At 38.2% G+C, this 71,198-nt stretch overlaps 1 protein-coding gene, 1 long non-coding RNA gene and 1 pseudogene across 13 annotated transcripts; 1 reads left to right on the top strand and 2 right to left on the bottom strand.

Annotated features, from left to right (window-relative positions):
- Positions 1–12,946: 12,946 nt before the first annotated feature.
- On the bottom strand, positions 12,947–29,730 carry LOC148133179 (uncharacterized). 2 transcript variants are annotated; one of them, XR_015746550.1, is made up of 5 exons: positions 29,576–29,730; positions 26,761–26,842; positions 24,921–24,969; positions 15,865–15,912; positions 12,947–15,260 (listed from the first exon to the last, which is right to left on the bottom strand). It is a non-coding gene; the product is annotated as an uncharacterized LOC148133179 (long non-coding RNA). The 2 variants fall into 2 exon arrangements; XR_015746549.1 differs by having other exon boundaries at positions 29,627–29,729.
- SLC35F5 (solute carrier family 35 member F5) lies at positions 25,017–69,222 on the top strand. Of its 11 annotated transcripts, none has more exons than XM_087950133.1 (19): positions 25,017–25,156; positions 26,623–26,672; positions 36,033–36,100; positions 37,753–37,825; positions 42,819–42,900; positions 44,733–44,999; positions 46,286–46,429; positions 49,907–49,969; positions 52,480–52,561; positions 53,980–54,170; positions 59,704–59,785; positions 60,842–60,929; positions 63,076–63,140; positions 63,527–63,631; positions 63,771–63,930; positions 65,545–65,635; positions 67,404–67,558; positions 68,055–68,146; positions 68,626–69,222. In XM_087950133.1, exons 6-18 carry the CDS (start codon positions 44,775–44,777, stop codon positions 68,137–68,139), a joined length of 1,536 nt encoding a protein of 511 aa, XP_087806259.1. In that variant the 5' UTR covers positions 25,017–25,156; positions 26,623–26,672; positions 36,033–36,100; positions 37,753–37,825; positions 42,819–42,900; positions 44,733–44,774; the 3' UTR covers positions 68,140–68,146; positions 68,626–69,222. The 11 variants fall into 11 exon arrangements, with proteins under 11 accessions (XP_087806259.1, XP_087806262.1, XP_087806260.1 ...); XM_087950128.1 differs by lacking the exons at positions 25,017–25,156; positions 26,623–26,672 and adding exons at positions 29,829–30,006; positions 43,937–43,990; XM_087950134.1 differs by lacking the exon at positions 25,017–25,156 and having other exon boundaries at positions 26,633–26,672; positions 42,819–42,888.
- LOC113410650 (zinc finger-containing ubiquitin peptidase 1 pseudogene) lies at positions 50,597–51,381 on the bottom strand (annotated as a pseudogene).
- Positions 69,223–71,198: the final 1,976 nt, after the last annotated feature.

Here is a 71,198-nt window from a genome sequence, read left to right as displayed (position 1 = left end):
ACAACACATTAGGTCAAAATCTACTTTGTGATTCGGGATATGATACCAACATCACCTTTATAGCAAGCCGCCTTGTTTGCTTGAACAATGATGTTATCCATTCAGTCGTGTCCGCTTCTTGGCGATTCTATAGGCCAGGTTTCTCCACATCTTCCAATCTTGCACTACTACTTTTGATTTTTTTTGTACTCTGGTAGTGTCAGCTTTGATGGTGTCCACCCACTGTACTCTGGCGGCCTGGTTTCCTTTTACTGCCAATTCTTCCCCATGTGATACGGCTGCAATAAGTCAGATGCAGTTTCATGATTTTTTTTTCTTCTAATGACAATATTGCTTGTTGGTCACCTTTGCTATCCAAGGAGTATGCAGAAGCCTTCTCCAGTACCACAGCTCAAACAAGTCAATTTTCTTACTGTCTTGCTTTTCTAAGATCCGATTTTCACAACAATAGGTAGCTATGGGCAACACCATAGACTGGACTAACCCACATTTGGTTGCCAGTTTGATGTGCCTTTCCATATTCACCTCATATTTATCATTGCTGTGTGAGCCAGTGCTATCTGACATGAACATCTCCTCACAATTACCTCCTCCCCATTCACTCTTGGCTTGAGATTATTCCATTGTGGGATTTAGGCTGTTTCTAAGGAGCAGAAATATGTGAACTAAATGGCATGGTAATTTTTTTTAATCTTGTACTGCAGCAGAAGTGCTGGCCTTTACAAATGATAATGTGGGTAAACATGGGCTAGTGCCTAAAGTCAGTCTTTAGACATACATAGATTAATATGCACGGTTCCCAATAAAGTATATAAAGATTTTTTTTCATTTTAGAAAACTTTTTTTATATGTCTAATATATTGCAAATAAAAACAACCAATGAGCGGTTGAAATTGCTTTTCTGTGCTTGCATACCTCTTCACAAGCCACAAGGTATATTTTTTCTTTACCTTTGGCCTCTGAATGTTTGAAAACAGCGGGCCAATGAAGCATATCTATTGGATAGTTTCCATAAACTGCATTAGTGTAAGTGCTGTTGAGGTCAATGATTGGAAGCAATGTTCTAATATTGAGAGTCAGTGTGTTTTAACTGACAGCAAATAATCTATTTAAAATTATAAGTCGTCTTCCTCCATCTCAAGTCATAAGCCTTTGATGAGTAATTATGTAGCTTCTAATATAAATATTAATTCTTTGTGTGTGTGTGTTGCTAGAACCAAAGTGCAAGTGGAGTGGCACCTCCACTTACACAAGAAAATCCCTGAATTTAATATTTCTTCTTTTATACTGTAGCCCTTCTTCCTTCTCTCCCCATAGCATTTAAGAATATATTTTAATATTGTATGTCAAAAGTCATAGGAGTCTCTGGCAAATTACATTGCAAGGTGGGACAAGGAGTAGATAAAGCTCCGGCCATCTTTCTTTAAACTACTTGCATTTTATAATCCAAAGCCAGATGGAGCAAACAGAGTTCAAATTCAAATAGATTCAAATCCATTAATGTAAACCTCTAGATTTTTGTTTATTGAAAAATGTTGCATATATTTAAAAAACTTTCTTTTTCATCAATGATTATGTATGCAATTTTTTTGAAAAAATTGTAACATCTTCCAATTTTTTCTTCCCCAGCAGTGCTATGCATTAATCACTAAAGATTCCCAATGCAATTATACCATTCTTTTCTTCCATCCGATTGTTCTCTCGTGATGCTATCTGGTACATTTTACTTTATATAGGATTTTTATTTTGTTTTTTTGGTGCCTTAGAGTGAATTTTGACTCCTGGCGATTGCCTGGACAAGTCTCTGCAATTTTGTTGGCAAAGTTTTTCAGAAGGGTTTTTCTATGGCCTCCTACCTAGGACTGAGAGAAAGTGATTGGCCCTAAGACACCTAGAGTTATGCCTAAAATGGGACTAGAGCTCACAGTCTCCCAGTTTCTAGCCCAGCAGTCCCCAACCTCTGTTGCTTGGTGGCCCAGCTGGGGGGGGGAGGAGAACTGGGCCACACGCATGCAGCCCTTGCATGCACAAGTGCCTGCCAACCCACTGCTTATACAAGTTGAGTTTCCTGCACACACTCCGGCCACACATTCTGAGCAGGCCACCGCTTGGTAGTGGGCCGCGGCCCAGGGGTTGTTCTAGCCCAGGGGTCAGCAACCCGCAGCTCTGGAGCCACATGTGGCTCTTTCATCCCTCTTTTGCAGCTCCCTGTCACTCAAAATGTGTGTCACAACCGCCAATGTACAACATCTGCTGGCACATGATTTATTGAGCTTTTTGGCCCCAGTAGGCCAACCATGGATAAATCCAAGAAAATAAAAGTTTCAGAAGAAAACAAAAGTTTCAGAAGAAAACAGAATGTTTAATTCAAGTACATATGCTAGTTTTGTGGCCACTTAGGAAATAGTCAAGCATGGGAAGGGTTTTGTGGCTCCCAGTGTTTTCTGTGGGAAACAGGTCCAAATGGCTCTTTAAGTGTTTAAGATTGCAGACCCCTGTTCTAACTTGTTGCCCTAATCACTGCACAAAACTCGTTCTCACATCAATTATACCAAATAGGAATATAATATCCTAGAAATGTCTATGTTTTGTTTAATATGCACTGATTTTCAAAACCAATTTAAACATATTCACAAGACTGACTTATCTACCACTCCTACATTTATCTTTAAACAACTACTTTATTGAATACAATACAAATATATTGTAGGCAGTGAGCTGGACATTCTGGCCCTGCCCTCGATCACACAGTTCTCTAGTTTCCTCTGATAGTTGTGTTCTGAATATGACTGCCTAGACTAGGCAGGGGTTTCCTAGGGGAAACCTAGACTCATATATGAGATTATGCTGTCTTTAGCAGATCCAATGCTCAGCCTGGCCAGGTCAGGAAGACCTATACTCGGGTGGGATACGACAGGGTTAACTACCGGTTCTGGATTTACGAGCTTCCCGGCCTGCTGTGAGCCGTGCGCCTATTAATCGTCATTAGTACGCTGCCTGCCGAGAAGCAGCCTTTGAAACAGCCCTCTTTTCTTGTTTTTTTAACTGCAGCTGTGCCTCGTTGGACAGCTGAAGTTGAAAAATCAGGAAATAAAGATCAGGTAAGAGCCCGGGTGGGCAAAAACATCAGCAGACATAGAATCGGTTCTATGCTACTCTTCAGAGCTACTGGTTCTACAGAGGTAGACAGAACCGGTAGAAACCCACCCCTGCCTATTCTGTATAATCAAAGTATAAACTAATAGCATCTTTCTTTCCAGGCATTAAATGAAGATATAAAGGCTGAGATATATCCCACCCAACCCCAACAAAAATGAAACAATTCTCTCTCTCCTTTTAAATCATCTTGAACACTAGCTCTTGACAGTGTTAAGGCCTATAGTAGAGGCCTGTGCCTTGATTTCAGTCCTAATGCCATAATTGCCACTGAAACAGGCCACCTCATGCCATGACCCAAGGCAGCGAACCTTGGAAACAATATGATTCTGCCACAGCTTGGCACTCCCCAGGGTCTGCTACATTCCTCTTATTTTCAGGTGGTGTTCTCTTTCTGTTAACAGACTCCTATGGCTGCTCTGGGTTGCACAAAGTGTTGGTTCTTGAAGCAGCTTTAGAGAATGTACTTTTGTGGCCTCTACAGCCTCTGGAAACCACACAAAACAGTGCCCCATCCTCCTGTGATTTTTTTGAAGGGTCCAGAGGCCAGGCGAGAACATGGCCCTCTCATGCAACTTCCAGAGAGTCCAAAGGCCATGTGAGAGCACACTCCATCCTTGCTCAATCTCTGCACATTATGCTAGATCAGGGAGGCTTTCAAGAATAGTTGTTGGATGTTGGTGAACAATGGCATGTCACCCAAAATGTCTTGCCCTTGTCATGTGTGTCATAGATTTGCCATGATCGGCTTAATTTGACAGTCTTCCTTGACTTTGTATATTCTTGCTAGTGATTAACTGAATAACAATCTGACACAGGTGCCGCCATTTTGGCAATTTTTCCCTGATCCATTTTGGCTATTCCCAAGCCTTGTAAACTTTTGACGATCACTTGAAAACTGTTTATTCTCTCCGGCATTTAATCCTGCTAAATCTCATATTGTCCTCATTGTTCATCGTTTTAATTTCCCATCTATCTGTTCATTTGCCTTCTGCATGGGAGCTTTGTCAGCTGATCGAAGCAGCAACCTTGCCTTTCTTTTCCTTCCTTTCCTTTCCCTCTGGATTTTGCCTGGGTAGATTTTGTTTTCAGAAAGCTACCACTCTTCCTGTTTTGCTACTGTTGGCTCTGCTTCAGCTGAAGGGGATCCAGCTCCCTGAGAAGAAGGTTGGAAAACTTGACTGCAGGTATCAGCATTTTTTTTCTCCCATCCACTAACAGAACTTTCCCAAATCTAATAGGCTGTAGTAGGGTTAAGACTACAATTCCCACCAGGTGTGGGATTCAACCGGTGTTACTACCGGTTTGGTAAGAGTGTGTTTTGCATGCGTGTGTAGAGCATTTCCCAAAAAAATCAGCTGTGCCGCCCGGAGAGCTGATAAGCACTGCGCATGGGTGCGCAGCGTTTGAAAATCCTCTTCTTTCCTGCTTTTTCAATTTCAGCTGTGCCGCGCAAAGTAGCTGAGGTTGAAAAAGCAGGAAATAAAGGACATCCAAGAGCCTGGGTGGGCCAAACGGATGACCAAAAAGTCATTGCAGTGAACCAGTTTGGTATTTGCTGCTCTTCAGAGTTACCGGTTCTATAGATCCAGGCCAAATCAGTAGCATCCCACCCCCGATTCCCATCCAACACGAGTCCTTGCTAAGACTTTGCCAAGGGATTTAGGAATTCTGAAAACTGTGATCTCAGCAAGCTGAAAGTACTCAGTTAGGAAACAAATTAGCTGGAGGATTTTCAGGAGCAGAAGGCTCTTCTAGTGTATTCTCGAATCTAGATCACGTGAAGTGTTAATACCACTTTATAATGCCTTGGTAAGACCACACTTGGAATACTGCATTCAGCTTTGGTCGCCACAGTGTAAAAAAGATGTTGAAACATCAGAGAAGAGCAACAAGGAGGATTAGGGCAGGGGACCCCAACCTGTGGGCCACAGCCCACTAGTGGGCCATGAGGAGTTTGCAACTGGGACATGGAAATGGCCGGCAAGCAGAGGCGCACTTGCATCCTCACTTGCACAAGCAATAGATGAACATGTGCGTATATGCTCCATATGCACGAGAAGCAGGCACGCACATGCATGCCACTTGCGCAAATGGAGCTGCGTGCAAGCACTTGCCGGCCACTTGCGTGGAACCATCCCATCTCCCACCCTCTGCCAGTTCACAAAGCTGGAAACTTTGGGGAACTCTGCATTAGGGGATTGGAGGCTAAAATGTATAGAGAATGGTTGCTGAAATTGTGTATGTCTAGTTTAATGAAAAGAAGGACTAGGGGTTGAGATGATAGCAGTGTTCCAATATCTAAGGGGTTGCCACAAAGAAGAGGGAGTCAAGCACCTGAAGGCAGGACAAAAAGCAATAGTCCTTTACAATTCTGTTATTCTGTTAGTGTAGGTAAATGTCTATGGAGATTCTTCATAAGCTTCTTCAGCTTTGACTGGATGGTGTGGGGAATGGAAGGATTTATACTCCTTGCAGACAGCTGGTCATTTGCCTTCTTTTAGTGAGTCATTGAGGCCACCTGGAGGTTTTATCTGTGTTGTCAGGATCGCTGAGTGGTGCAAATGAAGTGGAGCTTTCCTGGAACTGTTGAAAGGACTGTTTTATAGACTAGAGGTAGATGACATCCCTCCCCCTCTGTTGAGAAAGGGCTGTCAGTTTTGACATAAATGGCCTCTTTACTGTAGGTAATAAAGTCGGGTGGGATTCAATTTTTTTAACAACCGGTTCTGTGGGCATGGCTTGGTGGGCGTGGCTTGCTGATCATGTGACTGGGTGGGTGTGGCCAACTTGACATCACTCACATCAAGGGGTGCTTCTCCTCGCCTGGCCTCTCATGACAGTGGGGATGCTACAACATTCGTCAGTGTGAAAAATGGTCATAAGTCACTTTTTTCAGTGCCATTGTAACTTTGGTCACCAGTTTTAGACCAAAACAAAAAGGATATGTAAACTCGCATTTGAATGTCAATCTTTCTTGCTAGCCCAGAAGCCTTGCTGAATGTCACTCATCTTGGTTCCTTGTCATTAAAAGCTTTCTGGCAGCTCTGCTTCATTATTCAATTATTTCTTCAAAGTGCTAACTCCAACAGGGGAGTATTTCCTCCCAACAGCAGTGTAAAAAGCTTAAAACAACCCTTCCCCTTTACGAAAGTACCAGCAAAGAAAAAAAAAACTCCTTTGGAGACAGTAAGTCTAGGCATACTACCAAGAATGCAAGAAGGGTGGAAAAAACAAAAGGAGATTTCTTCCAACAACCGGTTCTCCGAACTTCTTAGAAAGTTAACAACCGGTTCTAGCGAATAGGTGAGAACCTGTAGAATCCCACCCCTGAATAAAGTGTATGCGCTGGGTGGACTGACAACATTACAGAATTTATACCTTCAATAGAGAGCCAACATGATGCAAAGGAAAACCCACCTGCAACCATGAGAGCTCCCTTGGTGATGTGGGACCAGTCATTGTAATGGAATGTGTGAATGAGCTGAGCAGACAGGAGGAAGAGCCTTGGGCTAGGCAATGTCAGAAAAGAAGCAACTGAGCCCACAAAAGGAATGAAGCAGTGGCAAACATCTCATAGGGGTTTTTCTGTAATTTTTTGGGCTGTAAAGGCAATGGGATAAATGCGCTTTCAAACGGTAAGATTCTGTTAGTACAACCTTACAATTAAAATATAGTACCTTGGGTGTGCTTCTTGTCTAGATTACCTCACAAGGCTGATATGTTTTTCCCCCCCAACCCAACCTATCTCAGGGTATTGTTACAGAAATGGGTGGGACAGTTCTTCAACCTAAGCACATATCAAAAAATATATATACTAAAATATATTTGCCTGTTTATTGCCTGCTGTTGACCTTAGTACGTTGTGCCTTTTCTTTGCAGGTTAAAAGCATGAAAATAATGGAAGTTTTTAGGCTAATTTCTGGCTTCCTTCTTCATGTGTCTTCCAGCCACCTATTTGGGAATTGAGGGTAGATACCTTCCCCATATTGATATCCCTGTGTGCATATACATTTACACCAACCACAGCTACCTGAATGGCTTATTAGTAAATGCGTCATGAGGTAACTTAGCTCATGTATTCCCTTCTTTGCATTTGGATGTGTTGTTGATCATGATTGAGGATGGCAATGCCAGTAGGTGCTGGTTCTCTGCTTCTGTTTATTATCTTCTGTTATTGCGCTTTTCTGAACAGAAGCATTGCTGCTCATCCTTCTGTTTAACCCACAATCTTCAAACCTTCCCCAGCCCAAAACCATAAGGTAAACAGTGTAGCTTAAGCTATTGTCTTAAAATAAATAATCAAATGGCTTTGTAAATTTTCAAATGGCTATTGAAAATTCCGATTCTAAACGAAGTTGATATTGACAAATTCTGTTTCATTTCTATAACAGAATTGTCAGCAACCATCTTCATAATCTCTTCCTTCAAGGAGTTCTGAGGAAAAAAGATCAGATATTGTAATAACTAGAGCAGCCTATCTGTTAGCTTGAACCTCCTTATCAAGAATTTGGCAGCTGAAGGTGGAGTGGAAAGAGGTTAAATCTAAATCCCATTTATTTTCTTTTTTTTCAATTCAAAAGACAGCTAATATGTGGCAACTTGGATCTTCTGTCCTAAAACAGGAAGCCCAAAGTGTGCAAGGCCTTTGGTGAATCAGTTCTTTGTATCCTGACCAGTTCTTGTATCCTACTCAACAATTTACACAAAGGTGTGCTGTTTGCCTAACGTTTGTGAGCTTCTAATAATTAACAAAGCAGAATCACACCAAGCCAGAAGAAAAGTAAAATGAGTCAAATGTTTCAAAGGAAACAGACTATGAAGTAATTGCAACTCTTGAGCCATGTCTGCATGCGGTATAACTGAGCAACTTTTATAAATGACCTCAAAACTCATTACAGACTTATATTAGCCTTGTACTCAGCCCACTATTTTCCTGTAGCTCTGATAGCTAACTCACATTTTTGGTGCATGGTTTATTTGCTCAGAAAGCCACAGCAATTATCCTGTACAAAAGGAGAGTATAGCAAACACTTTCATGTTAAAAGGGAATAAACCATACTAAACCCCAAAGGCATCTCAAGTAAATGCACAAAGAATTTTGCTTGTTGATAGTTAAACAAATCATTTGCCTCAATGATGGAATCTTTTCCACAGGAAAAAAAAAGCACATACAGAAAAAACTGAGCCATAGTGGCACAATGGTTACAATGCAGTATTGCAGGCTAATTCTGTCGACTGCCAGCACTTTGATCCTGACTGGCTCAAGGGCTAACTCAGCCTTCCATCCTTCCAAGGTCGGTAAAATGAGGACCCAGATTGTTGGGGTCAATATGCTGATTCTGTAAAGTGCTTAGAGATGTCTATAAAGCACTGTGAAATGATATATAAGTCTAAGTGCTATTACTATGCAAAAGCCTTCTGTCCATAATGGAATATGAGGTATGGAGACATTTTTAGAGAAGAAAAAAAGAAGAAGTATTTTCTGGTGCTATTTTACATCAGTTTAGGCAGATTTCAGACTTGCGCAATCTATTTTGTTTTTACTAGCATCCCAAGATCCATCAACCAGAGCCAGAAGGAAATCATCCAGAAGCCAGGAATTTATTGAGGACCAAATAAGTAGAGCTGACAGAGATGAAAATAATCCTGTTACCCCACACATTCAACATTCCAGCTGCATAATTTAGAACAGGATTAGAGTTATACTTCATTGCTCTTGCTTAACAACTGGAAGCTGGAGATTCTTGACTACTTGACTCCAAATCTGCTAGAGATTATTAGAATCACAATATGTTCATTTCTCCATTAAAGTAGTAGCACAGAAGCTTGATTGTTGCATGTCAGATATAGATAATCCTCCATTTACAACCTTTCATTTAGTGACAGTTACAACAGAACTGAAAAAAGTAATTTCTGACCATTTTCCACACTTACGACTGTTGCAACATTTCTATGCTCACATGATCAAAATTCAGATAATTGGCAACTGGCTTATATTTATGACAGTTGCAGTGTCCTGGGGTCACATGATCACTTTTTGCGATCTTCTGACAAGCAAAGTCAGTGGAGAAACCAGATTCACTTAACAACTGTGTTACTAACTTAATGACTACAGTGATTCACTTAAAAATTGTGGCAAGAAATATCATAAAATGGGACAAAATTTACTTAATAGCTATCTTGCTTAGCAACAGAAATTTTGGAGTCAACTGTGCTTGAAAGTAGAGGATTTCCTGGTGTTAGTAAAGCAGATCTTGCAAATGTAATGTATTATTGAAGATTCAAAAGAAGTTAATAGATTCTGAGTGACCATCTGATAGCAAAGTCTCTTGCACAAATGCAGTTTGGGAACTACAAATAAGCAAAAACTTAGAAAAATGAGTAATTTTCATTACAAAATTCTGGTCATCATAACTTGGATTCTCAGTATCAGGTTTTTTTAAATGTTATCTAAAACTTATTTTCTTATTACAGGATTCCTACAATTTGAATACAGAATAACATCACAGGGTAGTGTACATATCTATTATCTCTTCTTTTGAAATTTTCCTGTCTTGCATCATGCTATAAATTTTCCATTTTTTTTCTGCTTTCATAATTGCACTGTGCAGTTTATACAAATTATTCCTGTCCTAAATATTTCAAAGAAATCCACAGCTGGTGTCTGTTCAGTCCCTGTCCCACAACACAGGGATAATTATGAACATGTGTGGTTGTTTTACACAAAGTTACCTTGGCATCTAGAATCATGTTATAAGGTTTGGACTTCCAGAACTATCAAATACCAGGGCATGGTTGACTATGACATCACATATACCATTAGTGGCACCCATTATTGATGTCTTTGGCTTCTACATAACACTTTCATCCTCTTATATCCTCAAAGCCTCCATGTGTTTTGCTCCAGAATATGAGGGTTCTCCCAGAGCTGATGTGGAGACCCATAGTGTCTCCTTGTGCTGCTATTCTGTATTTTTTTCCTGAATCGGATTTGGGTTTTTTTTAAGGGGGGTGGGGGGGTCTTGGAATAAGTGTTGCCTACTGGTGACTGCATGGACAAGTCTCTACAATTTTCTTGGTCAAATTTCAGAAGTGGTTTGCCCTTGCCTTTCTCGTATTGTTGAGAAGGTTGAAAGTTGAGTTGAGAGGGAGAGAGATTGACTCAAGATCACCAGCTGACTTTGTGCCAATGCAAGACTAAAACTCATAGTCTCTCAGTTCCTGGTCTGGTGCCCACTACATCATACTAATTTGTAGCTGGTAACCCAGCAGACCTTGATTCATCTCTAATGGTGAAAATACAGAACAAGAACAAGTAGATGACAAACTGCAGATTCCCAGTTTCCTAGAAATACCAGCATAGTATTGCCCACCCTGGGGGGAAGATACTATCCGTACCTGAAATGAGTCAAGGAAATCACGGCAGTGCTGCTCATTACCACCATATACACAGGAGAAGAAACGGCAGAACCTAGCAGTGGAGTCAAAGGGGGATCAGCTTAGAATCCCTATATAGCCACAAGTTAATGAAGTCCAACTCCCCCCCCACCCTTAAGTACCGCTGATCTTTTACTAAGTGTAATGAGCTGCTGACCATTAGTTGAGAAGATTCTTGTGCAATAGGCTTTTAGGAATCAATGTGAATCTAGTCTTTTGCATCTGACAATATATCCTTACATCACCACACTAGTCATAGATAACTCCAATAGCCCAAATAGCACAGCTGGCCATTAGCCCACTGGTATGCCCCACTGTTATTAGATGAGGATAGAAAAGAGTGACATCCTCTGCTTATAAAAGCTTTTACAAATCACTGTCTTCTTGCCAAGACTCTAAGCACCATTATATCTATGCTGTGTTGTAGCATTAGCAAAGTTAGGATAGTAGGGGTGGTCATGTTTCATTCTTCCCGTCCCATTGTTGAGAAAGGAAGAGTTATTTGCACCAAATCTGATATTTTTATAAAGCTGCTTTAATAGATACTAATGAAAGGAATGGAAAATACTTGAATGCTGCATCCAATTTTGGTCAAAAAGATGTTGAGACTTTGGAAAAAGTGCAAAGAAGCGCAACTAAGGTGATTAAAGGCCTGAAGACTAAAACATGTAACGAACAGTTGCAGGATTTGGGTTTGGCTAGTCTAGAGAAAAGAAGGACTAAGGGGCACAGAGTATTTATTTTCCAAAGCACCAGGGCAGGACAAGAAACAATGAAGGGAAACTAATCAAAGAGAAAAGCAACCTGGAATTAAGGAGAAACTTTCCAACAGTGAGGACAATTAACCAGTGGAACCACGTGCTTTCAGAAGTTGTGGGTGCTTTATCACTGGAGGTTTATAAGAAGAGACTAGACAGTCACTTGTCTGAAATGGTGTAGGACTTCCTGCTTGAGCAAGGAGCTGGACTAGAAGACCTCCAAGGTCCCTTCCAGCTGTATTCTGATTGATTTACAAATGCAAGTGATCTTACTTGTACTGTTTCTGTGCTATGATGGTCCCCACCCCCTTTCAATCATTTTCCTCCTGTGTCTTTTCCATTAAAACTGATTTGCCATCAATGCATTCCCCAATATATCTGCTATGCTTAAAACAGTGATGGAGCATCTAATGTTTTACAAATAGCATAACTTCTATTTAAATAGAGGCTAGCAAGCCATTTGCTAGGTATACCTTATTTGAGATTCTCATAATCTCAAAATAATAAAATATTGTTAATTTTTTAAAGTATATAAATGCAAAGGAACACAACTTTCATTCTTTGCTTGGAACCTAAAAGATGGTAAAGAAACAAATAGGTAAATATATATAACGGTCCATAAACTAGAATGCTGTTACAGAAAAGGCCATCTCTCCACTAACTAACAGTCTAATTTCAGGCTGCTTGGAAGATAACAAACAGTTCAGGATGATAAACTGAATTCTGGAGCAAACTAGAATCTCTCAAATAAATTTCAACAGCTGAAATGATGTTCTTGACAGTCAGCCATTAACAATCTGGCTGCCACATTCCAATTGCCTCTAGTAAACTTGGAACTAAGTTCTTCTGTCTGAAAAAGATACAAATTCAATTGAGAGCTTCTGTTAATGGAACGGGGAAGAGAAGATTCTTGGGTTTCTCTATTCTTCCTCAAAAATGTGTTTTGGATGCTTCTGGATCACTTTGGAAAACTGATGAAGAAGAAGAATTTGTAAAGATCTCTTTCAGACAGATTGTGCAGGCTTTTTTGGATTAAGTCCTAAATGTGGCCAAGGGCACTAGTTCAAGAAAGTAAGTCCAGGACAAAATTTTTGAATTATTTTAATTAATACAATGTTCATTTAGTATGGTTGCTCTCTATATCTTTAATAATGTTTTCCTTCTGCCGCTAACTTAAGCCTATGATACCCTTAAACTAACCTTGTTTCTTATGGTTCTTCAAGTCAGTGTTGACTACCTGGACAAGTCCCTGCAGTTTTCTCGCCAAGGCTTCAGAAGGTTTTACCCTTGCTTCCTTCTTCCTAAGGCTGAGAGAGAGACCTACTGGCCCAAGATCACCCAACTGGCTTTGTACCCAAGGCAAAGTTAGAATTCAAAGTTCTTCTGGCTTCTAGCGTGGGGCCTTAAATCACCATACCAATCTGGCTTTCAAACCAACTGTAGCTGATTAAAACGACAACAATAGATACACACACACAAAAAGATAATACAAGATTAAATCTTTTTAGAACTTGGGTGGGAGACTACCAAAAAATCCAAAGGTTGTCCCTAGACTGGGAGATTTAAAAACAACCACCCTTGAAGAGGAATGTAATCACCAAGAGTAAAATTTATTATTATGCTTCTACAGAATGTGTGGTGTCATAAAAAATATCATTTTTTTAAAAAAATATTCTTAAGTGTGCAACTTTTATACACCTTTCCCCCAAAATAGGAGCTAGAAAATGTGAAAATAAATACATAAAATATACTTGGCATCAATGGCTATTTTTTTCTTTTGTTACACTATATCAAAGCTCATAATAATTATCTACTTACTTATTAAAGTGTAATCCTTTAACTTCAAAACAACCAAGCAAGGAAACAGATTTAATTCTTGTTACTTGCAATGTAACAGATTGGTCTGAATAAGTAAATTGATTATTCAAGTGTGGGAATTATATGAAGATAATTATATAAAATTGCCATGCATCAGGGGAAGCAATCAGAAGAGATTGTGTTTTAGGGAATTAAAGGTCATAAGTCTTGCTTGGTTGGTTTTTAAGGTACAGTAGCTGTTAAGTATGAACTAAGTTTACTGTTGCAACTGCAGATTGTAACAAAACAGCATGAAATAATAAAATAAAATAAAATAATATAGTAATAAAAAGAAACACAACATTCATAACAAGAAATCAGTGCTACAATTCAGAGCATAAAAATCTATTTCCAATTGTCAGAAAAAATATTAACTTGACTGCTAAGAGAAGCACTTTTGCTAACAGATAATTCCACCATTCTGTATGTAACTCCCTAGCTTTATCTATGTTTTCCATCTAACCTCATCCAGGGGTGGGCTGCTGGGGATTTGCAGGGGTTTGGGAGAGCCTCTAGCTAAGATTCTGTGCAGTTCAAAGAACCTCCAAATCTCACTCCTGGCTGGCCCCGCCCACCCCACCCTGCCCTTCCCAGGAGTCCCCACATGGCCTGTTTTGGATGCAGGTAAGTGCAGGGCGCGCAGAGGCTTGGGGAGGGCAAAAAACAGGCCTCCCAGAAGTTTGGCTTCCAGAGAGCCTCCAGAGCCCGGGGAGAGCAAAAACACCCCACAACTGTGGGGCAGGAGGTGGACTAGGCCCCGCCCACCAGGGCCCTGCCCACCCAGCAACCAGGTAGAGAACCTTTTGCTAAAATTTTTGAAGCCCACCCCAACCTCGTCATAGGTATGGCAAGAGAGCACATATTGAATGATGCTCTCCACTTATCCAGCATCAGGAGGAAGAAATTGCTGTTCTCTTGCCATTTGAAAAATTTCCGTCAGAAACAGAAGAAGGAACAGGCTTAAGTGGAGGAATGCAAAAATCTTCCTGAGTAGATAGCCAGCAGTTTTAACCAGATATAAGTAGTTCTTTACTTACAATATTCATTTAGTGACCATTCAAAGTTACAACATGACAGGGAAAAGTGACTTAGGACTGTTGCACTTAAGGACTGTCGCAGCCTCTGCACCATGATGTGATCAAAATTTGGTTTCTTGGCAACCAGCATGTATTTACAACAGTTCCAGTGTCCTGGGGCCATGTGATTGCCATTTGCAATCTCCCCAGATGGCTTCTGAACAAGCAAACTCCAAGGGGAGAGATGGATTCACTTAATGGCCACGTAATTCATTTAACAACTGCTGCAATTTGCTTAGCAACCAGGGCAAAAGAAAGTCATAAAATTGGGCATGACTCATTTAACAGTCTTGCTTAGCAACAGAAATTCTGGTCCCAATTGTGCTTGAAAGTCAAGGACTACCTACACTGGGGTATGATATCAGAATAATATTTTGTACCACAATGGCATCTCTCACAGCATCCTAACCAAGAAACAGATCTCTAATGTATTCTTTCTACCAGATAATAGTCAAAAGGCTAGGAATAGGACACCTATAGTGTAATCATATAGACAATGCAACCCACGTCTAAAATATGCATAATACTGTAGCTTCGAGGATTCCTCTGGAACTCCATCTGTGGATTACAAAACATTTATATTTGTTTTCATTAGGCAAAAGTTGCCTTCACTTCCTACAGCAGACAAATGTTTAAAACATTTAGCGAGTAACTAATCAGCACAGGAAAAGGAGCTTTCCTGACTGCTGTGGACAAGCATGAAATTCACCCATGTGAAGAAATGTAATTAATCCCAAGAGGAGCTATTCTTTATTCTAAGTCTTCAGTGAAAAAGATTTTACTTCTGTACTGCCATCTTGCGATTGCTTGCAGCAAATGCTTTGTCACTCCTAGGTGAGGTTGCAAAGAGTTGTTCACTAATTCATAATAGAGCAGACCTAAGGATGAAGTCACTGCTGGTTTACACAGGTAGAAACTGCTTGTTCAGAATTTACATTACAGGCAGAAAATCAGCACTTTTTCAGGAAAAACCCTGAGAAAGAGAAGAGAGGTTTTTATCAAAGAGCTCATGACAGGACTTAATAATTAAGAGCATCCATTCATTTTATCGTTTATCAATAAAGGATGGACACTCCTCAAAACAGACATTTGTGCAGGAAAATACAGTCACTTCCGTTTTCAGCAAAGGGGTTTCTGTACAAAATGAATGCCATGTTACATTCACAACAGATTTGTGCCCTTGATACAGGTAGTTAAAACGGAACTTGTTTAATCTTTATTCTCATGTTCAGAACAATAAATTAGGCAGAGATCACGATTAATGATTAAAGTTAATGATTTGTGAAGAATAAGCATATAGAGTCATACAGAAAACTGGGCATGCCCGAATACTATATTTTATTTAAAACACTTCCTTTAACATTAAAAAAAAGAATTTTAGATTTAGATTTTATGATTGTATATCCTTTTTAAATCCTGACACAAAGCTTTGTCATTCCAATGGAAAGACAGTCTAAGAGAAAATGGACTTTTTTCTTCTTCAGATAAACTCATGACCATGTTATGCTTTATAAATAGTTGAAGTAGATCCTAAGATCCGCTTTGGCATGCGTATTAGTGGAAGGAATTTTTCTCACCTCTTCTTTCCTTTCCCAGACCATCTCAACTGCATTCAGGCAGTGGCCCTGGGAGAAAGAAATTGTTTAAAATTGAAGAAAGTTTTTAAATCTTAACATTGCAACTGAAGTACAAAAGAAAATATAACATCATTACAAATTATCAGGGAATGCAACAGACCGAATGGGCTGTGCAAACAGACTCAGTGGGTTTTGAAGAAAGAATTGCTTTCTTAAGTTTTTAGAATTCGCTAAAAAGAAAAGAAAAAAAAAAGAAAACCGGATGGGAAACATACCCAGCCAATGTAAATAAGGAAACTTAACTGGGAATGGAGTTCCGATTACAGAGCCTACTGTTAGAAAATTATAGTTATGGACTACTATTTGACAAAGCCAAGGTTAGAACAGCCAGGGACACTAATATCATATGCAGGTTTACTCAGATTTATTCAAAATACATTAACATGTAGGCAAGGATAATAATAAATATAGAAGCACTTTATCCTAAGTACGAAATGCAAAGGTAAAATATGAAAAGAAAGTTAATTACTAACTAATCCTGGTAATTATATATATGTTTACACAATCAGCCATGTATATACTGTTAAAAAATATGAAAGCCAGATTTGAAAGATAAAATATGAAAGCCAAGGGGAAAATGGCTCAACTAATGCACATGTGTAAACCATCCTCCAGTGTTGTTATTCACTCCCTGTTGTGCTTGATATCCTTCAGGGAAATGAAGAGCAGGAAGAAATAATTACAGCGGCCATAACTATTAATTAAAAGCTGGCAAGGCAAGGGTGATGAGACAGAGAAACAATGGAGGTTCTCACAGGAGTAAAATATCCTTTAGGTGTCAGACAAGTGACAGAGAGCTCCTCTACCTAAGGCATGGCTGTCAAACCCAGCCCATGGGCCAGATGCGTCACGTGCTGGCTACGCCCATGCCCAGTTTAACCAAGGGGGGGGGAAGTCCTGATACGTCACGTGATGCCGACATGACAATGTAAGTTTGTCACCCCTGACTTAAGGAGAAAGATTGGAGGAGAAAGTGAGTAGACTTGATTTGGAGACCTCTTGATTCAGCAGGTGAATCCATTTTGGTTGGTTTGATATCCAGGTGTCATTGATAATTGCTTGGATTGATCCAAAATGGTAAGTTCCTTTTTGATATTGATTATACATTTGTGTGTGCCTTTTATCTTCTCCAGAAAAGACTCCTGGGAACTTTGCCTGGTCTTTCTCTCCAATACTCCAGGGACTGCTCAAAATGCAAATAAGTTAGGATTGCAAACAGGCATTCAGTCTGTCAAATCTTTCTAGCTGCAGTGAGAGCCAACGGATATTGTAAGCCAGAAATGTAAAAATAAGCCAATATAGCAATAGCACTTAGACTTATATACCGCTTTACAGTGCTTTACAGCCCTCTCTGCGTGGGTTTACAGAGTCAGCCTATTGCCCCCAACAACCTGGGTCTTCATTTTACCCACCTTGGAAGGATGGAAGGTTGAGTTAACCTTGAGCCTGGTGAGATTCCAATTGCCAAATTGCAGCCAGCCAGCAGCAGAAATAGCCTGCAGTACTACACTCTAACCACTGCATCACTGCCAATATGGTCTGGTTCAGGCATAAGATGAAGCTAAAGAGCAGCTTCATGAATTTATGCTAATCTAAAAGATGCCACATTGTCATTTAGCACAAGGTGTGGCCCCAGACATATTGATTCTGCAAAAACTTGTGGGATGAGTGCAATTCCTTTGTGAGTGAGATTCAGAATAGCTGGGAATGAGAAGCAAGAATCATTCCAACATTGTTGAAAAGTCAATACTGTTGGTTCTTTCTCACTTGCAATCTCATTTGTTTATAGCTATCATGCGACTAACTATAGTTTGATGCTAAAAGCTATTTAAATTGATTCCCCCCCACCAGCCTTCTCTCCCTACTCCTTTGTTCTGTAACATCTCTTTTAAACCGCAAGGTTATATATAGGGTTGAGTTCTGTAAGCTGTTCTCAGAGCATTTTTGCCCTAAATCTTAGGGAAAAAGTACTTAAAATTGTATGAATACAAATTCTGGAAAAGATATCTGAAATGTTTGTGTATTTATGGAATACATGAAAGTAACCAATGTCAGAAATACTGTGTTTCTCACAAAATAAGGCCAGGCCTTATTTTTTTTTGACCCCCGAAAAAACAGCTAGGCCGTCTTTTCGGGGGTGACTTAATTTCCACCCCCTTGCATCCATGGGCGGGCAGGCGGCGAGGGCTTGGATGTTGACCTCGGCGTTGGCGGGGCACTTCGTATCGGGAGACCTTCCGCCACCGTTGCTTTCCCTTCTCCCCGAACTGCCGCGGCGTTTAGAGCAACGCCACGGCATTTGGCGCAGCCACGCGGCATTTGGCGCAGCCACGCGGGGGCAGCCTGGGCTAATCCCTGCAACTGGAGCCCAGCGGAGACACTCGGCTTCAGGCACTCCTGTCGCTGCCTTCCCGGGAACCGTTCGAAGGCAAAGCCCATTCTTTTAAAAATGACACCCTACTACGACAAAGCCTCTGCTGGCTGAGAGGGCAGCCAAACCCCACGTGGGGAGGCGAATCTCCCGGGGCCACAGCGCAGGATCAGCCCTCCCCAGAAGCGCCCAGCTGCCATCCCTGCCTGGCACCGGGCAGAGCGCGAAGAGCTTCGCCTAGGGCACCCAGCGCAGCTGACAGGCAGGCCCTCCTGCCTGCTGGCAGAGCTCTCACCAAGGCAGTGAATGCCTCCCCGCCGGGCCCTCCACTCATCCTGCCAGGGCTGCGCCGGAGCCGGGCGGGCTGGGCAGAGCCGGGAAAGCGAGCTGCGGGTGCGCGCCCGCCTGCCAAGCAAAAGAGCCGGGCCGACTTGAGCTTGGCTTCCTTCCCAAGTCCCTTCAGCCCAACCCCGAAGGGGCCACTGGGAGAGGCCTCCCGAGGCAGTGATAGCACCCACCCATCTGTGGACAGGGAGGCAAGGCAACGGCCCATGCTGAACCCCGCCGAGTGAGTGCCTCTGCCCAATGCCTGTGCTGCTGCAGCTTCTGGAGCTGCCAGCGCATTTGGAGATGCGTGGGGACAGGACGGGCTGGGCGAGGGGTGGAAAGGACGGGTGGTTCTGGGCTCTCTCCGCTGGACCCACCGGCCAGGGAAGCAGCGCTGCCGTCGCCTCGCCTTCCTGTCCGCGGATGGGTGGGTGCTATCACTGCCTCAGGCAGCCTCTCCCGGTGGCCCCTTCGGGTTCGGGCTGGAGGGACTTGGAAAGCCAAGCTCGGGTCGGCCCAGCTCTTTTGCTTGGCAGGCAGACGCGCACCCGCGGCTCGCTTTCCCGGCTCTGCCCAGCCCACCCGGCTCCAGCGCGGCCCTGGCAGGATGAGTGGAAGGCCCGGCAGGGAGGCGCTCGCTGCCTTGGCGAGAGCTCTGCCACCGGGCAGGAGGGCCTGCCTGTCAGCTGCGCTGGGTGCCCCACGCGAAGCTCTTTGCACTCTGCCCGGCACCAAGCAGGGATGGCGGCTGAGCGCTTCTCCTGGGGTGGGCCGATCCTGCGCTGCGGCCCCGAGAGATTCGCCTCCCCACGTGGGGTTGGGCTGCCCTCTCGGTCAGGGGAGGCTTTGTCGTAGTAGGGTGCCATTTTTAAAAGAATGGGCTTTGCCTTCGAACGATGCCTGGGAAGGCGGCGACAGGAGTGCCTGAAGCCGAGTGTCTCCACCGGGCTCCAGTTGCAGGGAGGAGCCCTGGCTGGCCACGCATGGCTGCACCAAATGTTGCGTGACTGCGTCAAATACCGCGGCGTTGCTCTAAACGCTGCGGCAGCACGGGGAGAAGGGAAAGCAATGGTGGCGGAAGGTCTCCTGATACAAAGTGCCCCTCCAACGCCAAGGTCAACGCTGGCAGTACCATATCCGGGTATGCAACAAAAGTACTTCCTAACAGCTAGCCCCCCCCATTCCCCCCCCATTTTGCATGTTTAATATAGGCTTTAATTTGGGGGGAGGGGCTTAATTTCATTTTATGCCTATAAAACATGGTGGGACTTCCTATTGGGGGAGGCCGTATTGTTGGAGAAACACGGTATTAGTTAGCTACTGTAAAGAGTACAGAAATAAAGGCCAACATCAGAATCAGCTATAAAAAAAAGTCACAAAGTAACCAAAGTACTTTCTCCTGTGTTGTGTACTTGGAACTTGTAATCTATCCCTTTTATTTAGCTGCTGGAATATACTGTAACTGCCACTTGAGATAATACAGTTATTCAAACAAAAAGTCAAGCATGCAAACTAAGAGGCTAGATCTGTCCTTGTTTCTAGTAGCAGGGAGCTACCAGGTCTGGCTATCCAAATTCAGAATGACCACAATGTGGTAAACAAAATGTTTCACACAGTGTGCTTCCATCAATATTTGCAACACAGATTAGCCAGTACAATTCTACCTGTTTGCTTAAAGTTAAGTCTCATTGTTATTATAAATGTGTACATATTTGCAACTTTAGGGCATGACACAACATGATTTCTCAAAAGACCCTCTGGGATCAGAGACATTCATTCATAGGGTGCAGTCACTGCAGCTGAACACACCTTGACTTACTTTTTGAGTAAACATGCATAAGGACTGGTTGCTACAGGTCATGCTGCACTCTAAAATGTGTCGATAGACTAAAGAGGCTCACACAATTCTCAGAAAAGATTCATGATGGGAACTAATTTTCTCTTAAGATAACTCAAAGCCAGACAAACTAGATTAGGTCCTCTGTCCCTACTGTTCTGAAATATTAAGACATTACCACACCTTGATTTTTTTCAAGGATACCAGTGGAAACAAGCAGAAATTCATCTATTCTAATTTTTTAAATAAATGGCTGACCTTTGATAGGGAAAGAACATCTATCCTTATCCTCATCTTTTGGAAATTAAAACAAATGTTTATTTTATTACTGCCTTACATCATACCTCTTACGGCACAAGAGCTAAAACATGAAAGAATTGTGCCTTGATGAATACTTAGCATGTTTTCTGTATACTATATACAGTACATTTTTCTCATAAGACCTACAATAGGTCACAAGTGCTCTATATATTACTTTCAGGAAATCTGACCAGTATCCATTTTCTTATTTGTTCTTTGCATTCCAATGGAACTTTTTCCAGGGGTGGGATTCAAATTTCTTAACAACCAGTTCTGTGGATGTGGCCTAATTTGTGGGTGTGGCTTGGTGGCCATGTAACTGGGTGGGCATGGCTTGTATGTAAATATTATAAATATTTATGTAAATATTGATTTTTTTTATTTAAAAAAGAGCAACTTTTACCCAAAAGCAGGCAAAGCAGGCAGGCTGATTGAGTTGCTCACAGAATCACAGATTCACTTAAGATCTATCTATCTGCAATCGGCTATCTGAGTCTGTCACATAAAATTTGCTTGCAAGCAAGCTGCAAACTTAATGTGGGCTAAAGAATGGATAACGTTAAGAAAGACCAGATTGTTGGCATTAGAAGGACATGATTTATTATTGGGTTGGCATGCTTTTTTATGGTATAAGGGAACTAAATCACAGGGTTACTTTAGAAGGCATTATATACGGGAATCGTTATGGTTGAATTGGGAGAAAACTAAGAAACAATGTTATTTGAAAATCCCAGTTTGGTTATCAACTATTGAAGCTTTTTCTTATCCTATAACCTATAAGAAGGAACAAACAGTTAGATATGGGGAATTATTAGATGAAAAGGGTGAACTTAAAACGATGCAAAATTTAGAAGAACAAGGCATAAAGATGAATTGGTTTTCATATGCGCAAATACATTCAAGGTATCTTAAAGATTCTAAAATGGAAGGATTCTATGATAAACTGACTGGGCTTTGGATAGGATTTTGACAGGTACTGATGAAAAAGTGATTAAAAAATTATATAATTATTTGTTGGAAATTAAATTAGAGGAAGAGCAGGTTAAAGAAACAATGATTGCTTGGGGGAAGAATTTTGGATATGGGATTGATTTAGAGAAATGGCAAAAATTGTGGTCTCAAAATTATAAAATGACAATGTCAACAGCATATAAAGAAAATTTGTATAAGATGTTTTACAGGTGGCATTTTCCCCGACAAGAATAGCAAGAATGTTCAAGAATAAATCTGAAAAGTGCTGGAAATGTCAACAGATACCTGGCTCATATTACCATATGTGGTGGACTTGTGAGGATGCTAGAAAATATTGGACTAGAATTCGCATATGGTTGGAAAAATGACAAAGAAACATATAGATTTGAAACCAGAGATTTTTTATTGGGAATCTTACCTGATACATATAATAAAAACTTAAAGTATTTGATTGTAAATGTATTAACAGCGGCTAGGATTGTATTTGCTAAAAAATTGGAAGAATGAGAAAATACCTTCAGAAGAAGAAGTTATTAAGAAAATATTGGAATGTGCAGAAATGAGTAGATTGACATTTGAAATTAGAGAACAAGAAGATAAACAATTTTATAAAGTTTGGGATCTTTTTTATCAATGGTTGGATAATACAATATAATAATAAAATATTTAGAGACCTAGGAAATAATGAATATACATTTTTGGGGGGGGTTGATAATACTTTTATAATATTTTATTAAGATAGACTTGGTATGATTTTATGATTTGTTAGAAAATAAATTAACTAAACTATAGTTATCTCGCTTAAGTATGAATTAGTTAAATTATAGTCAAATGATTGTTTAATAATGATATTAGGATATATAATTGTTGATTGATAATATGAGTTATTATGTAATATAATTATTATAATGACTATGAAATGGATGCACAAAAAGGAGTGGTAAACCAACCGATACACTGTCTGTAAATTTATGAAGGATGATGATGTTTTTATGTTATGTTTTATGTTTTATGTGTTTTTTGGTTTGTTGTTAAAATCAATAAAACTTTTACTTAAAAAAAAAATTTGCTTGCAAGCAAACTCACAAAATTAACTCACAACACACCATGCATGTAAATATTGAATTTGTTATAAAAAAAGAGCAACTTTTACCCCAAAGCAGGCAGGCAGATTGAGTTGCTCACAGAATCAGAGATTAATTTAGAGATCTATCTATCTGCAATCGGCTACCTGAGTCTGCACTGAAAAGCTTCAGTCATTCGGCTTTGCTTTTAGATTAGCTAGAAAGCAAGAAATCCAAGGATTTCCTGCTTTCTAGCTAATCTAAATCTCCTGGCAGAGAACAGCTGATGGTGGGGGGAGGAAAATAGCAACTTACCAAACCAGGCAAGTTGGATGGCTTGCATGCCAGGTAAGGAGTGGGCAGGGAGGGGAGGGGCCAGCCAGTGGAGTGATTTGCTGGTTCTCCGAACTGCAGACAATTGTGTGTGCAATGTTTGCAAGAAATCATCAGCTGTACCACCTAGACAGCTGACAAGCGCTACACTTGGGGGAGCAGTGTTTGAAAATCCTCGTTTCCTGCTTTTTCAACCTCAGCTGTGCTGCACAAAGCAGCTGAGGAGGGAAAAGCAAGGAATAAAGGACAGCCTAGAGCCCGGGTGGGCCAAACACCACACCGGTTCGGTGTCAACTGCTCTTTGCAGCTACAGGTTCTTTAGAACCGGGCCGAACCGGTAGCATCCCACCCCTGACTTTTTCTAATAAAATGCATGACCCATACTGATAATTTTATTTAATTTCAGAAACAAAGTGCTATGGTTTTCACAGGTAGCCGACTTACAAGAGTTCATTTAGTGACTGTTCGAAGTTACAATGGTACAGAAAAAAGTGACAGGATCATTTTTCATACTTAAGACTGTTGCAGCATCCTCACGATCATGTAATCGAAATTCAGACCCTTGCAAACGGGCATGTATTTATGATGGTTGCAGGGTCAATGGGGAAGCCAGATTTACTTAACAACCATGTTATTCACTTAACAACTGCAATGATTCATTTAACTACTTTGGCAGGAAAAGTCAATGTAGCCCAAAAGACAGTTAAAATCTTGTACTTTATAGGATGTTTCTTCTAAAACTATCCACTTAAAAGTTATTATCTCACTGAGCCATTTCCTTCAGACACCCCAATCACATTTTAATATCTCATCCTAGGGAAGATGAAAATTGGGCACTGTAGCATGATCATCTCCACTGTTTGCAGGATGTTAAATTATTGTGAGAAAAAATAATTTCTGCTTCTGGGGATGACTGACAGCTCATCCAAAATCCACATCCGGCAAATTAACAAAAAGCAAATCTTGGTTACTTCATCTGATTTCTGCCCCAGCATGTAGAGCAAGATCAGTCATAACAGATTTTGATTAGAGCTGTGTAAATCCTTCCACTCTAGTTTGTTAAAATAGTAGTGGTGAGTAATCTTAGTACTCAAGAGCAGCTATCATCATCATCATCACCACCATCATCATCTCATTGGTAGAATGATGTTGCAACACAAGTGTGGCTTTCTTGATTCTCCCCATCTATTTATAGTGCATTCTTTCATTTAATCTGTACAGTTATAGAGGTGGTATTCAGCAGGTTCTGACCAATTCTGGAGAACTGGTAGTGGAAATTTTGAGTAGTTCAGAGAACCGGCAAATACCGCCTCTGACTGGAGATTTTACAGTATCCTTCCCCTGCCATGCCCACCAAGCCATGCCCCATAGAACCGGTAGTAAAAAAAAAATTGAATCCCACCCCTGCTGTACACTTACATTTTGTTTAAAGAATCTTTAAATCACCTTTTTTAAAATAAAAAATAAAAAAGGTAACATCCATTAAATATAGCAGTAAAAACATTTTAAAATTAACACATTTGAGTGACATTTCCTTGTTAGAAATGACCCACTACTGATTTTGCTGCAATGAACCTGGATTCAAATATAAGCATGCAGGACAGTTTTCTCACCATCCACCCCATGCATTTTACATGTCTATGCCCTCAGGTGTTCCAGAAGTTCTCACCAAATTGTAATGAAATAGATGAGGAAAATCATTAAATGCATGGTTGATACCAACTATATTAACTCTAACTGTACTGCATTCAAAATGAAGTGAAATTTTAAACCAGTTTTGATTCTGGCTCACCCAGTTTCAGGAGCGGCGTGGTATTCAAAATCAGTGTGTGACCTTTAACCTAGAAAAAAAATGCAACAATAAAGGTAAATTTCCCAACTTGGCTTTGAGTCTAACTTTTTTTTTCCTTTTCACAATCTTTTGGAAGCAAGAATGAGATCTGTCTCCAATTTCAACCAGGAACAAAGTCTGTCATCTGTCAGAAACTGGGAAAACACAAGCTACTAATGAAGAGAATCATGGGATGGGTGAGTCATATGCCCTGCCTCTCTTTGCTGCTTAAACTGGCTACTGAATCTTGGCTTCTCACATATGCAACTGTTCAGTGACTCACTTTAGCCTTTGAAAAAGAACAGAAACTGTAGCAGTGTGGTCAAACTCTCATTTTTAAAAGCAGTATCACTAAATCTCATTCAATTTACATTCAACTTCTCCACTGCTTTCTCAAAAACATATTCTGACCCATATTTTCAAGCCCGTAGTGCAGATACATGTGAAAAGTGCCGCTTTTGTTTACATTCTTTTATTCAAGATGTTAACTATCTTAACAGAACTTTAAAGATTAACCCCAAAACTTGGAGTCCACACAAAACACTTTGTTTCAAACCTGGATATAGAACACTTCAATACTTTGAGCTTCAGATAAAACAAAATCTGCAAAAACTCAATAAATTTTATGGAGCTAGTAGGACAAGACTGGTTGGTGTATGCCTCACCCGAAACAGGTAATTATAGGCACTGCATATCCCACCCACTTGTTTTAAGATTCTGCGTCACCCAAATCCTGACATTCCAAGTGCCATCTTCTCCCTCCCTCTTCTTAGCCATAATATTCTTCTGCCAGTCTAGACTACAATACATGTTTTATAAAACGTCCTAGATAGAACAGCAAATCTTCTAGGGTTGTTGTAGGAAAAATATGAGTGGGAGCATTAGGTACGTAAGCTGCCTTGAATTGACCCAATCAATCAATCAACCAATCAATCAATGTAGGATAAACCAAGAAAATAATAAAGAGAAATAACTGAGTCTGACAATAACTACTTTTAATTGTAAGGGATTGGAAATCTCAAACTCAAAAATGTTTAAAACTACAATATTTGATTGTATTATTCTACTGTAGGCTCCAGGTGGCTTTCCATTCTCAAAATAAGTCACAATATTTATAACTTAGTCTTCCCAACAGGAGCGATGCTTAAGATGCTTTTGAAATTATGCAAATTATTTTGCATAATATTTTCTATTTTCATGCATACTCTATTCAATTGACAGCTCTAGTGACGATAAATGAAATGGATTATATTTCTTATTGTGTCACAGGTTTATAAACACAAAGTGTGCATTTCACATTTCATTTTATTGCTTTTGAATTCTATGACTGATCATTTCTAATGCTTGAGATAAGAGTATAACCCACTAGCAATGTTAAAATATCTGGTAATTTTTGCAAGAATACTGTAGTGGTTTTTTCCCTTTCTTTTCTTTCAAATAAAGAATGTAGGCAACAGCTTGTGTAAAATGTGTTTTTACAATGGATACACAATACACCAGTGGCAGTAAATTGTGTCTTATTTCATTACATAATATAGGCAGAAAGATTTTTAAAGAAAATATTAGACCAATTTATTTCCTTAACATCTGTTGAAAGCCAACATTTGTCAAATGTGGTTCCTCCAGGATTTAGCTGCCTTGCTGATAACTTTGTTCTTCATAGGGTAGAAGATGGCACAAGGCACAGGAAGATCTTGACTTTATTCCAACCAGGTAAGCCTTAGTAGGTGGTTGATGTGGTTCAAAGTTTGGCTTAGTTGATTTTACAGGAATCTAAAGACAAGTGTACTCAAATATGTACCTTGAAAAGCAGTGCAAATAATGCAGTGTGGGATTCCATGCAGAAGAAACAAAATGGGAAAAAATTCTAATATAGCCAGTTCCTAAAAAGAAGATATTGAAAGCTCAATTACAAGCAAAAAGGATAATAATAGAAGACAGTGTAAGACAACAAATGATTAAGCAATCTTTGTGACCACTGCCTGGCAAGAATCAGCATGTGATTGTCCAGGATAAATCTTGCCAAACCAACCCAATCTCCTTTTTGTGACAGCATAACCAGTTTAATTGGTCATGGAAATACAGTGGATATATAATAGTGCACCTTAACTTCAGGTACATATATGACAAAAAGCAAAACAACCTGGCAGTTGTACTTTGTTATTTAGCATGTTAAGGGACATTGTAAAACAAATTTAAAGGCATATTAATTCAAGATATTATTGAAACAAGACATCCTTCTGACGCTTTGTGCAGTCTCCCTAAGGCTCCTTCAAACTTCATAATTGCAATGAATAAGATATAATAATGAATAAATGACTGTATGTGAAACACACTAAGCAGCCAATCCCATTGTAGCATCACGCTTTGCGTGAATTCCAGCCCAGATCCTGTGCATGCTCACTGATCTGATGAACCCATCTGTTCCAATGAAGGGACTCCCAATACAGTAATCCATATAAGATCGCAACCCTAAGTTATTTAGTGCAGGACTACTGTATCTATCCAGCAAAAATCTAGACAGCAGCAAAAAGACAGAACTTCCTAGGCATCTCTGCTGCTGTCTAGTGGTTATCCGGATTTTTGCAGCCTACGGATAAAATAGAATAACAGAGTTGGAAGGGATCTTGGAGGCCTTCAAGTCCAACCTGCTGCTCAGGCAGGAAACCCTAGACCTGTGATGGAGAACCTGTGGCACGCAGAGCCATCTCGGCCGGTACGCAAGCCATTGCCCAAATCAAGTCCACTGCACATGCGTGCGCGCCTCCCGCCAGCCGTCAGGTATCTGTCCCACATGTGCAGGGGAGGGCAGAGCGCGCACAAAGATGCATACGCGCATGCATATGCAGAGGCGTGCGGTGCATGGGGGTCATGCATGCAGAGGCGCATGGGAGTCATGCATGCATGCAGAGGCGCATGGCATGCAAGGGGGCCCGCACACAAGTGCAGGCGGGGCGAGGAATCATGTGTGTATTGCATTATTAGAGACTGTGGCACAGTGTTTAGAGTGCAGTAATGCAAGCTACTTCTGCAGCCAGCTGCCTACAGTTTGGCAGTTCAAATCCCACCAGGCTCAAGGTTGACTCAGCCTTCCATCCTTCTGAGGTGAGTAAAATGAGGACCCAGATTGTTGGGGGCAATATGCTGACTCTGTAAACTGCTTAGAGAGGGCTGTAAAAGCACCATGAAGTCTAAGTGCTATTGCTAGTGCTATTATGGATGCAGGCATACGTGCGTGTGCACGCATGTGTACTTTCGGCATGCAACAACGAAAAGTTGGCCATCATTACCCTATACCGTTTCAGAAAAAATTCAGGAAATTTCTACTTGCTTCTCTCCTTGAGTAGTTTCCATTCATTGCTTCTTGTCCTAACTTTAGGTGCTTTGGAGAATAGCTTGACTCCCTCTTCTTTGTGGCAACCCCTGAGATATCAGGAACACTTTGTTAAGCCTGGATTTCCCAACGGGTGTTAAGGAAAACAAACTAAACAGAATGTACAGCGAAGTCAGATAGGAAGACAGGTAAATGTGTGAGATAAGTTTTCTAGTTAACACGCAGTAAAAATACAGATACGCTTGTGCTATCAAAAATATTGTTTATTCCATTTAAGAATTATAGCATAGTCATTATAAACAGTCCATTAGTCATATATCAATTTCAGTCAAGTCTTGTCGAGGATACTCGAATTGCAAAGTCCGTGTTGAATAGCCAATGTTAGTACACTTACAATAAATCAGTCCAATCTTCTCTCCGTTGAGAAATATCAACACACTTCTTCACTCCCCGTTTCAGCAAGAACGCAGTCTTCAATAAGCCAGCCAGTAAGAGCCAGAGAGTGCCTTGCTGCTTATATAGTACTTTTACAGCTGCACCCTTAATTACATTCCTTTAGCTTAAAGTCACATACACTTTACCTGACAAACCATGATTCATCATTTTATTATCTTTACCCAAAACAGTTAGGGTAAAACAATGTTATCCCTAACACACTTGCTATCATGTCTCCCCTAGTCCTTCTTTTCATTAAACTAGCCATATCCAATTCCAGCAACCACTCTATGTTTTAGCCTCCAATTCCCTAATCCTCTTCGTTGCTCTTCTCTGCAGTCTCAACATTTTTATATATCATGACAACCAAAACCGGATGCAGTATGCCAAGTGTGGCCTTACCAAAGCATCATAAAGTGGTATTAGCCATGGTGATGCAGTGGTTAGACTGCAGTACTGCAGGCTACTTCTGCTGACTGCAATTTGGCAGTTTGGGTCTCACCAGACTCAAGGTTGATTCAGCCTTCCATTCTTCCAAAGGTGGGTAAAATGAGGACCCAGATTATTGGGGGAAATATTGACTCTGTATATCGCTTAGAAGGGGATATAAAGCACTGTGATGCAGTATATAAGTCTTCTAAGTGCTATTGCTACTAACACTTCACGTGATCTTGATTCTATCCCTATGTTAATGCACCCTAGAACTGTGTTGGCTTTTTTTGGGGTGGGGGGGCAGTTCTCATAGTAGCTCTCATTTTCCTCCACAACCATCATTTCATTTTTTTTAATGCAAAGATTCCTCCAAAAGACAGCTCCTTTCCCCCCCACCCTCCGCCTTCCTTACTACCTTCTCGAATACTCCTACGAGCCACCCACGCCCTCCATCGCCACGCCTCACCCCGTCCTCAACGCCCTATATTTATTGCTCTCTCCGCGGGCGAGGCAAGCAAGCAAGGCGGGAGCGCGCTCTCAAGAGTCTCGAGAAGGCCCGGAGCGGGGAGGGGGGAAGGGCGGAGGCAAGCCGATATACAGGGCCGCCAATAGAGCTCCGAGCGACTCGATGAACAGCTTGAGCGGAGCGGCTCCTCCTTTCGGCCCTCGATTCACTTCGGCCCAGGCAACCAGCCAAGTCCTCGGCCGAGTCAGCTGGGACGGCGAGAGCGGGGCAGAGGAGAGGGGCTGGCCACCATCTTTGGGAAACGGGGCTCCGGTCGAGTGAGGGAGCGAGCGAGCGAGCGAGCAAGCCAACGCACAGGACGGAGAGGAGCTCCCGCAGAGGTATTCAAACCACGGGCTGTCCATTTTGGTGGGGTCCCCGGAGCGTCGGGTGAAGAACGCTGGAGATCTCTCCAGCCGCTTTCCCGTCAAGCTCCCGCCAGGATGTCGGCAGGAAAGCCGCCCGTCTCCAGCTGCGGCTGTGGGCAGCCGGGCTGAAGCCCAAGGGGGTGGAAGGGGAGCAAGTTAGGAAAGGCGGCGGGACGAGCTCCGCGAACCTCAAGGGAACTGAGCAAACGAACTTTTTTTTTTTATTACACACACCATCAGCTCTGCCCCCGCGTGGATCCCCACTCGCGCACTAATGTTATTCTCCGTGTCCTGTCAAACAACAATGCAAGCCCCACCGCGCTTGGTGTAGATTTCTCCGTTGCAAATTTCAAGCCGTCCCGCGGAGGGGTCAGAGACTAGCTTGGTTTGACGTTTGTGTTTCTGTGTGAAGTGTGTGTGCGCGTTTACGGGGTGTGTGTAGAAGTCAATCTGTACTTCCTCTTTGGCCGCGAAGAGCGTGCGGGTGGGAGAAGTTTCAAAGCTCGCTCTTCGTGTACGATATGTCAAAGCAGAGGTGGACAGCAGGCTTTTGGCAAGCTGGATTATTGTTATTATTTAAAGAATGACAAGCTCAAAATCCGCTAACTAGACCAGTGGAAAAGTGAAGTCAGTGTAAGAAAAGGTAGTTTACAGAATGAAAGAGGGCCACATGTTTGCAAGTTTGGTTCCTTTGAATAGAGCCTCCCATATGTAGGCTACAAAAATCTGTGTCACCACCACTCAATTTTTAACAAGGTGATATAGAAAACTCTAAGGGAATGGTTTAAATTTGAGGAGTGTGTCTGGCTTCTTAGTTCCTGCTTTGAAAATGGAAATCAGGCAAGCCTTTGCTCAAATCTGGCTGGTGCAGTTTTTATTGCTGTCTTGGTGATGGTAATCCATCTCTTTCTCACCAGTTGATTATTGTAGAACTTCTATAGCTTAAAGTCCTAACTGGACTACTCTGGCAAGCTAGGATAACACTTTGAAATTATTCTACGGGTTGCTACTGGGCTTCTGGGCCCAGTTCATTCAAACTTTAAAACCCTTCACGGTGCAGTTCCAAAATATTCTAAACAACATCTTGCAAAAACAATCGTAGGATAATTTGAACCTGGTCATTTGTATTTTGAATGAGAACTCTGGATTGACATATTCAATTAGCTTGTTTTCTTGTCCACCCACAGTATTCAGAACTTTGTTCAATATCAGATTTCAGAAGCATCAATACTTTTTCTATTCTGCTTTTTCAAAGTCCAACTTTGGCTTCCATAAAATGTCACAGGGGCCTGCACAATTCTGATCTTTGTAGGTATAGACACATCACAGCATCTGAATGTGTTTTCCAAAGCCTTCATGGCTACTCTACCACAGGGTAGTCTGTGGCTTGGCTGCTTGTTCTTTTACTGCTGGTGGTTGATCCTAAAAGACAGAAACTATTTCCCATTTCCATAGCTTCATTGATAGTTCTAAAGCTTGTTGTTGTACCAGTTGTCATTAGTTTAATCTTCTTTACATTTAATTTGAATCTCATTTTTCACTTTTCTACTTGACTTTATTACTAGAATTTACAGATTCTTTGTTGTTGTTGTTTTGTCTATCAGAGTACAATAGTATCTTCAGCATACTGTGCCGCATGTTATTGATGTTTTTTCCTTCAGTTTTAAAACCATACTGATTTTCTTCTAATACATTTTTTCTTAATATATATTGATCATATAGATTGAGTACACAAGGGGAGAGAGTGCAACCTTCTCTCATTTGCTATTTCACCATGTTATGTAGCCTTACTTTGGCTCCCCAACCTGTGTAGTAGATAGATTTTGCATGAGGAAAACAAGCTGTTGTGAGGTTTCTGTTTTCCTATGCACATTCCACAGCTTGATGTGATTGACACTATCTAAGATATTTCTTCTGTATAATCAATGAACATATACTGATTTCTTGGTATTTTTTAGCTTTCTGAGTTATCCAGGGTACATCAGCAATGTCTTGTTTTTTTCAGCCTTTTCTAAAGCCAGCTTAAACATCTGGCATCTCCTTTTCCATGTAAGGCTCTAATCTGCTTTGGATGATCCTACACATTATTTTGCTAGCATGTGAAATTCATATTGTTCATGAACTCTGATATTATTCAGTCATTGATCACATTGTAGCCAAATATTTTTCTTGCTACACCCTTCTTAACTATAAAAACAGTGCTGTTCCTTGTGTTTCATATCCTAAGCAGAAAACAATGTAATCTTCTGAGCAAAATTGTCTAATCCTAATCTAGCTCAATTCACTGATGCCTTAGATATCCATCTGTAGTTATTTTATTTCAAGTTTTATTGTGTTTAACTTTCCTGGGTTTCATGTATCTTACGTTTTGTGATCCCAGTCTTTGCAGCTTGGTATTTTCCTGCATGACAACTTCAACAAATAGACATCCCAAAGACTTTAATTTAGACCCATCATAAACACCATTAGAACTCAGCTCTTCCTCAGTCGTGTCATCTAACCTGAGGGACCCAACATCCAACACTATATAATCAATGTTATGTTTCCTTTTAGCAAGAAAATCACTAAAGATGTAGTTTTCTTGCTAAAAGTACGATTGTTTACTATTGCCTTTTTCTGTGTAGAGTGAATTGATGCTTTGGCCACTGTTAAAGTATCATCTACCTCCAGCATCCTCCTGTATCATTGTTGCCCAATATAGGTGCATCTTTGGTTTAGCAGGACAGCTGGGATAACCTCACACCTTGGGTGACCCTGCTGGGAATATATACTTGTGGCATGTACTTCCAAATTTCTTTGCCTATCCTTCCCAAGAATACTTTCCACCATGATGAGAATGGCTAGGACAAGCACAAGAGGATGGGAAAAGAGGATGACACTTTGATACATCTAAAAAGTCATCCTTGCATCTTGTTGACTACAGAACGAAAATATTTTGCTAGCTATTTTTAAAGGACATGTCACTTTTATCCCATCACCAGAGGCAGAAGCAGTTATAGTTCTTCTGAATACAGTTGTATACTCTTGTTTTATGAATGATCTACAATAGCTCACTAACAGTGCTGGTAATAACATAGTCATGGGCTGGGATTTCCCCAGCTGCTGTGGGCATTTCTCTCTGGTAGCTTAATATTGCATTCAATGGCTATTTTAGTTTGGGCTGAAAGAGAGACCAGGCATCTAGCTTCAATGTTATGCCTTATGCCACTTTCAAAGCATTTGTTATATGTTGAATGGGCTCCTTATTAAAATAGATATGGTGTTCTACAAGAACACAGAAACTGTTTCCTTAAAGACCTTGTTCAGCAGTCCTTAAAAAGAGTGAGATCTGTCTTTAAGAAATACTATTTCTGCCAACTGATTTTTTATAGTTATACACAGCTTTTCTGCTGCTTCTACAAAAAAATGTAAGCTTCACATGGCCAAGTCCACTGCCATTTTGCATGCAGGTTGACCTCATTCAGTGACCATTTGAGGTTATGACGATGCTGAGCATGGGGCTTTACTACCATTACTTGTACTTACAGTTATTATAGAGTCCCCACATTCATGTATTCACAATTTGGGCACTTAGCAACCAACTCACAATTATGTTGCAGCATTTCGCAGACATATGATTGCCATTTGCAACCTTCACTGCCAGTTCCAACCAGCAAAATCAATATAGAGAAGCCTGGAGGAAGTCACAAATGGTGATCACCTGACTATGGGACCACAAGGGATTCACCTAATAATTACTGCTACTACCCTTGGAAGTCAATGTGGTCGCCTGATTTCATACTTTATGACTGTGACTAAGTTGCTGATCCTAAATACCATCACTAAGGGAGGACTAACTGTACTTTCAGGGGCTTGGTTCCTCATTGCTGATATGGCCATTAATGATTTGGAATGTATGAGATGTGGGTTGAATAGACAAGAGATTTGACTGTTCTCAGGTTTAACCAAATAGATGATGGGTATAGCCAAGGGAAGGACTGAAGTGGAAGAAAGTTATTCTAATGTTCTGTAGAATCTTCCTGTTAAATATAAACCAAATATTTTTGAACAAAAATAATAGTTCTATTCCAGAAAAATGGTAGACGTGTGTTTAAACCAAAGTATCTAGCATTCTTCCAGGACAACACCAAACTTTTGTTCAGAAATAACCAACTGACAGATACCAGTGCAGAGCCTATTGACCTGTCATTTGAGCAGCTTGAAAATGATAAACCTCCATCACTCAATCCCATTTCACTGATGCACTCATCCCTACTTCATCATATAGTAAGGAAAATAATTATTGATTTTCACATGTTTCGGTGATGATGGGAGAGTGAGAAAAAGCTACCTGGATAATCCACCAATTGCTTTCTTTAGCTTGTCCCACATTAAAGTTTCAAAGGCACTGTTGTGTTTCAGCCTTGTTACTGAAGTATTAGGGCAGTGTAGTTATGTCGATATATTTTTTTCCCATCTCAAAGACTGGGTTAGTATGACCCTGATAAAGAGTCCAAAGTTATTGAGGATCCGAATTCTCACCTGACATTGAACTGGCTAATAGAATTACACCAAGATCTGGGCCAATTTTTTCTCAGCTAATGCTTCCAGATGGGTTAAAAACTACAATTTAAATAATTGGAAATAACAAAGAATTTCAATCATGGAAAGGATTTTTTTCTTATATTTGTTTTTGCAGCTGTTAATCGGTTTGTAAATGGGAAGTCCTATTGATGTATCAAAAAATAACATGGATTGCAGATAACTCAGCCTTAAAAATCTAATCCCCACCCTGGGAATTCAAAAATACTGTATACCTATTATAATTGTTCTCTGCTTCAGAATGTATATATTATTTATTGGTATTGGAAGCAAAGCCAGTTTCCAAAACTTGATCTCATATTTGTTAAATTTCAGAATGAGATAATAGATATAAAATGTTTGAATGTTTATTGACTGCAATTTTAAGCTTAGTTGTAACCCCAGCTGTCTCTATAATTATAGTCTTCAAGTTAAGCTTGACTTTTTTGTGGATTATCCAGTATAGATGCAATCATGTAGTTTTCTTTGTAGCTGTAGTTTGCCATTGTCTTGTTCTAGGATGTTTGTTTTTTTTTAGTTCCCAAGCCTCGTGGTTTCCCTTATGTTTATCAAATTCTCCCAAGTACTAACTCTGGTACGTTAGTTCTTGCTTAGTTTCCAAGCTACATGTGGGGTGTCACATGCTATGAGGTATATAATAAAACATTTTGCTTCCTTCTGTATAATTGAATAGTTTCATACCTCTGTAAAAAAGGTACTAGTATATCATAATAATATGATAGCCACAAAACGTATTTGGTGCTTAGGTTGTAGAAATTTTGTATCAGGTTTGAATCTACTTCTTCCAAGCTATCTCAAAGTGTAGAAGAAATAAAAAACAGTACTTTTTAATATTCAAATCTTCCAGAGGTGATATTCAGCAGGTTCTGACCAGTTCTAGAGAACCGGTAGCAGAAATTTTGAGTAGTTCGGAGAACCGCCCACCTCTGGCTGGAGATTTTACAGTATCCTTCCCCTGCCATGCCCACCAAGCCACGCCCACAGAACCGGTAGTAAAAAAAAATTGAATCCCACCACTGATATCTTCATAAAAAGCCACAAGTTGTGCAACTAGGCCCAGCTTACAAACGTGAACATTCTGATTCAACAGTAGTATATTTTCCTACTGCAATCTGAAGGTTATACTTTGGGAGGATGAGAAGTCACCATGATTAAAAATTGGGCAGCAAGTAAAAATTATCTTGTTGCTCTTCAGCTTAACATACCATCCTCTAAATTACCTTTGACCAAGTACATATAGAAGCATGTGATAATTTATACTGTAAAGACCTTTTTTTATTTAACTACATGGTAATGTCAAGATAAGATAATTGAGGCATGTAATAGATATTAAAAGTTAAAGAAATGCTAAGTTAAATTTTAGTACTGATAATTTCAGAAATAATATCAAGCTTTATCTTCTTCTTTTTTTAAAATAGATATTTGAAAGTAACTACACCAAACAGTACTGGAAGACCTGCCACTACCATGGCAACAAAATATCTTGGTAAGAATGAATTAGTGATTTTTAAAGATGCATTACATTTTTAATCAGTGCACTGTTTTTTTATTTTTAATCTGGGCAATTATGAGAAGATTTATAGCTCGTGAAATTAAAAAAAAACTTTTAATAAAATGCAGATGAAAGGTTTGTGTTCTAGTAGTGGGTACCTTTATATATCTGTATGTCTCTTAATTAGAAATATAATCATCAGTTATAAATGTTGTCTCTACTGTCAGTAGGAAAAAGATAGAATTGCCACTGACTATTCTACAATACAATACAAACCTATTATTTAGTTCTTCAGGTTAATCCTTCAAATTTTTATCTTTGAACAAAATTTATTTTCTTGGATTTCTCATTAAAAAGTAAAATAAAGTGGCTTTCATTCTTGATTTAGTCCTGAGAAATTATAACTTGAGAAAAAACAAATGTTTTTTAGACAATATTTTTGGCCTAGTTTCCCAAATATACATTAGTAAGGTTTTCTTTAAATGTACCATATACAGGAAGCTTTAGAACTTTTGACCAGTTGATATGAAAATGACTTGTGTACATTCCATTTCTGTGAAATCACTAGGGATTGGTGGCAAATTTAAGTCCATTTCTGCACAATCTCAAGGTTGTGGGCCAACTTTGTCAATATTTGAGATTAACATCTTTCTTTAGTTGGTGAAATCTAAGGTGTCATTTACATTCTGTAAAAGTGAATATGTGGAATAGCAGTGATGGTATTCAGCCGGTTCGCACCAGATCAGGCGAACCGGTAACAAGAATTTGGCGTGGGTCAGCGAACCAGTAGTAAGTTCTGGCTGGCCACGCCCCCTACCCAGTCGCCCTCCTGCCCAATGCTCGCTCACCTCCTGCCCACCTGCCTGACATTTGCCTAAGGTATTTCTTTCTTTTTTTTCCCTCCCGACAATCAGCTGTAGATAAGTTCAGCTGTGCTGGGATTCCCCTTGCTGAGGCCCAGGAAGGCAAAAAAATGGAGGGAGGAGCTCAGCCATTTTTTGCCTTCCAGAGCCCCAGAGGAGCCTTAGGGGAACAAAAATGCCCCCCAGAGGCTCTTCTGAGGCTAGGAAGCTCCCAAAATGGAGCTTGGAGGGGTGCTACATGCCCCTCCCATGCTCTGTTCCTTTTCTTCCAAAGCCCCAGAGGAGCCTTGGGGGAGTAAAAACACTCCCCCAGAGGCTCCTCTGTGGCTAAGAAGCTCCCCAAAACGGGCGGGGGCTGCAAAAAAAGCCACACCCACCCAGTCACATGGCCACACCCACCAAGCCATGCCCACAGAACCGGTAGTAAAAGTTTTTGAATACCACCATTGTGGAATAGGGTTAAACGTTAATATTTAGTAGAGGGTAGTTTATGGTGAGTGTGATTTATGACATTAATCTGAAGAAGTAAAGAAAAATCTCTGCAGAAGATTTTCATTTTAAATGATATTGTTTGAGTAATATATTTTTACTATAAAATGGAACTGTCATCAAGTGAAATATATTTGCACGTTTGAATAAGTAAATGAAAGCCATCTATTGATGTGTATCTATCTATATAGACTTTATCTACTCTATCTAATACATTGTAATAAAAGACAGAACAATAACCATTGATAAATGGTTGAAAATGCTAAGGACTTATTTCTTCTTGAATTTTTGCAGAAAACGCTCAAGAATATAGATAAAAAAGTGTTCCATGGGATATGTCTGTGTCATGCTTACAAAAATCTAGAAGGTAAGAAAAACTGATACCATATATAATTAATATAAATAGCAAAATAAATATAAATCTGTTTTACCATGTTTTAATATTTCTTTAATTAAATTGTGAAACTCTAAAGTTAAAAAAATAGAACATGTAGTAATGAGTTTCTCTTTTCATCCAAATAACTATTAATTCTTCCTATTTTATTTGAGCGTTACAAATGTTCATCAGTTACCTATGCTGTGCATTTTTTTGACAGCAAAAAATCATTTAGGTTCTTACTGAAACTGAACCAGCTGATTTATTTGGGCAGGGTAGTTAGAATTGTAGCTGATAATTCTTTAGAAAACACACACAGCCAGTTAGTCCTGTTTTGCATGTTTCATTACATTCTAGCATACAAACTCAACTTTTCAGGATCTTATTTCCATCTCCAAAAAGGCATTTTGTGTAACTAGCATGAGGAAAATAAATAGACGTGTGTATGATTTTTTATAAAGAAGTATAGTATTGGTTCACAGCTGTTTAAATGTATGTGACATATTACTGATGAATGCAAATGTTAATGATACTGAATAATACGTTTTATAGCAGAATAAGGGATAACAAGTGGAAGGAGATCCTTTATTCGCTTTGTACTTCTAGGGACTATTTGTTTGCAGATATAATTTGTGGGCTCTGATAAAAATAAAACCATTACTGAAAGCAATGCTTCTAATTCTAGCCAGCTTAGGACTTCTCATTCCTATGTAGCCTAAAGGGTTATCACCTCGTACAACTAATAAAATAATGTCCATATATCTTATTATCAGGGATCACAGTTGGCATGCTACTATCAGCAGTCTAAAAAGCAGGTGAAAAGAAAGAACAAAAGAAAGATGACTGTCCAGTCATAAATTTAATAATTTTATTAAGTATAATAACATATATAACAAAAGAAACATAACAAAAGAAAGGTGACTGTTCCAGTCATATATTTAATAATTTTTATCCTTGTGTCACATCAGAAATGACAATCTAGTAACTGCTTTTGGAGGTCTCTAGAAGTGGTGTTTGTCGATATGCCATCCTTATGGCCTGAAAACAAACCCACCATGTTTATCAGAATGTAGAGGTATTTGGAAAAATATAATGAGGATCATGTTAAAAGTACTTTTTAAAAAAAAAAAAAAAAAAAACAAGTTTTATTTTCAAGACAAACAATACATAGATACACAAAAAACAAAACATAAAAGCATAAAAAATCTCTTATCTGAAAGTTGATTAGTCCCGGGTTAAAACTCTTGGTACAGACACAAATTCAAATTCATATTCATTTTACATACCATTTCATATCTTATTAACATTTTCAGTTTTCTATATGTCTTCTCTCCTTTAAATTTTCTCAATTTTATTTTATTTTATTTATCTCCTCTCAATTCATATCATAATATTTATTATTCTTTGTCTGTTCTATTCCAGCCAGCCCTTTATTTTCCTTCTTTAAAAAAAAGAAAAAACTTCTCCTGTACACTATATGGAGTATGATGCCTTTATCTCTTTCCCGTACATTTATAATACTTAATATAAAACACATGACATATATTGGGATTCTGTCTGGTACATTCTAAAATTATACTATATTATTGAAAATAATACAAATCTATTCATTAGTATTAATATTCATTCATATCTTAAACATTTAAATCATTACTTTTCAATTAAATCACATACTTTTATGGGAGCCCTATTTTCCATAGTTATATATTATATCCCTCATCATATATTATAGCTCATTATTTCATTAAAAAGTACCTCCTTCTTCTACTTCAATTCTCATTTCACAAAAATTTTCGCTAGTATACCATATTCTAATCATTAATATTAACAATCATTTATATCTTAAACATTTTATCCATTTCAATTAAATATCATACCTTTGTGGGAACACTTATGCTTTTCAAAGATTATTACCCCCCCCCCACATCACAATCTTAAATCATGTTTCGTTACAGTACTCCCTTTTCTTAACCAAAAATTTCACTAATTTATGTTAAATATTTTATCACATTTTAGGTTACATATTGTTTCTAATTTTCTATGTTTACTTCTAAATACAAATATAAAAATGCAGTCTTATGTACCTTTCTAGAATCCCTTTAACCATAAAGCTTATCCATTATCTCTAAAAAAAATTGCTTCTTAACATCTTGCTCCCCACCATTAGGACTTCTCATCCCTTCCTTTCTTTCTTGTTTCTTCTTCTCCTTATCCTCTTTAACCCCTTGTCTCTCCACCTCCCTTTTATTCTGCTTTCCCCCTTTCTGTTGTTTCTTAACATAATGTCCCCTTTTCACCTTATTCTTCTCTTTTTGGGCTATTTTTCCAGATCTTAAAGACCTTTTCCCTTTTTCTCTTGCTTTTTCTCTTCTCCAGTCAAAGTAATTTGTTCATCAAAGATGGCTTCTCCTTCTTCTTTGTCCCCATCATCCTCATTCTGCTTCACATAAGTATAAACCGCCATTTCCAAGTATTGAAAAATAGTGTCAAGACCATCTTCCCCTCCTTGTTTTTCTCTTTCAAATTTTTGATATATAAGTTCCAATTCATCCATAGATGATGCCATTGTGTAGAGAAAAAGTTTTTCCAAACAACCACCCAGATGATTTAATCAGAAGTAATTTCCAAAGGTTCCAAAGTCACCAAACAATCCAAACAGACTATTTCTTTTAGGTACCTTCTTCTTCTTCACTTTCTCTTTCTGGGGTTAAAGTAATCACAAATCCTTTTCAAATATATTTTTTGGAAGTTTTTAAACTCTTTGTAATTCTAGGCAATCTTCTCCTTATTTTCAAATTTTGCTCTAATTCTTTTTTTCACTCTCCCTTCCCACTCACAGCCAAAAAGGTGTTGTTGTTTTTTCCGCTGTCACTTTAGGAAGGAGAGTAGAACAAAGAAAAAACTTTCCCCTTAAGAATATTCGCAGCTTAAAACTCTCACAGGGAACAATATATACTTAGCAGCCTTCAAGATTCCAGGTCATTTTCTCCCGTCTTGTCCCGGTTAGAATCAACTTTCACTTTTCTTTCAGCTTCCTCCCTCCTGCACCTGCTTGTCCGGCTGCAGCTTTCTTCGTGGCGGCCATTGCTGACCGCCGTTCCTCCGCCTCGGGAAAAGGGGTTTAGCCGCTGGGGAGGGGTTTGCGACACCCCAAACCCCTTGCCGGATCTCCCCTGTCTTCAGCTGCCTCTGCGGGGCAGCTATATCCCCCAGATCCAAATGGATCGGGGGAACCTTGACGGTGAACGCAGCAGGGATCGCGCGGTTGCGAATCCCTGCCGCTGCCGAAAGGTTGCAAACCGGAAGTCGTTAAAAGTACTTTTGATGTAGAAGTAACCACCTGGACCTGGAGATTGTCAATGTCTCCTAGCTGGAAGAATAATTATCAGCAGTCTTGAAGTAGGTTGTGATATGTCCTCTTGTGAAGAAACTATTCTTGGATTCTGGAGTTGGAGGTAACTACTGACAGGTGCCCAGCCTCCTTTTTACAAAGATTGTTGAGATAGTGATGGCAGAAGAAATGGATTATCTGGACCTTTTTTTTCATTTGAGTTTCTTGCCTGATAGTATTGATCTCTTTCACGATGACGTGAGTCAAGACCTGGATAGAAGTAGTGAACTCTTCCGCATACTTTTGAATTTCTCTGTGGTTTTGATGCCATCATCTGGTATCTTACTGTACTTATCGGACTTAGTTTTGGCAGCTCTGTTTTGCAGAGATTCCACTCTCAAAGAGCTTTTGCCTGGCTTTGGCTAGTCTACCAATTGGTACAAGAGGACCTGGGTATAGTAATTAATGCACTAGACAGACTATTGCAATGTGCTTAAAGACTTCTTGAAAACTGCAACTAGTCCAGAATATGCCAGCTAGCCCTTATTTACTGGCTACAGTTTTTGGGGGGCATGAATTATTAATTCTGTAAACCCTGTGCTAGTTGTTGATTGGTTTCCAACTACAATTTACCTATATTGACTTTAAAAAACTACCGCATACTGGGTGTCTGTAGTTGATACTCTAGTGCAGTGGTGGCTAACCTTTTTGGGTTCCTCTGCCAAAAATTGTGCACGCATGCCAGCACCCAGAAGGCAATGTGTGCCCCCCCATGCCCCCTGCGCATGTGCACGCAATCCCCCCGCTGCCGGCCCCTTACTTGCACTGTACCTCACAGCTGATTTTCGGCCGGTTTGAGGCCTTTTTCGGCCTCCCAGAGTCTTGAAAAAAGCCTTTGCAGGCTGAATAATAGGGCCATTTCGTCACTTCTGGTATTACAGGAAGTGATGAAACGGGCCTATTATTTGGTCTGCAAACCCTGCAGAGGCTTTTTTCAAGACTCTGGGAGGCCGAAAAAGGCCTCAAGCCAGCCAAAAAATCAGCTATGAGGCGCGTGCATGCGCAGTGAGGTAAGTTTGCCTATGGCTCGCGTGCCAGCACAAATGCTATAGGTTTGCCATCACGGCTCTAGTGCAATATATCTCTGTCTGAAATCACATATTTAAAGTTGATATTTATTCTACCGCTTTATCTAAATTGTAGTTTTTGATTAACACCCAAATTCAGCTGGGGAGGAGGCTGTTATTATATTACTATTGTACATAACTATAGGCATCCACAGGTAGCTATAATTTGCCAAAATAAATCTTTATAGCACAATTTATGCCCTTTCTATATCACAACATTGCATGCAAATACATAACAGACAGAATTGCATCAAGATGTCACAAGACACATTTTGTCAATTACACTCCCACGCCCTATGTATGCATATGCATTGTGCATATCATGTCTGTGTTTTCAAAATGGGACTCTTGGATTGCAAAATTGGTGAAATGGCAGATTAAGATCTGATGGAAAGTTGGAAAAGCCTACTATCCTGTAGGCAGTTGACACCTATTATTAATATTATTATTATTATTATTATTATTATTATTATTATTATTATTATTATTATTATTATTATTTATTTATTTATTTATTTTATTATAGGAGATACTCTTCACCTTTACATGATGCCATGAAGCTCACTGAAGTCCAGTCATTATTTTATTCTTAAAAGGTTAGAGAACAGGTATGAAAATAATCATTGGAAATAATTGGCATTCTATAGTTTGCTTATCCAAAATACAAGTCTATTAGAATAAAGCAGGGGTCTCCAAATTTGGCAACTTTAAGTCTTGTGGACTTCAATTCCAAGAATTCCTCAGCCTCATACAGGCTGTGGGGTATTCTGTGAGTTGAAGTCCACAAGTCTTAAAGTAGCCAAGTTTAGAGACCCCTGGGATAAAGTATAAGTAACAAAATATTGAATTGTTTAGATGAAAATGGATGCAGTTCAAAATATGCACACAATGTATTTCTTTTATTTTCTGTGCTCCAATTTTAATCCGGACATAAGGAGTGTGGTATTTAACCTTTTCCTCAATTAAATTCTGTTTAATCTGTTTAGGCCTTTTATACATCATATTTCCGCTATTCATATTTAATTTACATGTCAGCCACTTAAAAAGACAAATGTATTTGGCTGCAAGCCTGAACATTGTAAGGGTGTTTCAATCTCACAGACTTAAATGTGCTAGCAATTGTCTAGCACACAGGCTTACAAATGGCTTGTATTTGTATTCTGTTCTGACGAGGCATCAAATAATGTTTGTTATATCCAGAGATATTGGTGCCATCAACATGCAGATGGCACTCTGATTTCTCTTTTCCTTTCATATTTGAATCATCAAACCACTACTGGTCTCAGTTCTAGCTTTATGTGAATGAAGAGAAACAAATTAAAGCTTATCATGACAAGACACTTGCTAGACATAAAGGGAATAGGTTTATATTATCTTTAAAGCAGCAATTTACATTTTAGAAGTGCTTTCTGTCGTTTTTATCTTTTGTCAAGTGTGGGTGGTGGGGAGGATTTTTTATAGAGAAATCAAATTTTACCTCAGTTATCCATGCTTTAATCCAAAGGTCTCAAATTCAGACTAGGGTCTGAAGCGTTGAAATATGTTAATACAGTGGCACAGAGATTTTAACTGAGTGGGAAGTGAAAAACAAATATCACAATGTACCCTTAAATTTATTTGCTTTTTTTTAAAATTACAAAACAGAGAGGCTTGTGAAACATCTGCAAAACAACCATTTTACTCAGACTACATAGCAGGGTAGTTTTTTTTTCCCCATTAACCAAAATATGATAATTGGCTATATTACTGGACTGGATGTTCATCTAAGAAACCTCTACCATTAGGAGCTGCCCAAAATCACTGGCCCCGCCACGAGGCGCTCCGGTGGCTTTCCCCCCCCCTACCGAAAAGCCAGGAGGCAAAAAGAGGCGGCGCCAGCACCAGCGGCCCGGTAAGGGCTTGTCCCCACGCCGCGGACCGCGGTGGGGACCCCTGATCAACCCCACAGAACCTCCCAATCATTTTTATTTATTTTTTTCTCTTCTCCCCAAGCAAAGATATTTTTCTTTCTTTTTGTCTTTTTTTTTCTTCATTGCTTTTCTTTCTCGTTACTTCCTTTGCCTAGATATGTTACATTTATTGTTTTTTACATGCTTTGCATAGCAGAGAAATCATGGCAACTAAGCATCCAGATGTAGTCTCTTCTCACCCAACTCCTTCCCCTCCTCCTCCTCCTCTCCCTTGGACAGCCATATTTTCCTAGCTCATACTAGCAGACCAAACATTATCTTTATACAGTACTACCAATGTTCAGAGACATCAGGGACACCAAAATAGATTGCCTGCAAAGGAACGGGCAGGAAAACATCATTAGATGCTGATGGTAGCAATGTCAGTACAAAACAAAATTTCAAGGATTAGTTTGGAGGTGGGGAGGAATTTTAATATTCTGCTTATGGAGTAATATAAATTGTGTCCAATTTTGTTTCATATCATACAGATTGATCATTGGTTTACATTTTTGCTGTACTTTAATATTTGAATGCCTGTCCCACCCAGTTCCTGGAGGATAAAGCCTGTTTCAGTTCATTTAAAAAACTCATTGTCACTGCTGTTGTTTGACAAGTTACAAATGGTTTGGATTTTTATCATGAATCGGATGAACCCGCAAAGCAGTTCTCTGACTCAGCGTAAGCGAATGGCTCTTGGCATTGTCATTCTTCTTCTGGTTGATGTCATATGGGTTGCTTCTTCCGAACTCACATCGGTAAGTATCATGCTATAATACAACAATATTGTGATCTTAATTTTTTTTAATCTAAGTGAAACTAGTAGTATTTAGGACTACACGGAATACCGCCCATCTCATTGTTAGCCACTATTTGTTAAACCAGTTACTCAGAAAATGATTTGTAAGGTTTTAGAACTAGCCTTAGATTATACAATCATGTGAAAAAGCGAATACACCCCACTGAAATGTTTCAACTTACTGAAGCATGCAGATATACAACAAATATCATGCACCAATTACATTTTGTAGAATAATTTTGTAATTTTCATGGTAGTGCATCTCACCATTAGATAGATGGTAAGTTTTGTAAGTTCCTCCTGTTTCCCCCTCCAAAAAAGCTATACTTATCCCTTCCAAGATGGGGAAAATATTCCGAGTGCATAAGGAAGTCCTCGACTTACAACCATTCATGTAGTGACCATTCGAAATTACGCACTGGTAAAATTGAGTTATGACCATTGCAGTATCCCCATGTCACGTCGTCAAAATTCAGATGTGTGGTAGTTGGCTTATATTTATGACGGTTGCAGTGTCCTAGGGTCATCTGATCACCTTTTGTGACTTCCTGCCAAGCAAATCAATGGGAAAGCCAGATTCACTTAACTATCGCGTTACCAACTTAACAACTGCAGTGATTAACTTAACTGTGCCAACAAAGGTCATAAAACCCATTTAAGTACTGCTTTGTTTAGCAACAGAAATGTTGGCTCAATTGTGGTTGTAAGTTGAGGACTACATAGATATATCACATTTTGATAGCTAGGTGCAATTTTCCCTTCTTGATTAATTGATTGATTGATTGATTATGTGCCATCAAGTCATTGTCAATTCTGAGCGACCACATAGATAAGCAAGTTATGCACAATCACTTCTTCTCAAATCCATCTACTAGGAATTTGGTGTCCCATCGGTTGTTCTGCAAGATGTTTCATTACTTCACAAGACTGTCCTAAAATGTGATCCGTTAGGCTTGTCCACTCTCTTGGAATTTCAGCTGCAACAGATAACCTTGCAAAGGATTTGCAAGTAGCAAAAATGCATACGTTAGAATCTTTAATAAATCAGTATATTTATTTTTGCTAGCCCAGAAATATGCTAATAATTTATGGTGTGGAGAACAGTAACTAATACAAATCTTGGTCTTGACTGAGATTGAATACAAATCCAGGAATGCTGTATTTCTTAAATCACTTTTCCATGTTTGAAGGTCCATGTAGCTTAATAAGTTTATGAGTGATGGCTTTTTCCTCTTTTCTCTGCAGTATGTTTTTACTATGTACAAAAAACCGTTCTTCAGTACGTTTGCAAAAACATCCATGTTTGTTCTTTACCTCTTGGGATTCATCATCTGGAAACCATGGAGGCAACAGTGTACGCGTGGGCTTCGTGGAAGGCATGCAGCTTTTGTAAGTATTGTTCTGTTTATTGATTTTTATCAGTATTGTGGGTTTTTTATACACAATATCAAAGTGTAAAATAGAGATAAATGTCCACACAAACTAATACAAGGTCCCTTACAAATGTTCAGAGTGTACAGCAACGGTTCCATAAGTCTAGCATTTCAAAGCGAGTCTTTACATAAACAAAAAATAGCAGTAATGTTTCTTAGGGGAACTGATATGAACATCAGGCTCTCTGTCCTTGAAATCAGTAGTTAGCCTGTGGTTTATATTGTTTGTGATATTCTGCCTCTAGCTGAAGAGTTAATAGTTCATTACAAAGATATCACACTAAATGTTGTTTTAAGAAAAACTATTTTATCAAATTTTATTTCTTTATTAAGATGTCTAGTTTTCCTATTGATAAAATGTAGTAAACTCAGTCATTGAGCTACTCACAATATTCCATGAGAAAATGAGAGCTGACTAATTCATTCAGTTGTTTTCCTGTTTCTGAACTCTCACAGCTAGAAAATACATTAGATTCTTGACAAATCTTGTTTATACATGAAAACGAATAGCTCTATAACTATATTCATCTATCTGCTTATATTTCACCTTTATTACGGTGGTGAACACACACACTGCTCTTTCTTCCTCCTATTTTCCTGACAATAACAACTGTAACAGATGGGTTGAGAGAGAGAGTGACTGACCCAGTCATCCAGCCGGCTTTCATGCCTAAAATGGGACTAGAACTCACCATCTCCGGGCTTCTAGGCTGGTGGATTGACTATTAGCTCATGAACTGAATTAGAAGACTAGGTAGATTTCCATGTATTATATAGAATTTTATGCCAATTTCACTTCCTCTTTAGTTTCTCTATTTTGAATCTTAAATAAATGAGTATTTTATTCAGATTATCATTTGCCATGAAGTGTCCCGACAGCCAAATAGCTGGAGATAAGCAGGAAGCTATACAAAATGGGTTCTTAGTGGTACTTTAGGGCATGCATGGGCCTCTGCCTCTATCTCTATAAAGCAGCCGGCTTTTGCTGAGATCACAAAAGTGCCCTTTGCAGAGGCTGCATGATCCTGAGGAAAAAGTGTAGATCCCCTAAAGCGTTGCACAACCTAAATAATGGCTTAACAGTAACTTAAGAATGAGTCTTAGCTGAGGAAAGAAGGGAAGCAAAAGGCAAGGGAGAAAGAGAAAGATACACCCAATTGAATGCAGAATTCCAGAGAATAGCTAGAAGAGATAAGAATTCCTTCCTAAATGAACAGTAGAAACAAATAGAAGAAAACAATGGAATAAGGAGGACCAGAGATCTCTTCAAGAAAATTGGAGATATGAAGGGAACATTTAATGCAAAGATGGGCATGATAAAGGACCAAAATGGCAGGGACTTAACAGGGGCAGAAGAGATTAAAAAGAGGTGGCAAAATTACACAGAAGAACTATACAAGAACTAGCTTAAGATACCTTATAACCACGATGGGGTGGTCATTGACCTTGAGCCAGATATCCTTAGGACGTCTGAGCAACAGCAAAGCTAGTGGAGGTGACAGTATTCCAGCTGAGCTATTCAAAATCTTAAAAGACAATGCAGGAAAGTGCTACACTCAATTTGTGATCAAATTTGGAAAACTCAACAGTGGCCACAGGATTGGAAAAGATCATTTTACATTCCAATTCCAAAGAAGGGCAATGCCAAGAATGTTCGAACTATCACACCATTGCACTCATTTCACATGCTAGCAAAGTTATGCTCAAAATCCTACAATCTAGGCTCCAGCAGTATGTGGGCTGAGAACTACCAGAAGTACAAGCAGGATTTTGAAGAGGCAGAGAAACTAGAGATCAAATTGCCAACATACGCTGGATCATGGAGAAAGCTAGGGAGTTCCAGAAAAACATCTGCTTCACTGACTATGCTAAAGCCTTTGATTGTGTGGATCACAACAAATTGTGGCAAGTTCTTAAAGAGATGGGAGTACCAGATCATCTTATTTGTCTCTTGAGAAACCTATATACGGGACAAGAAGCAACAGTAAGAACTGGACATGGAACCACTGATGGTTCAAAATTGAGAAAGGAATTTGGCAAGACTGTATACTGTTGCCCTGCCTATTTAACTTATATGCAAAGCACATCATGAGAAAGGCGGAGTTAGATGAATCACAGATTGGAATTAAGATTGCTGGGAGAAATATCAACAACCTCAGATATGCAGATGATACCACACTAATGGCAGAAAGTGAAGAGGAACTAAAGAGCCTCTTGATGCGGATGAAGGAGGAGAGTGTAAAAGTTGGCTTGAAATTCAACATTAAGAAAACTAAGATCATGGCATCTGACCTTCTCAATTCCTGGCAAATAGATAGGGAAGAAATGGAGGAAGTGACAGATTTTATTTTCCTGCGCTCCAAGATCACTGCAGATGGGGACTACAGCCAAGAAATTAAAAGATGCTTGTTCCTGGGGAGGAAAGCCATGGCAAACCTAGACAGCATCCTAAAAAGCAGAGACATCACCCTGCCAACAAGTGCATATAGTCAATCAAAGTCTCATTGGAGAAGAGCTTAATGCTGGGAAAGATTGAGGGCAAAAGAAGAATGGGATGATAGAGAATGAAGTGGCTGTGTGAGCTTAAATGGACTCCAGGGGATGGTAGGGGACAGGAAGGCTTGGAGGAAAGTTGTCCATGGGGTCACGATGGGTTGGATACAACTTCACAACCAACAACAACAAGAATGACTCCTCAGCTCTTGGTTATAGTTCCCAAATACTCCTTTTGAGATCTGGGATTACTTGCAAATGATATTACGAAAAGTTGAGTGCTTAGGTTAGCATTTTAACTTAAGTTTCTAGCTGAAGAATGGACAACAACGATCATAATTCCCAAATGGCATAGACAGTGATTATTGCTAATGGAAGTTGCAAAGCAGGGAATCTGGTGATCTGGGGAATTCAGGGTTAGCATAAATTCTGATGCTTGAAAACCATTTAGTTGATTTCTTACTATGGAAGAAAAAAATATTAAACTATTTAATAAAATGTATTTTGAGCAATATATCACAGTCTGTTTTTTGTTTGTTTATTTTTGGCTCGCTTCTAGACGAGTGTTCAGCTTACTGCTAACAGATGGATAATTGGAAAAGACATCAAAATACTGATTTCTTTTATAATCGACTTGCCATATGCCCCTGATCACATTTAGTTTTATTGCAGTGACACTGTTTATCGACTCTTATTCTTCTCTGGAAATAGTTTTAAGCAATGGCAAGTTTTGGCTTTGAAACTGATACCAGTTCAAGAGCAAGAAGGATGAAAAATTGGAATGTGGCTGTCAGTGGGCCATTTTTCCTCAATCTGTATCGCAGTCAAAGATATTGACTGAATATTGTTGATAATAATATTCTCTGACTTAAATGTACTTTTTAAAATCAAAGTACTAGATATATATTAATAGAATCTGAGGTGTCAAATTTCTGCTTAGTTTGCAGATGCTGAAAGTTATTTTGCCACTTGTACAACTGACAATACTGTGAATAGTTCTTTGGTAAGTTTTCTCGTTTAAGCATTGTATTGCTGTATGGCAATATTCTTTTTTTTTCTTTTTTTCAAATTAATAGTAAAATAAAAATAAACCTGAAAAAGATATTTTGTAGCTTTAAACAAAAGCTGATTAAACATGATAAAAAGAACCATAGTATCAGATGTTTCTGATTTTCAGAGGTATTTTATAGTTGACTTTGGGAAATAAATCTTACAGTTTAAGATTTCTTCAGTCATTTGTTTGCATAAAGCTATTTTGGTTATTGTGTAGTGATTAAGACATCAGGCTAGAAACCGGGACTTTGTGAGTTCTAGTTCACCCGCAGCACAAAGGCAGCAGGGTGCTCTTGGGCCAGTCACTTCATCTGAGCTCTAGGAAAGAGGCAATGGCAAATGACTTCTGAAAAACCTTGTTGGGAAGACTACAGGGACCTTCACTGAATGGCAGAAAAAATGTGATGGGATGAAATACCATCTTATAATGCAAAATAGAAGTTTTTTTATAGTTAGCTGTACCTCTCTCAACCAACACCATCAAAGTGAAAATTAATTCAATAGGGAGGGTTTTCTTTTCTTTTTTGATAGTTTGTTTTAGGATTGTCTTACGCTGAAATCCACGCTAATTATCACATTCTTTTTTTTTTAAGTATTTCAATATTTATTTTGAAATGTTTAAAAATTGCTATGTACATCACTCAGCAACCTGTATGAACAGATCTCCTTTGCAGCCTTCAATTGCCTTCATTTTTCAGATATTCTTATTTCAAGGAATTTTCTGTGCTGTGAAGAATTGAGAAGCCTGCCTACGAGCAACTTTTCCCTCTTCTGTCAGCACACCTTCCACAGACACTATTTGATATTGCTTATGCTTTAAGCCTCCCGGGAGTCTTCAAAATAATTTTAGATTGTTTTCCCATCAATGCCTTTTAAGAGTTTTTGCATTTCTTCTGAAGGGTAGCCGGGATCAAATATTAGTAGACACAAACTTTTGTTTTTTCTTTCCTCAATGCCAACAATAGTACGACTATGACCTTGGTGCTGCAAATAAATTGGTGGCTTAGAAGTACTCATAACCTTTCCATTGCTATCTTTACCTGAAGAATAATAGTTTAATACCCATTCAAACAAACGAGGGTGTGTACCAGAAGAGCCAGTAGGCTGATGAAAGTCAATAATTTGACACTTTAGCCTGAGAAAAGTTAAGAGCGAATAAATTTCACATGCTCTTATCCATGCTTTAGTTCCTTGTAATTTGCTGCTGAAATGAGAAGCTCCTTGGGGATCAAAGCCTTCTTTCCAGGCTTCTTCAATTTGTGTTTGTATTTTTGGAATACAAGGAACTGATGAAATATCTTTCAAGCAGTCTTTGGAGGAGCGGGATAATGGACGGGAGCGGGATAATGGACGGGAGCGGGATAATGGATGGGTCCAGGAGAGGTCGGCCGGGAAGCCCACCTGCCGGTGCTCCGTCTCCCCTTCCTGAAAGTAGTCTGCCTCTATATGAATGTCCTTTATGCCATCTTAGTTGTACCGATTACTCAGTTCTGCAAGAACACGTCGAACTGCACCTGGATGAATGCAGCATTTTAGAAGGAAGAAACTTGAATGATCTAGAATTGGCACAGCATCTTCAAAATGAAGAGGATAGGCGAAGAAGAACAGAAACTGGAAGACAAGAAAAGGATGATTTCCAAAAGTTGCAGAGACAATATGGTTTAGATGGTTCTGGAGGGTACAAGCAACAGTCACTAAAAGCCATGGCAAAAGAAGTGGATTTTGGAAGGATGCAGCCATCTGACTATCACAGAAGAAAAGCTGATATTTTGGAATCTCTGGCTTTAGGTGTTGATGATGGAAAGACAAAGACTTCAGGAATTACGGAAACATTGTGCCAGTATTATCAGAATGAATGCAAAGATATAAAGAATGTGTGGCTTTCTGCAGGAGTGGATCACTTTCACTGTTCTCTTGGAGACAAAGGCTGAGGTTGTGGTTATCGGAATTTTCAAATTCTAATTATCATATTCTATGCCTGAAAACCCAGAAAGGGACTATGTTTGCAGGGATGCAAAATCAATTGGAATCTGAGGGCCACTTTGTATGTTAAGTGGCCTATGCACATGTGAATACAGCTGTCTTTATAATTAAGGACCAATTTGATGTTATTGTACCAAAATAAATTTCTTTTATTTCTAAAAAGATAAATTCATATCAGAATTAAATAGTCAGTTTGCTCAGTCATAAAATGGATCTGTGCATGCTGGGAAGTTGTTCAATTTACATGAATAATATGAGGTTATATTTTCTACTTGGAGGAAGATCACCTAAGGGCCTCCTATAGAAATGAGAAGGTTGGGTATGTCAAATAAGCAGCTGATCTAAACAGTGGGATTTTAATTCTATTTAGTTCTGTAGAGTGTTGAGTACCTTTTTGTTCGTCACATTGCTCAAAGCTCTTGATTTTGTTTTGATAACTCTGTTACATGACTGGGAATTGGTTATCTTGCATTTCAGAGTGAACCTTTGTACGTTCCTGTAAAGTTTCATGATTTGCCAAGTGAAAAAAGTAGCAGCATTAACAATGATGCTGAAAAAAGTAAGTACATATATCAGAATTTTAAAAACATATTTTATATCACCCACTGTATGCTCATGTAATATTAGAAGTATGAAAATCCGTAGTTAATTGCTTTTGTCTTTTAGTTAAATATTTAGTATGTATGTGTATGTGTGTATTTTATTACTATATATACATACATACATACATACATACATACATACATACATACATAATGTAAACTGAAAAAATCTTTTATAAATTCAAAAATAAACTGATGGCTTTATTCAAAAAATAGGAGGGTTAATCAAATGATTAATCACATTAGTTTTTGCACAAGGCAGATGATGAAATTGTGATTGAAAGTCCAATTCATGAAATAGGAACTATTCAAAATAGTTCCTAAATTGAACTTCTCAAGTTTCAATGAAATGTTAGTGAAATCGTAAGAAGAAACAGTAATTCAGAAGTTGTTTAGGACTAGAGTATGTAAAAGATTTAAAATCAAACCATATTGAATTGAAATAAAGGTTAAAATTCAAATGAGCTATTTTCACCATTTTTTAAATGTTTGCATTGACAGACTATTTTGGATACAAAACAATCTGAGGTTGAAACATTTCTAGAACAATCTGCGGTGCCTCTTGCAAATAATGCTTTCAAATGCAAGATAACTTTTGATTTCAAATGGAACATTTCTAATTTGAAATTATTTGAATTCAGGATATTTTGCATAAAATTACTTTGCAGTAAGAATACCGTAACGTAGTGTATCTTACAATGCTAGCCATTCACAATACATATTTATGTAGTACAGTTCAATTTGTATTTATTTTGAAATGCTTGACAAAATAATACTTTGTTTATGCAAACATTCATAACACATTAGCACTGTTAAATAACAGCACATTTGCAACATGGATTAGACACCTTTGGTGTTTATTTTTATTTATCTGTCTTAGAGGAATTAAATTTGAATATATACATGAAGCTAAAAGATGCTTTATTGTCCTGCTCCTATTTCTTTAGAAAATAAGAATCTAGAACTAGAAACAGCATTTTTCAATTTGGTACACTTAGTTATGTAGGCCTTTGGTTGAATTAACCACAAGATGGTAAAAGTCATGCCATACTTAAAATCAAAGGTAAAATGTAAAATATACAAATCAAGTTTTAAAGATCAAATTCATGAAAAAATACATTTTTGTTGGAAAGCAAATCAGTTACTCTAAAAATTAAGGAATTCTGGCTTTTTCCTTAAATAAATGCAATCAGTACAAATCAAAACCTCTTAGAGTAAAATCTGCAATCTCAGTTTATCTTTCCTGTATACTAGCTAATTCATGCTGCTGATAGAAACTGTTCAAACATGGGGAGGAACCTTATCTTGCTGATTGTTTTTCTGTTCCAGTCTAATACACAAATTGACCTGCACCATTTTTTTTCCCCACCTAAAGCTCCCAAAAAACCTCGTGTAAGATTCAGTAACATTATGGAGATTCGACAACTCCCAGCAAGTCATGCACTGGAAGCAAAGCTGTCTCGTATGTCTTACCCAACAGTTAAAGAGCAGGATTCAATATTAAAAGCTGTAGGGAAGCTTACTGCACCTCAAGTAGCCAAAATCAGCTTTTTCTTTTGCTTTGTGGTACGTCATCTGTTTTTAATTGTTGCAGGGTATAAGCTGAGTTTTTTAACTTTGGTATATTGCCTTAATAGAAGACAAATCATTTGGGGTATCAACTGTTTAACCTTGTTCATATCATTTAGGGAACTGCATAATTTTGGCTTATCCCCTAATTGATTTAAAGTTCCAATGTAATGGAACTGACAGTTTTAATGAGCAAAAGCTTCTATTCGTTGTGAGAAAAGATGTCTATATTTTATGTTTTCATGCCTCTTGCAGTAATTCCCCCAAACAAAAAAATAACTAATTTGTTGTTTGTTATTTACTTGTTATTCTGTTGCTTCAAGTTTCCTATCATCCATCAGACATCAAAACTTGGAGATATATTTTCCTTGCCTCCACTAGCATAAAAGTGACAAAATTCCATGATTAATTTTCCAAAACTGGTCTAGATTCATTGATACTCACATGGCTTTTTGAGTCAGGTAGTAGTGCATTTCTAGATCTCAGAATTATTTGGTATTGATATGTTCGTACATTCCATTAATTTCAACATCGCAAAATACATATAGTTATATTGTAGCGTTGAGATATATATCTACAAGCTTAAGTTTTTTGTAAATTCACTCAGATGTCAGAAAATTTGTTCATCAGTTTGGAAAAAGAAACACACATTTTTTTTCCAGAGAAATTAAGTTTTCCAACAGTTATATTTCTTCTTTTAGTGCCTTTAATCCAGGAAAAAAGTTAATTTCTGTTAAATTAGCCATGATTAACTTATAAAGGTTTGAACTACATTAATTGGACTTTAACTGAACAGTTGTTTGAATATATAATTAATTTTCTCTGATTTGAAAGTTGGCATTTTCATGTTCCAGTTATTGCTATGATTCAGGGCATTTCACAGAAAAATAGCTAAATAGCTGTCTAATCTAGATGTATATTTACAATTACTATTATTTTGCAGCATGTTCTGACCCAAGCTTCGCAAACCATAATTATTCACAAATTTGTTTTAAAACCTATTTTATTGCAACACTGGGAATTGTTTTCATTCCCAGCCAGAATTAAGCTCAAACAGTCCCCCAAGATAAGCACACACCTTTCAGTTCTGTGAAGTGCTGCCAAAACAGAAGTATCAAATTAACTAGAAAAGAAACCAACCGAAGTACAAGAAAAACCAACCAAAGTACAAAGAGCTTCTAGGATGACTTGGAACCGATTGAACTACTTTGCTTCCTGCAAAGGTTTTGTCATCTTTGCCTGATTTTTATCCCTTATGGGAGAGGCAACCACCTCCCAACCTTATTCCCAAATCACCCTTTTTGTTTCGGCTGCTCTCGCCTTCTAGCAGCTGTGTGCACATGCGCACTGGGAACAGACTCCCCTGGGTCCTTTGCCTCGCTCCTGCCAGACTCCGAAAGCTCTGAAGGCAGCACCCCATTCCCAGATGGTCCTGGCCCCATCTCTGCATTGGACACAGGACCCTCGTCCAAGTCCTCTCCAGATTTCCTGACTGGTCCCCGTTCTTCTCCACTGTCCGATTCCGCTGCCATCTGCACCGGCTGCTGGCAAACCACAACACAGCAGGCATTTGCCTCCTTATGTATACATATTGTTAATATTTTCATAAACTATCTGGAAGCAGGAGGAAGTTTCCCTAGTCACATATGGGGAAAAAAATAACATAGCGATGTAGCATAAAGCTACCTGCCACCCCCTTCTAGCTGCTGTGTCTCCTAGGTATTTATGTTCTCTGAGATTGGTTGTTTGCTTGCAGACTAGTGACATTATCAATGCTAGTGAGTATGGGATTTGCTCCCTATTAATAAACAGTAGCTTGCCCTGTCAGTGTTGGTGGGGGTGTTGTTTTCTTCTTGATATTTCCTTGACTAGGATATTGTTTTCTTCATGATTGTTTGTCTGATTTAATCTCTCCTTGGTTGCTGGATAGGTTCCTTCCTATCTTTTTTATTCTCTCTTGAATGATGTGTAAACATGGTTTATATAACATGTATCTATTGTTGGTTGACTTGTTTGATACCAAATTTTCAGGAATTCTACAATATTTTTGGATTTATCTTGGTCTAGGATGCTCACAGTTTCCAACTATAGTTGAATCTACAGTTGAATCTGGGTTGTGAGATTAAGAAGTTTTCATCTTATCTTCTGGCTGCTAGTTGGTGTTCATCAATGTGTTCTGATAATTTTCTGCCTGACTATCCTACATAGTAACTGTTAATGTATGTTGTAGATGAGTCCTGGTTTTAACTTCTTGAGCCACTGGGTCTTTTGGTTTATATAAGATGTTTTGGGGGGACTTTAGTCACTTATATAAAGAGCACACACACACACACACACACACACACACACAGAGGGAGCAAATCCACACTTACTAGCATTGATTATGTTACCTAGTTGGATAATGAAACATCTGCAAGCAACCAACCAAACTCAGCACCAAGGAATCCTCAGCTCAGGATTACTTCTGGGCTACATATATTCTTTTTTATTGCTACTTCTCCTTCCCTTTGTCATTTTTTTCGAAGCAGGTGAGCATACTAACAAATAAAGCAATGGTCTGAAGCTCCTTATTTTTATTTCAAAGGATGACTATTTTCTCAGGACCTTTTAGGGCTAATAAGCAAATGGGCAAAAGGATATGATAATGGAGACCGGTGTTTTTCTCATCATGTAGTAGTTTCCTATATTTTTTTTTAATGTATTTGAAAGCAAGTTACAAAAGGGAACAGAGACTAGAGGTTCCAAGACTGGTGTCAATAGATACACTCCTGGCAGGGAAGCTCAGCCAGATATTTCTGTTTGTGTTATAATTGCCTAATTCTTTCCTTCTAAGTCTTTGAAGAGGAAGTTGATAAAAAAGGCTTTGTTCTACCTCTTCTAGTTAAAAAAAACCATAAAAGAGCCTTTTCCATTTTCTATTATTCCTCATCCATTTTTCTAGCAAATGTCTAGAAAAGACAAATGGCTTTTCTTCTCAGTTTCAATCTGTGGCAGAGGGAGGGAGGAGGAAGAAAGGAATAAATTCTTTGAAGCTGCTATAAGAGGTGGTGGGGACTGCTGCGACTGAGTGCATGGCAGTATAATCATGCAGGTATCTAACGAGCCTGCTAGCTAGATGCAGGAAGCATACCAGAAGTGATGGCATCCAGGAAAAATACAGAGCTCTGGGGTGATGTAAAAGATATTCCCATGTTCCTTAAGGCAAACAAACAGGAAGACCTTAAATACTTAGGAAAATGAAAGACGCAAAGGGTTCTCCAAGGAACAGACAATCCCTCTCCATCTCTTGCATCATTGTGAACAAAGAGGAACAGAAGTAAGCAGAGCCTGAAGAACCAGGTAACACCAATTGGAGTGACCCTTTCCATCCTCCCATCAAACAAAGATTTGAGCAGCATCAATAGCAGTGATTTAAGATGTCACCAGGAGATGCTTACAGAAGTGATCTTTTGGTAGCTGGACCTGGACTAAGTGCCAGCAGCAGTGACCTCCATGGCAGCTAGAAGCCTCATTAACAACCCCCCAAAAAAAAGCTGGCAGCAACAGTAAAAACACATGAGTTGTAACATTGGTAGGATAGTGATAAAAGAATCGAGAATCTTTAGAGAATATATCAAAGGAATAGGAAATGAACCCTGATGGATCTAAGGAGAAACAAACCAGTTTTTAGGGTCAGTAATGCTTAGGACCCTGAAAACAGATTTATGTTGGGTCCAATATATTCACGTAGAAGTGGCCAACACCAATAGTCCCATGGCTGATTTTCATGGTTGAATTTTACACAATACTAAATATGCTCAAGACATCTCTTTGGAGAAGCTGGAAGAAAGAGAGACCTGGCAACCTGAACTCCATAAGGTCGTCAAATTTTTTCTATTATTCTTTTCCCAAGAAGAGGAAAATGAAGCACTCATGGATCCTACAGAACAGAGAAAATACAAAACCTTAAAACAAAGCAAAGGACTGCGTATATGGATGCCAGTTCTTTTCCTAGAAATACAAAGGACACCAAATGTGTCAAGTCCCAATTCATTATCTGGATTTATACCTAGAAATTGGGTGGGAAGATCTGAGCTCCAGCTTTTCAGGTTTGGCAGTGGAATCCATCTTAATAATCAGATGCCCAGGCTCCATCTACATCTACCAAGTGATTTGGTGCACTTTTGAATGAGGAGATTCTGGAGTTCCTAGCAGAAGGGTACAACCATATTGTATAGACAAGCATTTGCCTCGTGTTCTGTTCAGCAAATGCATCTCTATCTTGCCACATTCAAATACCTCTCTTCTTCAAAGATGCAAGCCTATCCTCTATTGGGATATCCTCTATTGGGATATTGGTGGGAATTGTCATTGTTTCCTTTGATAAATTTGTAATGCTGAGGAAATTGGAAGGAAAAAGAAGAAGAAAAAGATGACAGCAGCAAAGTGGATGGACTTGATTATGACAGCATTGAGTGTGCCATTGAGAGTCTCAAAAGGCTGAGAACAGTTCTTGGAGAAACTTACCAGTATAGTCACTATGAATTGACACCAACTTGATGACACTTTATCAGTTAAGAGTGTTAATAATATATTTCAAATATTCCCTTGGAGTTCAGGAGGCCGGTAATCTTTTCCTTTCTCACAAAACAGATAATGTGAGAATTACACAATTCAGTGTCAACTGAAGGGGTTAGTTGAATGTGTTATGTTGAAATATTCTGCCAGCAAGAAACAGCTTCCTTCTAACGTTGCAACTATACCATCAAAGTACTCCTGCTAATAGACATTTGTAAGGAAACTACATGCATGAAATCGTTTACATTCATTAGACATTACCAGATAGACCAGTTTGCCTCAGCAGATGCTACTTTTGGTCATATGGTTCTACAGAAAGTGCTTTAATTTTTACTCTCCCTCCCTATGAATACTGCTGCAGTATATCCTTTTGCTCTCCACTCCATTTTTGGTGACAGAAAGTGTTGTGGAGCTTAACAGCAAATTACTCTTTGGAACCCTAAAAGATTCAGCCTTCCCACCTTGGAATCAGAGACAGGAATCAGTACAAGCAGCTGGAAGTCAGATTCCTCTGTGTACTGCTTACTATCAGGATGTGATAACTGATGGATATTGCCCTTTTCTACATTTCTACATTCTTCTTCTCAGTTACAAACACTTGTGCCAATGCAGGAATTATCTAGTTTTTAAAAAATAAAAATGTTGTTTTTTTGTTGAAGCCAGAGGTCTAAAATGACTGAAGGAGGGTTTTCTTCTGGAACAGGAAGAACTCCTTTCAGAATAGATAGGGTTAACCTTTCTGTAGGGTTTCATTCTGGGATCAGAAGAGTAATTTACAATAAGTTCAGCTTCTCCTTTTTTTTCTTGATACAGGCCAATGTTATTGTGTGTATGCTCTTGCTATGCTCTAAATATAGATCGTTTAAACAATCTTTTTTAATGTTTTGCAAGGCTTTTTTCCCGACTTTCAAAGCAGTTATTCAAACAAGAAATTGAATGTTATGCTAATAATATCTACTATTTCATGTTCTAGTGGTTCTTGGCAAATTTCTCTTATCAAGAAGCACTTTCAGACACTCAAGTGGCAATAGTTAACATTCTGTCATCAACCTCTGGTAAGAAATGAAGATATTTTCTAAAATACTTGTCCTACTTCACTCAAATGGCCTCATATTTAAGAAAAATATAGTTATCTATTTTGTATCACTTCTAATGAGGAAGACAGCGTTGTTGAAGGGTTTCTTTTTTTGAAAAAAAGGAAACTATAATGTGAGGTATCACATGCCATCATTAAGAGTTCAGGTTCAACAAGCAGACCTGTAGAGGTTTATTCAGCAGCCTCATCAATGGGATTGTTTAAAAGCTACACTGATTATTACTTAGCATTGATTCCCATATTGTGATAGCAGTAATAGTAAACTAGCATGTGTGTGACTGTTACAATTTCTGCAGTATTTGCTTTTGCTGAATAAGTGTGGGGATACAAGAAAAGCAAACAGTAGTAGTAAGAAAACATTTATTTTTGCATACATTTGAACATATTAGTATTTTATGTGTTTGTTTATCAAGTGTATTGGCCATCCATCTTACCAAAGCATCAGATGTATATGCTGCTAAACTGTAATCACCTCCTGGTAGTATGCAACAAAATAAAGCCAAAGCAGTACAATAACAGCAGATCAAAATAAAGTCAAACAAATTAACACAGTTAGTAAATTAACAAATCAAATTCAGTTCTGGGTATCGCTCAGTCTCCAAAAAGTACTGTAAAGGAGTGTAGTGTTCATAGTTTTCCAAAAGTCAGCATCATTCATTTGTAAATGTGATGAATAAATAAATAAAAACAGTGAAAGCTTTGTTAAATAAAAATTAACCTCATTTAATTTCTTTTTGCAAATATATATATATGAATCTGAGACATTCCACTTTTAAAAAGAGATTCTGATAATATTTTAACTTTACTTAAAGAAATGCAGTTTTTTTTAAATCAATAAAATTATATACAATGTTTTTAAAGTCTAAGAAATCCAATAAAATGTTTTTTGACTTTAGATTTTAATTTCATTTAGGCCTGAAATTAATTAAAACCATTATCTTTTGATTATTATGTTTTCAGTCTTACATTTTTTTTATTTGATCATGCATAGAATATTCTTTTGTTCTTTTCACAGGATTATTTACCTTAATCCTTGCTGCAGTGTTTCCAAGTAATAGTGGAGATAGATTTACCCTCTCAAAATTGTTAGCTGTCATTTTAAGGTAGGAATATAGACTCCTTAATCTTCCATTTTCTTCTCCCCAACCGGCTTGAGTTTTCTTATGTTCTTCTAGATAGTTGGATTTAGTAATGGAGATTTTGTTACTATTTTTAGATACAGCTAGTTGTATACAACTACATGAAAATATAATCAAAGTAATCTACAGAATGTGTGCTAGAAGTGCTGCTTCTGTATTGCTACTGCCCTACTAAAGTGGCCATTTCTCAGCTGTGTTATGAGCCCTCTTGAGTTTTGTTGGTTTAATATCATTAAGTGAACCTTCTTAAATCAGATAATTCTGTGGCATCACTGAAAATTAAGTATACGTGTGATATTAAACTTTGGTTTAACATTTACTAACCATGTTTTATGGAATAAACTGTGGTGGATGGATTCATACAATACATAAATTAAAACCAAATATAAGTAATCTTTACTTACTGACCACAATTGAGACTGGCAACTCCGTTGCTAAGTGATGGGGATGTAAAGTGAAAGATCACGTGACCATGCCAATTTATATGAGTTCCAGCTTGGCTGTTAAGCAAATTACCCACAGTTGTTAAGAGCGATGTCACATGACCATGACTTCCCCATTGATTTTGATTGTCAGATGCTGGCTTTGAAGGTTACAAATGGCGATCACATGACCATGGGGCAAAGCTCACTTAACAACTGCTTTGCTCAGCAATGGGAATTTTGGGCTCAATTGTGGTTGTAAGTCGGCTATCTGTAAGACATTAATTTACTCTGCACAATTAAACTGTGTTAAATCATTGGATGGATTTAAAATGAGGTATGAATCCAGAACCAGGGAGCCCAAGTGATGTGATCTCACCAGAAGAGGAATGTAGAAGAGCCGAATGCATAATCCTAGGCTTGTTTGTGCTGCATACACGTTCACATAGTTCAATGTTATCTCCTCCAACAAATCATCCCAGGCATTCATTTATTGCAGACAGTAATCTCTAGCAAATCAAAGGAATTGAAACCATGCAGGAATTGGAAACTTCGCAACCATGAAGGTTCCACCTTACTCTCTTTCACCCATATTTGCACTAAACCTCCTGATGGGCACCTATCAGAAGTGGTGAGGGGAAAAGATATGTTATACTTTATTCTAGATTAGGCTGGGCAAAGTTCCATGAAGAGCTTCCTGCCATGCAGGTGATGTGATTCTCTTCGTGGAAGCAAACTGACTGCAATTTGCTAGAGTGAGGCCCTTTGTTTTCCTTTTTGCAGTATGACTCTTCCAGCTTTGCAAAGGCTGATCAAAGCTGGAGGAGTCCCCTCTGCAAATACTGCAGTGAGGCAAATCTATAAAGCAGAGCAGAGGGAAGCAATATGGTAGGTTTTTTTAAACTTGGCTTTTAGAAGGGAAAGGACCGCATTGATTTGCAAAGCAGGTCCCAGTTGGGGCTGTGGACTTTGTGTTTGTACAGCTTGCTTTGTGTGTGCTTGACCTCTCCTATAGAGCAGCTTTGGAAAAAAGTGATAGCCTTACTAATGAGGTGCACCCATTTTGCTTCTGTAAGGTTTCTATTTTCTACTTTATTTCCTTCCAAAAGCAGGAAAAAAAAACCTGTCCTAATATACTGTACTTCTGTGGTACATGGAAACAGAACCAAAGCAACCAAGCTCAGGCTTCAACTCTTAAATTTATAGTTGTTTTGGTTTGTAAACCATGGTTTATCACTGATGGTATTTGGATTAATGGTCTATTCAAATAAGCCATAATTAGTTTCACATGATATATGAACTCACCCCCTGAGAAGTGGCTATTCCCAAGCCTAGTTTGTTATTTATAGGAAAATATTCACCTCAAACCTCCCATTTTTCTTCTTCTTGTCTTGATGTGATGCGCTTGGGAATGGCTTCTGCTAATGTATAATCTTCCTTTCTAGTTCTCCAGTTTCCTTCTATACTTGCAAAGAAATGTTCTTTTCCTTTAAAATTCCCTTTTTTTCTGTAATTTTAAGAAAATTTACTATTATTTAGTCCCTATAAATTATATATAATTTTGAGGACCATTGAACTACAACAATATGTGGTATTAAAGCAATTGTAAACACTCTTTATTGTTAACTCTTAACATACAAACTGTTTGACTAAATTAACTGGAATATAATGCTTTATTTCTAAAATAGCATTGGAGGTGTTGTTATGGTGAATTTGTCTGGATCTGAGAAATCTTCAGGAAGAGATACAATAGGTATTTTTTTTAATTCCTCACAATAAATTGAAGTGATTGAAGAATATTGCTTTATTTTATTTTTTTAATGACAAAAATACATAAAGGGTAGAAACTCCATTTTAATAGTTGAATCCGTAGTGATATTTGATTGCCATTATGAGGAGTAAGAAGCAAAAATGCCTCTAAATAAATAAATGTATTATAGAAATGTATTTATTTTGAGGGAATCAAGGCTTTTTTTTAAAAAAAAAAAAAAAGTGAAATAATTTGCTACAGGATCCTACCAATTTTTTAATTTTGCATAAATTATTTATTTGAATAAAAACAACACTTTTAATAGCCTGTTAAACAAATAGATTACATTTAATTAATCCAGTGGCAATACCTTGCTTTCTTATTTACAGGGTCTCTCTGGTCTCTGATGGGAGCTGTGCTGTATGCAATCTATATAGTTATGATAAAACGAAAAGTTGACAGAGAAGATAAGCTCGATATTCCAATGTTTTTTGGTAAGAACAAATTTTAAGACACCATTTTTCAGCTTAGGACTGAATCTTTAACTTGATAATTTAAGTTTTGCAAAGTATATTTTGCAATGTAAGACTAACTCTTTGTTATGTGATCTGTTTGTTTATTCTGTTCCTGCAGGTTTTGTTGGCTTGTTTAATTTGCTGTTGCTTTGGCCAGGCTTCTTTCTACTCCATTATACTGGATTTGAAGTCTTTGAATTTCCCAATAAATTAACCCTAATGTGCATAGTCATTAATGGCCTTGTTGGAACTGTTCTGTCTGAATTCCTCTGGTTGTGGTATGTTTGTTGTTTTGATTATTAGGTTTCTGAACAATAAACAGTCTATATACTTTAGGACCAAATGAAATTGTTTTTCCATAATGTATGTTTTGGAAACTGCTGTCTTTACCAGTATTGATTGCAACACAATACCATACATACATTGAAAAGTATCTGCTGTCACACACACCCTCGACTACCGTTGCTTATTAAATATTAAAAAATAGAATGTGGTTTAAAAAATAGATATCATGGTTTTACATATATCATACAATAAATCATATTTTTAAAAGCCTTTAGAGTTAGACCTACAAATTATGGCCATAATTTGGTTAATAAGCCATTAAGGCTGAGTTCACACATCAAACTATATTAATGTACTGCTTAACTCAGTGTATATTGTAATGGTTTTAGTAGCCATCACAACATGTGACATGATATGACATATGGCTGCTTGTCTAGACATAGTAGATACTAATTTCAAGTGATTGTTTAGGATTGACTCTAGAATGCTAGTGTGCAATTATGAAATTTGTGCATTTTCCAGCAAACCTAAGACTATAGGGATATCACAAATGAAGCAAAATTACATCAACTTAATAGCAGGTGCAACTTTATTGCCAATTCTTTGCTTGGAGAAGAATTTGCTGGCCATAAATGAATGACAATAGAAGAGAAGGAGAACTTTATAATTGAAACAGCAAAGTTCTATCTGCATGGTTTTTAATCAGAACCATTATGTGTAGATATGTCTAGACATATCTTGCAAACATTTTCTAATTAGTTTGAATTGATTCCTTAAAATCAAGTTATGGATATTCACATTTGAAGGATAAGCTGTGTAAGTGTTGCTATCTATGCATATAGATGACTTAGTCTTTTCTTTAATCACTAAATGCTGAAAATCTTCATATATTACTATAAAGGCGAGAGAGAGAGAGAGAGAGAGAGAAGACAAGACAAGACAAGACAAGACAGACATAGTTTCTTGTTTAACTGCATCATTTAGCAACCATTTTGCAGTTTTCAAAAAATAACTTTGTGGCCAGTCCTCTCATTTATGAATCTTGCAGATCTGTATATCAAAGGAAGGCTGAAATAAGGTCATAAGCACAGTTGCGGTATCACTTAGCAACCACTTTACTTAATAACTAAATTGCTGGTCCCAATTATGGTTGCTAAATGAGGAGTACCTCTGTTGAAACATGGCAGTGTCTGTTAGCAGCAGTTACAGATAGCAAGTATACTTTTTGGAATCAGTTATTCTAGATGCGTAACATTAGACTTCATTAACTGCATCTGAAAATCTTGAGGCTTAGCAGAGGAGGTAGTTATCCTTTGACAGGTTACACTAAGCTCTGATATGACATATGCGTGGCAAATTAGCATACATGATACACAAATAAAGATGTATAACAGAAATACATGGTAGGACTAGAAAGATCTGATCAATAAATTAAGAAGAAAATTATGAGTTTCCTAAGTATCTTTAATCAATATAACAAGTTTAATCAATATAACAAGGCCAAAGTACCTACAAACTCTGCAAAACTCTGGTTTACACTTATGAAATTTGTTTCTGTACCTCTATTTTTTTTTAACTCAAATCTTTGTATTTTAACATTTTTCCAGGGGCTGCTTTCTTACCTCATCACTGATAGGAACACTTGCCCTGAGCCTTACAATACCTCTGTCCATAATTGCTGACATATGCATGCAAAAGGTAATATAAATTGTATTGAAGGCAATGGTAAATATTACAGAAAATTCCAACAGAAATTTTTACAATTCACATTTTTAAAACTAAAAACCAAGTTCACCTTTTCATTATTTTAAATTTAAGAAAATCTTAAAAATTCCTAATGGAATCTTTATGAATAAGAAAAAAGTTCTAATGCTGTTACAAAAATAAATGTATTAAATTGTAGATAATAGGATTTTAATGCTGTTGTTGCTGTTCTTGTTATTATTTTATCCTACCATTTTATATATATTTTGAGCCAGTGAACGTATTTAACAATCCTGCCTCCTGTTTTCCCCACAACAGCCCTGTAGAGTGATCTGGGCTATGAGTGAGTGACTAGCCCAAAGTGACCCAGTCAGTTTTCATGCTTAAAAGAGGCCTAGAACTCACAGTCTCCCATTTTCCAGGCTGGCATATTAACCACTACACCAAACTGGCTCTCCATTCATAAAATGCAGGTGTTTGTTTGCAAGCAACAAAAGCACTGCAACACAAACCCACTGTTTTCAGAAAGCCTCAGATAGATGTCCATGGTGTTCATTGTAAATTCCCCAAATGAAATACTTTCCTAAATAGGGTATTATCTCCCCTTGGGGTGTTTTGCTTCAGGAATCAGAATAAGGCAGGATGTAATGGTAACTGCTGTCAATTGTGTGCTAATATGAACCTGCCATCCATTCATTTATTAACTATTTTTTTCTTTTTTATTATTTATATAAATAACTCAAGGTAGTGAACATATCCAAAACGCTTTCCTCCTCTTATTTCCTCCAAAACAACCCTGTGAGGTGGTTTGGGCTGAGAATGAATGATTGGCCCAAAGTCACCCAGTTAGGTTTAATTGTCTTACCAGCAACAGTAAAAATATCATCTGTTCTCCATATTTATTTCTAACATTGGTAAAAATCACCCTCACTGTGACACTTTCACTCTAAAGTGAGATATTTCACAGATAGTGTGAAATTAGCATTTAATGCAACTGTCAGTTTTAACTGTCAGCTGTAGCCTTGATTGATGTCTATGTTACTCACACAGTTCTGCCTCTTAAATTAAAGGGTTCACACTTTATCTGGTGTCCATTCCTGAAATGTTTTTCATCCCAAATATGAGATTATTTTATATTGTGAGCTTTATTCTCTTCTACCACTTTCCTTTCCCCATCCAAGCTATAAAGTTCATCTGTTACCAAAACAAACATTTCTAACTTTAAAGATCTGCATAGCTGCTTCAGGAACTTGAAATTTGTAACTAGTTTAGAAGAACCATCAAAGAAGTGTGACCCCCTTTATGGAAAGTAGCCTCATCCTTTTCTGCATTTGATTTCATCTGAATGAACACTATATTTCATCATTAGAGAAAAACCCCAGAGAGCCATATGCTTCTACACTCTTTTCTTTCACCTTTTCTGATAAAATTGCAAAGAGCAGAGAGAAACCATTATTTAGTGAATTCAACATGAACACACAATGGGGCATGAGGAGTGGAAAGCATCTGACTAACAAGCATCAACCATAGCCGAGGTTGATGTCATTATGGAGCTTAAGAGTCCAGATTGGGTAGACATTACTATAACCATGATTTACTTAAGATTCTGGCTAAATATTCCTCTCATGTCCCCTTTTCCTTTTCTACAGCTCCTTACTGCCCTCCAAATGTCTCTTTCCTGATCCAAACTTATGGGATATTTGTCTTTCCATTAACCTACTTTTACTCTTGATAAAATATCAAATTGATCTTTTAATTTCAGGTCCAGTTTTCTTGGTTATTTTTTGCAGGGGCAATCCCTGTATTTTTTTCCTTTTTCATTGCAACACTTTTATGTCACTACAACAATTGGGATCCAGTAATGGTGGGAATTAGAAGAGTTTTTGTATTTATCTGCCGAAAGCATCGTATTCAGAGGTAGGGTGATTTATTTGCTTCTTTCCTACCCACTTCATCTTTCTTTCTTTTCAACTATATCTTTACTATGTCTTAATTTTTATCACAAATCATTTCAAAATGAATTTTGTAGAGATCTTTCTGAACTTTGCAGGATCTGGTTTTAAAACTGTCTGAATGGTATGCTTTCCTTCTACTTTGACCTAAATATTTGAACACTGAAACTCCTATTATTATAATTTATTTTCAGTAGTGTTTTGATGTGTTACTATCTTTTCTTGACATCATACCGGAGAGTTCTGATTTTAGTTGTTCAAAAGAATTTGCTTGAATAACTAATATAAAACAGAAGTCTCAACATTTGCTACAGTATTTTAAGTACAGTATTGTTTGTCCTTAACAATTTCTTATTGGCTATGTAAAGTAAGATTCATCAGTACAATACAGTAATTGCTGTAGTTATGTTTTTTATAAACATAATAATAATAAGACTCACAAGTCTGTTAACGTCTTACAGAACATCTGAAGAAAGTGAGCAATGTGAAAGTCTCATTGCAGTTCATAATGTTTCCCAAGAAGATGGAGAATGTGGTTGTTCTTAGGCAACAGGTACGTAATTGTAAACTAACTTCATCCTGTGATAACAGAGAAATATGTTAATATATTGAACCAGAATGAGGCCCACCCCTTAGTTCAAGCCTAGCTGAAGGCCAGTCCTTCCCAGCTCCATTTTAGAGAACTTGTAAACAATACCTTTAACCTTGATGAGAATCGTTTTGCAAAATAATTTTATAATTAAATAAAAATAAATAGAAATAATTGCTCATTACCTTGCAAAGTAAACATGCCAAATATGTTAATTCCCATGGTGCAGGTCAAATCATATGAGGAAAACATACCTTCCATTTTTATAGTCTATAGTTCTCTTTATGGAGTAAAATACTGAGCAGGATGGTACACGATTACATGCGTGGATTCAGTTAATCATCAGTAACAAGTTTAATTAATACAGATTAAAATATCCTATCAAAGAAATGTATACTGTAATACAAGAGCATTAATGATATGTTTTCCCATTTTTTTAATAGCGTAAGATGTCATGAAAACTCAGCGAAGAGACAATCACTTGGAAAGTCCTTATGGAATCATGTTTCAGTACCTCTTCTGAATCTTTAAATGTTTCAGTTCTTTTGAAACTTAAAAATATACAGATTCTTTTTCAGTTTCCAGTATTTAACCAGTTAGAGGAAATGCCAATCCTTTACGAAACCAGCTTGCCTTAAAGAACTCAGCTGGTGAAATTACTTGACAAATCAAAGAGAATGCTGTTCTAGTGATTTTCTTTTAAAAAAAGAAAACATTCATATTTTTGTTGAGTACTGGATATTTTTACAAATACTTTTCATTTTCTGTAAAAAGTCATAATTTTGTAAAAAAATTCAAATGGAAAGATAAAACATCAATTTACCTGTAATAGGTACGAATTATCACTTTGTGATGTATAAACTCTACTTGAATAATGAAAAAAACAAATTTATTGAATAACTTTATTATTGCAGAAGTTATTGTGGCTTTCAAATACTATACATATCTTCATATATATGAAAGCGTTGGTAATCATTTGGGTGCCTTGTGATATCTATTATGTCATAATAAATTCAAGATTTAAAAATATAATGTACAAAGATAGTTACAGGTACTGTCTCACTTTTGTAGATAAAATTTCTTCATAATATGTTACTATTCACTTCATAGACGTTTTACACATTTTCAAATTAAATCATTCTGTATTCCATTGAAAACAATAGATTTTTGGGTAGAATGCAAAATAGATCAGTTTTGCAACTAGGGAATATGGGCTAATGTATGACCGAAAATTGTGTGATTCAATGCAAAGAGGTCAAATCTAGTACCAGGTTCTTGCATATTGATTCTTCTTGCGCATTGAATATTTCAAGATGCCATGACTTAATGATAGAAACATTTTGAATTTACTGGCCAGTTTGTAAATCAGCTTTATTGCTTTTAGGAAACAGTTTAACAACAACAACAAAAATACAGGTAGTGACCTCATTATGATGGCAACTGGAACCAAAGTTTCCATTGCTACATGATGCAGTCATCAATTGTGATATCACAAGACTGCATTGCTATCCAGGATGCCATTGTAACCTTACAATTGTTCAAATCATTAAGTGAGGGCTTCACGTAACCACAATGTGGGAAAAGATGGGAGTCCCAGTCAAGTGAAGCTGAAGGGAGAATGCCAGGGAGTGCAGGCAGGGAGGGGCAATAGGCAGGTGAGAAGGAGTATGGACAGGCAGCTGGATACTGGCACCCTTCTAGGAAGGGAGGTGACCAAGGCTGGAAGTCCTCTATGACAAGCATCACTACTGGCCAGGGCTATCCTTCCACTGAGTAGCAAGGTGGGGATATTTCTATGGGTCCTCCTTCAGGCATAACCGGGATGCCTAGTGGTGATTCCTAACAGCTCCTTGGCTAAGGGCTTCTTTGCATGTCAAGGCAGTTGAAGGAATAGGGGAGGCAGCAGAGGTGAAATAGCTCAAATTTTGTTCACATGACTTCAGGTGCCCTGTGATGGCCAGAACTTTGAAGACTGGTCATAATCCCATTTTTTTCAATGCCACTAGAACTTTGAATGGTTGTTGAACAAATGGATGTAACTCGAGGATTATCTATTCTATAGCATGCTGGGAAAGAACAAAACTACGGGGAAAGAACAAAACTACAGGTAGGGCTCAATTTATGACCACAATTGAGCCCAACATTTATGTTAAGTGAGACTTTCATCAAGTGAGTTTTACCCCATTTTACAATATCTCTTGCCATAGTTGTTAAGTGAATCACTGCAGTTGATAAGCTAGTAATATGGTTGTTAAGTGAATCTGATTTCCCCATTGGTTTTGTTTGTCCAAAGGTTGCAAAAAATGATCACATGAACTTAGGACACAGCAAAGATCATAAGTATGAACCAATTAAAAAGCATCTGAATTTTGATCCTATGACCATGGGAACGCTACAAAGGTCATAAGTGTGAAAAATAGTCATAAGTCACTTTTTTCAGTGCCATTAGAACTTTGAACAATCATTCAATGATCTCCCGTACATCAAGGACCACCTATATTCCTTAACTATGGCAACTATTTTTCACAGAATAAGTGTGATGTTTTTAAAATGTAAAGACCATTCAGTTGGAACAAAATGCAAAAGTCAATGGAGTTTTATCTGCATAAAGATAGTTTTCATTTAGCAACCACAACTGGGACTGACAACATGGTCAGTAAGCGAAGTGGTTGCTAAGTGAAACTGCAACTCTGCTTTATTTTACAAATTTGCGAAGGTCATAAATATAAGGATTGGTCATAAAATTACTTTTTTTATCACTGTCATAACTGAACAGATGCTTAAGAAGGGAGCAGTTAAACGTGCATTTACCTGTATTACAGATAATTGCATTGAACCAGCCCAAGGGGTTTCACAAAGCCTATTAAAGGTATTTATATTCTGGATACAGAAGGAACTGAAAAAAATAATGTATTGAGTTAGGCTTTGATTTGATCAACCATAACTTTTACATTACACAATGATACACAGTATTCTGCATATCATTGTGGAAATGAATGCTGGAAACAACAGAATT

This window comes from Notechis scutatus, chromosome 1 (genome assembly GCF_049901735.1).
Source record: "Notechis scutatus isolate UNSWTSFEM ecotype Mainland chromosome 1, rNotScu1.2, whole genome shotgun sequence".
NCBI lineage: Eukaryota > Metazoa > Chordata > Lepidosauria > Squamata > Elapidae > Notechis > Notechis scutatus.
Note: the sequence above shows the minus strand (reverse complement) of the source record. Positions and strands in the feature narration are given on the sequence as shown.

Coding starts and splice junctions, on each gene's coding strand:
- SLC35F5 (XM_087950133.1), top strand. CDS start 44,775: ATGCCTGTCCCACCCAGTTCCTGGAGGATAAAGCCTGTTTCAGTTCAT. Junction 65,636..67,403: donor CTGACATATGCATGCAAAAG/GTAATATAAATT, acceptor TTTTAATTTCAG/GTCCAGTTTTCTTGGTTATT. Junction 67,559..68,054: donor CGAAAGCATCGTATTCAGAG/GTAGGGTGATTT, acceptor AACGTCTTACAG/AACATCTGAAGAAAGTGAGC.